This window comes from Lissotriton helveticus, chromosome 8, assembly GCF_964261635.1.
Source record: "Lissotriton helveticus chromosome 8, aLisHel1.1, whole genome shotgun sequence".
In the NCBI taxonomy this organism is placed as follows: Eukaryota; Metazoa; Chordata; class Amphibia; order Caudata; family Salamandridae; genus Lissotriton; species Lissotriton helveticus.
The window spans coordinates 1279144786-1279216874 of record NC_136069.1 but is presented as its reverse complement, the minus strand read 5'-3'; positions in this window follow the sequence as shown (position 1 = coordinate 1279216874).

The following is a 72089-nucleotide window of genomic DNA, read 5'->3' as shown; positions in this document are numbered from 1 at the left end:
AAGAATGGTGATGGATTAAACCCAGATCAGTTGATTGGGGTGAGTGTTTGATTTGCTCAAAGGTTCTGTCCATCATCCCCTTTGGTATCGCTAAGACCTACTTAGTTGGCACTTGAATTACTGACTGCTATTTACGTCTGGCTTACAGACTGCATTAGCTGCCTTGCCAGCATCATGAATCACAAAATACCATAAATAAAAAAGTATAGCCCTATATACATGCATAGAGGAGATTTTTTTCAGTCCTCTTCATCCGTTGGTCTGTTCATTTGTCATTCAAATTTTATTTCGGACCTTCCCAACATGGGACAATGGAGCAGTGCATTTTAGCCACTCGTATAATAGTGAGTGCTAGTGTTTTCTCTGACCACATCAGCATATCTTCCTAAAAATGTGCTATTCATAGCTAGAATAAATTAATGATATGTTATCTGTGCACTTCCCTGTTAACATAAAGTAAACTAAGCAATTTTGGGTGGTGATGGGGCATCATTCACTGAGCCAGAGTGTCCTCAAAAATAATTTATGATCGCACTGTGCCTGAGATGGTACAGTGTCTCTCCTTGAACTCATTTTCATCCTCTCTTGGTTATCTGTATCTTAAACATATCTTTCATCAGTATCTCAATCAAATGTGTAAATAAAAAATCTTATGAAAATAAAGTCTTTTTGTTGATGTTTATTGCCTTATTTTAGAGGTCTATCAACTTTCTGTGATTCTGTCCCACAAATATTAAATAGTATATTGAACATAAGCATAAAAATAACAATACTCAATGCATTTCAGACCACTTGTCCTTCATCTTGAGACCATTAAGTTCGACTGATTCTCCAATGTCAATTTCCTTATGCATAGCATCTGCTTCTACATCATGTTCAATGATCGATCAATATTATCCAATTTAGAAATGAGTAGAAATGAAAGGATCTTCCCATTAGATCCGTCGGATTATCACTTCTTTTGACCTTCCAATTTCAAGGTATAAACTTACCATACCTCAGTTTCTTATACCTGTGCTTTAGTTGATAAATTTGATGTCCATAATTGTGTTTATCCATAAGAAACAAGGGTACTCAATTATTTCTGGTCTGTGTTAATGTATTCAATCTCTTTATCCAATATAACTCTCTTTTCAATAAGTTCTTTCTATTGTCAATATTTTCTCTTATTTTCATATGTCCTGAAATTGTTGCCACAGTAAATAATATGCACTGCAACTGATGACTTTTCATTTTTCATCCTTATATTACTTTCGTGTTCAATCATTCTTAATATTTATTTTATTTTATTTATTTTTAGAGTTTTATATAGCGCGAACTTGAACCGATTAGGTTATCAGAGCGCTTTACATAGCACCAGTTCCGTTACATGTTATCAGAGCACTTTACATAGAATCAGTTACGTTACATAAGGAACACATTTCTTTTTGTTCTAGTGAATAGGGTTATCTCTTCACACGAGGGAAGGGATACACCTGGCTATACTCCAACAGTCACACAGGCGACTAGTCGTTAAAGCTATATCTCTAAACACAGGGAGGGGATACACATGGATACAATCTAAAAGTCACATAGGATACTAGTCATAGAGTTATCTTCTATCTACACAGGAGGGATATGACTGGAAGTACTCTAAGGGTCACATAGGAGTGGTAGAGAGTATAAAGGTCCACTGCAAACACTAGTGATGAGAGTCAACTACATACACATAGGAAGGGATATGACTGGTTAAACTCTAAGAGACGCATAGGGGTGGTATATGGTGTAAGGACTTCAGCGAATACCAAAGCTTAGCATTATTGCAATAGGTCCAAGATGCAGTCACAGTATAGAGGAATGGCGGGTGGGAAGCAAGGTATGGAGGGAAGGGCTAGAGTCCAGCGAAAACTGTCCGAAAAACAGCAGCAAAGTGTCAATCAGGATAGCACGCAAGTCGAGAAGTCCCGGAGAGAAGGTGGGAACCCAGGGGGGAGATGGAGGCCAGCTGCAGTCGCATCGCCATCTTGGAGAGCTTGCGATCATCAGAGTTCACAAGAGGCACTGTCCTCACAGCGTACCGGACACAGCCACAGGCAGCAGAAGGTGGTGGATCGGCTCGGGAGACCTGTGCCCAGCAGAAGTAGTCGCTGGCGCTGCGGGGCGCGAGGGCCAGGGTCCCCTCGAGCAGGGCCCCCCCTCGGAAGTTGCTTTACCGCAACGCTGTTCGGGGCTGGAGGCAAGTATTGCTGGGTCCAGTCGGCAGAGTTGATGGAGCAAGGACCCACCCTGGGGGACAGCCTGGAATCAGGCGGAGAAATCGGGGCTAGACCAGAGGCCGGGGAGAGGCAGGGGTGAGCCAGAGGAAGCGGCGATCGACATTCTAAAGTCGCCGCCAGCCGCCATCTTGGAGTCAGGCAGGCGCTGGGATGATTCCCCCGGTGAGTGTCGCCGTCCCGGTAGGGCTAGATGGTGCCATCTCCCATCAGCAGCCGCCGCTACAGTCAGCGAGAGTCTGGCCAGGCCGGGTGAGTGCAGGTCTCAATCCTTCCTCCCAACGGCGGCCGCAGTCGGCGGAGTCGAAGGCGAGGTGCCGGACGCCATCTTGAGCGCCACCGTCCTCTCCTCATACTCATCCGGAGATCGGACCTGTCCGCTTATCTAGGGGCAATCGCCGATGCTCTGCAGAAGCCCCACTCGCTCCGCTTCACGTGTGGAGAAAAGGTGCGCACAGCAGAAGGGCCGTAGCAGCCCAGAGCCGGGGTTGAGCAGCTCGTGACCCGGGAGCCGAGACAATCCACGTACGCTCGGCTCCCGGCTCCGCCCCACATTATAATTTTCCATTCTGTTTTCCCCACATAGGCATTTTAATATGTATAACGCATGAACTTAGAAAGCGACTTTAGTATTTACAACAGCACAATACCATGATTCTTATCAATTAATGACCCACACATCATTTGTTTTTTCGACTATCAAAATAGCAGCAGTTAAATATTCTCGAAATTTTGAGTACAAACCAACTTCCTTACTTAGCTACCCAGTTATTTTTTATTAGGAAACGTTGAAGTCTACACCTTTAAATGTTTTAAACAACCACAATTAATGAGTCACAGAGTGAGCAACATTTTATACGCTTTGCAAATTCACTTGAATTACCTGATGCAGTCATGTTCAGAAGTAGCCCCATAACCACATGATGAATGGCAAGGAGTGTATACTTATTCATACCCGATAAACGTCAGTAAATATTTATAACATTTACTATCATTCATTGCATTGCGGATATGATTTAACTTCTTTACCATTTGTTGAACTTTGTGCAGACTTTTTTTTACATTTAAAGAGGCATTATGTAGAAAGGTTTATGATTATGGGATGCAATGTTTAGAATTAAATTATGTTTCTGTACGTTGACATTGGGATTATCACAAGACATAAAGATAGAGGTCTTCAAAAGCAAAGTAAAGGAGGTTTGAAATGCAAATAGGAACTAACATTAACATGATTTATGCATATGTTGAGCCCTATGAACTATGTACTGCCTGCATATGTTGGACCAATATGAAGACACTTTAGATAAAATGTTGTAAGCTTGTGTAAATGATGGCAAGACAAAATTATTAATTTGTTTGATTAATAAGAATAACACTGAATAATGATGACCAGGTAACACTATTCAAATGTTTGAAAATGTGATTTTCTTTGTTCCACAGCACTTAATATGCTCCTGATGAAGGACCAGTGGTCTGAAATGCATTGAGGATTGTTACTTTCATGTTTACATTCAATATACTATTAAATATTTATGGGACAGAGGGCCAGATGTAGGAAAATCATATTTACCGATTCATAAATACTGAATTTTACCGATTCGGTATTTATGAATCGGTAAATATGAAGGAGGGAGATTTAGGTAGATTCGGTAATTTGGTATTTACCGAATCGGTAAATACCGATTCGGTATTGCCCATTGATTCCTATGAGCCTTGAAGTCCATAGGAATCAATGGGCAATACCAATCGGTATTTACCGATTCGGTAAATACCGATTTCAGCAAGGGTGCAGGGGGTGTCACTTTGACACCCTCTAGCACCCCGAATACAGGCATGTGTGCCATGTGGCACACAAACATGCCCTAAGGGCATGTCTGTCTGTCACATGGCATAGGTGTGCATGCACACATGTGCATGCACACCTGGATTCGGTATTTTACCACCCAATTGGATTGGGTGGTAAAATACCGATTCTGTAAGGCCTTTGGGACTCTGCAGAGTCCCACCTACATCTGCAAGTTTCCGAATCAGTAAAAATACCGATTCGGTATTTTACCAATTCAGTAAATTTATCGATTCAGTAAATTTACCGAATCGGTAAAATATGCCCCCTACATGCCAATTCTTAAATACCGGTCGGTAACGGCCGAAATTGGCCGTTACCAACCGGTATTTTGGCTCCTACATCTGGCCCAGAGTCACAACAACTTCTAAAATAAGGAATTACACATCAACAGAATGCTTTGGTTTCGTTTGAATGTCATTTACAAATTCCTTAAAAGATACTGATGACAAAATATATTTAATAAAAAGGTAACCAAGAGGGGAGCCCCTTTCGGGACCACAAGGAGTGCAAGGAGAGATACTGTACCAGCTTAGGCACAGTGCAATCATAAAGCAATTTATAGATAGGACATGTGTAGTGGGGCTTTACTTTGCTAAAGCTTTTTTGCTTACATTATTTATACATTTTTATTATTTTTATTTTAGTCATTCTTGTGTGTTTAAACATTGAGACCTACTCAGAAAGGCATTTTGCATTAAGTTAAATACTACTCCTGCTGTACTCTAATGTACTCTTACATGCCTTTTTAAATTGTCTCCAAAGCATCTAAAATGGGTACAAAATGGGGACATTCAGGGAATATTCATGTCTAATTAGTAGAAAGGGCTGTGCCATCTTTGCAAATTTACTAATGGGGATTTGGACATTTTGGAACCAATTCACAAATGCAAGTAGGAATACATAAAAAAAGTACTCCTGTAGTACTATGTCTTGTACTAAAAAATTATTTTGTGAATCATCCATAATGTCTTCAGATTACAAAATCTAAAGCCAGCAATACATTTCTTTGCACCTAAACAATAATAGTTTCCTGTTATATGCATTAAAACTATAAATGGTCCATATACCTGTTCTAAGTCAAAAAACGACTCCTATAGTACTATTTCTTGCACTCATAACTGTTTTTGTGAATCGGCCCCTAAGTCTTCAGGTTACTTCATTCAAAATCAGATGTACATATGTGCACATACAAGATTTGTATCTTCCTGTGATACTTATTTAAACTAAAAATGGTTCTTACACCCATTTTAAGTAGACGTGCATAGTGCAAATTACGCATGCATTTCTGTTACATTGATACAGAATGGTACATTTTTTAGAATTCGAAAATGTTTGGTAGACGTTTATGGCATGTTTTCTGTTTCTTCTTTTTGTTTTGTGGCTTATGCTTGACCAAAGACACACATATTGGCTTTGCTGTTGTTTTATTATATACTGCTCTCCACCACTCAGGGTCTATTGGGACTGTCACTATACAAGGCAACAATTTGGATTGGGGTTAACAGCTGTTGAGGGCACTGCAGGGATATCATGCAGACACCTGTAAGATGTTGCAAATGGCCTTGGTTATCACCACTATAGTGATCAGCTATAAGTTTGCTACATGAGCACATCAATGTTTGTATGCCCACTTACTGTTAATGTGTTCTGGTGAGTTGTTAATAAAATTTCAGTGTCCATCAGGGGAAAACAAATTATTGGAGACACGTTAATGCTCCACTTAGGTAATGCCTCTTGGTTTGGGCACAGGATTATGGACATGCTGGGATTTTTGTCAGGTTTTTGCAGCTGAAGTGAATTAGTGTAAATTAATCATAAATCCTGTCTTGAAAGGAAATGATATAACCCAAAATAAGCAACCAGCAAATCTAGTTAGTGTAAACCTCCCTAAGAGAAAAACACAATCTTTTTTGTAAAACCCTCACCCACCTGCATTACCCCTTGGTGGCATGCTTCATCATTGGGTCCACCTCCTTTCAGAGATATATGACCATAACATTGCACAGTCTAGTTAACTTTAATAAACTGAAGAAACAATGTTAAGTTGGCCTTGGTAAACTAAATGAAGAAAAATGGCACAATACAGTTGTCAATATTAAAACTCTACACATGGGCCAGTTTAAAGTCCAACTAGCTTTAATAGTAGGAAGCACAGAAAAAGATAAAAGACAATTTCCATTTCAAATGACCATTACTTTCTAGAAAATGGTCAGTTGAAGCTATGATCCAAAATTCATATAACGTCAACTTAGTATATATACATTTTCTCTCAATACAAGTCAAGGACGCATGATCACATGAAAGAAATGTGTTTTTCTCACCAAAAACCTATCTAATATGCAAGTGTCAGGGTCTTTCCCTTGGGGAAGTGCAAATAGCTTTGAGTAGAAGAGGTAATTCATGTAAAGACATATTTTAAGTTTGTTTGCGTTGTCCCCTTTTTTCCAGAGAAGAAAACGTTTGTTTTGCAACAGTTCAAAAGATTACTATATCACCATATTTTATTACTTCGTCATGATCACTTTCCTCATCATCGCGTGAAGTAGCAAGTGTACAAATACTGCCAGTGGCAATATTTGTACAATAGTATTGATTGATACAGAAAATGAAGCTAACAGCAACATACCAATTAAGTAATAAAGAATCCTAATACTCCATGGGCCAAAAACGTCCTCTAACTACACCCAGATGTAATTTAATTTCTTTGCACGCTCTTTAATTTTATCTATCTGCTCACATATGCTAAGGGAAGTGTTGAGAATGTGAATGCAACACCACCCAGTCTCAAAATTGGCACAGAATACCCCTATGGCTGCTAAAGGTTATCTAAAGCCATTATATTTTGAATGAGCATCTTGGTAAGGGCATCTAGTTGTTTTGTTACTAGTCTCAAAGTTATTGCAAGGAAATTACCTATTTCTTTAAAATCCTCTGCATTCCTTCTTTTCTCATATAAAGCAATAGTCATGCTGTGCATGTTTATTAGAGGGGAGAATAACCACCCTCCTTTCCTCCTTAGGGATGATGATGAAAGTGTCTTATGGCTGGGACAATATGCCCCATATAACAATTTCCAGTCATGTCTACACTAAGCCAGGAGTCGGCTTGTGATCTGCAAATGAAATATACATTACCTCCCTGGGGAGTAATGTTTGAGAAACATCAGTCCACATGGAAGATGGTACTTAAAGAGTTGAGGCTCAAAGGGAATGCTTACTTCTCTTAACTCACATGTACTGTGGCCAGTAAAGATACTGGGTGCTCCATGGTGCTCACAATTTATTACTAGTCCTGAAAGGTGGGTCACATGTGGCATGTAGTGATTTGAAGGATTCTTAAACTTTTCAATGCCTGAAATAGAAGACAGGGAGATGCAGTCACACTCTGGCAGTCTATGTCAAAGGTGGAAAAGATGAAAGCATGTGTCATTAAAATAAATTCCCACCCCCAGTCAAAGAAATGCTATCGCCTACATCAGAAAGCATGTGTTTGCAAATCCAACATGATATAGAGTAATACATCCAACAAGAGCAGTACTGGCTCTACCCAGCCTCATAGGTGTTATTTCCATAGTATAAATACAATCACACTCAACTTTCTAACGGTTCTACTGTTCATAAACCAAAAATTCAAATAAACAAATATACGCAAAAAGGGAGTGCTTAGGAAGTCCAATAAAATTGCAATCTAAGTTTGAAATAACTCAATACAATATCAGTCCAAATTCTTATTCTAATCATGCATCTTCTTCCTTCAGGTCCAGTCAATGACAAAAATTGCTTGGGAAGCCAAGTAAGTATTGTTCCAAATTTGTTTGATGGAGTGATCTTCAAACAGCGAGATTCTTCCCATAGATTTCAATTCGATGCAGGAGCCAAGACAATATATTTCAAAGCAAACGTATTCTTTATTCTTTACAAAATCGACAATAAAGATTTGTTTAGGTGGGATTTGGAGACATTCTGCTGAATGTAGCTGGTCCCACTGGGGATACATTCCCTCTAAACCTGAATTTGTAGGCGATGTCTCTATTACTAAAGATACTACAACAATAATGTTACTCATCTCTTATGAAGTCCTTGCTAGAGACGAAACATGATGGCCAGACTGATGTTGGAATTTGTAAAAAGTAAAGAATAAGTTTGCTTTGAAATATACCTTGGCTCCTTTATTACATTGAAATCTATGAGAAGAATCTCAGTGTTTGAATTCCGCTGTGAAGATATACCTCACTACCATTAAATGCTCAAACAGCTTGGAAGATAGCAGACCAGACCAAAAGCAGGGTCCGATATCCAGAAGAAGGAAGCTGCTTACAGAGGACTGGGGTGGTAATGAAGAAGAGAGCCTGTCAGGGCACTGTCATTTGGTGGTAGAACAGGAGCAGGAGGTGGGCACGGAGTCTTCAACCCACCAACAGATGATAATAATGTGGCAGAAATAGTTTTAACACATTCTCCGGGCACAGTTTATTGCCTTGGAGCAGCGGCAGGAGCACCGTTATCTCTAGGAAGACTGATTTGCTTGCAGTGAGAAGAGTGGATCCAAGTCACCAGGCCTCAGCATTTAACAGCTGTGTTAGTGATGAGAAGGATCTGATAGAATCCGCACCAGTCAGGCTGTAGAGCAGTTTTCCTTTGATAAATTTGGGCCGATACCCAGTTGACAGGCTGGAGGGAGTGGCAGGTCTCAGTTGGACACACAGGTAAGGTATTTCATATCTGCAAATTGAAATTGCAGAGACAATGTAAAAGATTTCTAAGATATTGTAAAACAGCATTGTTGTTAAATTCAGATTCATTTAAGCAGAGGAGACAAGAGGATTTGAGGGGTGCATTTACCAGCCCATGAATATTTCATACCGGCCCAGCTTTTTTGGGGGGAAAGCTTCGCCCTCAATGACCACAAGGCTACAGGTACAATATCAGGCCATTTTATCTGCGTCTCTGAAAAGATCTTAGCTACCTTATTCTTAAAGGTCCCTTTTCCATTTATCAGCTGCCTCTGGGTGAGAGTCACAATGGAAATGCTGATCTATTCCATGAACCTTGCAAACAACCTGCATCACTGTGGACACAAAGGCCCTAATTACGATGGCAGGTGGACTTGACTCCGCCTGACACCGTTTCGGTGTGGGAACTAACCGACCGCAGGTCAGCAGTTCTAATCATTGTATTACAATAGGACTGCAGATGGTACAATCGCAATCTCCTATTTCTCTATGGGAGCTTGTGCTGTGGTCTAAAACCAGCTGCAGCACAAACCTCGATAGAGGAATGGCAGTGTCTGTGAACACCAGCATCTGGGGGCAGGCACCTTGTGGGGCCTGCCAAACGGTGCAAGGATTTACAGGGGGAACACTAGGGAACCCCCAGGCACTCAACCGGAGGCCGCTGAGGGATGGGGGCCATGATAGGGGCCCCCTAAATCACTTTAAAACAGGTTTTCCATGTTGGAAAGCCCACCATGAAAAGCCTGTCCGAAACCGGCATCCTAATCTCGATGGCAGAAACGCCTTCTGAAAGGGATTATGTTGAGGTTTCCAGCTGGCTGACCGACTCCTTGAGCCCATCGCAAGACAGCCGGAATGACCGGATGGTTTGAGTTCCGACCGCCGTAATCCTAATGCGCCTGTCAGAAGTTAAACCAAGGATGTCGTCGGGAAGCCTCCGACCTGTTGTCGGAGGCTTTTCGACCGACATCCTGATGAGGCCTAAAGTGTGTTTCCAGGTCACTACTAATCCGGATTGGTACCCAAAACCTAGGAATGACATCTGCATGGGTACCACCAATCCTAAAAACATACATACCACGATGAGGACATGGTCAAACATTTAGGTAGTTGAAAAAAGTCAATTTTTATGTGGATGAAGGGGACTCAAGGGGGAGGGGGAGCAGCAGGGATGGCCTTAGCCCTTTTTCTAGCATTGAACAACAGGTACGTACACCAGTATTGACAATATCTTTGGGCTATAGCAGAAAAGAAGGGTTGCAGCAGTATGGGTCATGTCATCTGTGAGAAGTTGGGTTGCTGGTTCAGGGGGCTGTGAACCCTTGTCAAGTAGCAGCCACAATCCCCATCAGGGTGAACCACAAAAAGTAACTAAATTAACCTGTACTTAATCCTCTGGTAATTTGTCATGAAAGCAGTAAGCCTTAACTCAGAGGCAACGTATTAAGTATTTATGCAGCACTTAAACAGCAATAAAGTGGAAACACAACACAAGAAAACGACATAATTAATTTAGAAACATAGAGTACATTTTAATAAATTATTGGTACCAAAATAACAAAAAGCCAATCAGCAGAATCAGAGCTATGCAATTTCAAAGATTTAAATATAGCACCTAAAACCACAAAGTGCAACTACTGGTTAGCTAGTTGTGTGAGACTGGGTGAAAGTCACAAGTTCAGGCAGACTGCAATGGAGCATGGGCCAAACACAGGGACCAGGTTAGTCCCACAGAAAAAGCTACCTTCTAAAGTACAGCGCTAAGAGTTGCTTTCACAGTGGAGGAGGCCACAAGAAGCAGGGAGAGTATAAGAGATAGTCATCTCTGTAGCACGAAGAGCAGACCCAGGGTCACTGATGGTCATCGCTGTAGCACAAACCTCCTGTTAGGTGTTGCGGATGGTCTTTGCTGGACATTCACATTAGCGGTCACTGGAGGCTGCCAATACTTTAGTGCGAATTGCAGATATCCCATTACCAGATGTAACTGGCAGTCCCTGTAGCATGAAGACGTGAGTTCAACGGAGCATCGCTTTGGCCGTCAGTGCAGGTGGCAAGATCTTGGTGCAAACAGGCCCGTTCGCAGTCGCGATGAGCCCAAAACTGCAGATTTTTTCCTTCTTTTCTAGGATCAGCTCAACTGATGCCACACCAAGGGTCCAGGATCTGGGAGGCACTTCATGGGGATCAGGAGCTCACTCCAGCAGAGAGCAAAGGGTCAGGCAGATCCAGTTGCATGTGGAGGCAGGTCTAGTGTAGCAGACCATTTGGGCAGTTGCAGAGAGGCATCTGGAGCCTATTTGTCACTGTAGCTCAGAACAAGGGTCAGCTGACCCTTGGAGTCACTTCAGCTTGGGAGGAAGGGTGCAGGTTCAGTCTTCCTTCTCAGACAGCAGGGTAGGCCTCAAGCAGCAGAGCTGCCCTCTGGCAACAGGGCAGTACTTCTTCTTTAGTGTCTAGGAATGTACTCAAGAGCGGGTCTAAGTATTCTCTTTTTATACCTAGTGCCCACTTTGTAGTGGGAAAAACTTCTGGAGTCTTCCCCTTTACAGAATAATCTGGAATTTCTTGCTTTCCTGCCCTAGACCGAGTCTGTATGCATACACAATAGGCTAGTGTGAAGCCCTTTGTGTGTGATCTGAGGCAGTGTCCTTGAAATGTAAGTGTGACAAGTGACAGCTCTACCTCTCTTATCAAATAAGGATGGCCCATCCTGCCAACACCCAGAACATTTAATTTTTGTCTGTCTGGGAGGAATAAACAAAGGCCAACTGCCAACTGTACCTAGTCATCTGATCCAGGAAATAGGCTGCAGGCACCAAATGGTTAGGACATGAATATGCCAACTTTCTAGTTTTAAACTACAATTCCTTAGACACCAAACATGACATTCGAAATTGCTTCTACACAAAAATGATCACTTGTTAATTATAATGAGTTAACCCAATGTTATCTTATGGGAGAGGTAGGCAGCGCACTAGTGAAAAACGAATGTGAGAGATTTTCACTACCAGGGCATGCAAAACTTAAAAGATCATGTCCATCCCTTTGAAAACAATTCATCCGGTCCTTTGAGCTGTTTAGGGCCTACCCTAGGGTTTACTTATAAGTACCAGGTTGAAATGGTAATTTAGAACTGCGCACAATGGCTGCAATGGCAGACCTGAGACAAGAGTTAAAGAGCTACTTAAGTGTGTGGCACAGTAAGTGTTGCAGGTCCACTAGTAACAGAAAGGAGTACAGGAGATAACCCATAAACCCAGTTGAGACCTGGATGCTTTATGCATAACAATGAACAGGCAATACTTTGGTAGGCAATTTTATAAAGTAAAAAAATCAATTACAGTTGCAAGATAAGTGAGGGAGATGAGAAAATGGTATGAAATATATAGTGCGGTATATCAGCACTATTTACAATGTATTTGGGTGTAACCTAAACATTAGTGCACACATACGTGCTTGTGCAAGATGTGAATAGCGCAAGTGACAAGTGAAAATAAAGTGAGAGACAGCTAAATAAACAGCGCAAACATTTATTTGAAGAGTGGTTACAAAACAGTGGTAGTCAAAGAAATAATCAACTGATTTAAGAAACCCTAAAAATCCCAGGGATGCACTGAAAGGTCAACCTGTACGCAAATTCAGGACATCATCAGGGCCAGGTTACACAAGAGATTGGTGAGTTCTGTATAAGGGAATGAAAAGGGATAGTGCAAGACCAAGGAAAAGATCTGGGTGGAGAGTAGGGCATCGACAATAATGATTGTAAAATACCTGTAGTGTTATCACGTTCACACGCAAATGAACTCCAATGACTGGGGTGAGTCAGTGAGGGTAGCGAAGGTGTACAATGGCGTCAAGGTGCAATGACAGCGGTTCTGTGGAATGAAAGGAAGTAAGGGACAGCTGGTATTGATTAAATCAGCATTTCAATATGGTTTAATAGTCATAATAAAGCCATCAAGTGTCGGCCCCGAGAATGCATCAGGGATGAAGAACTTCTGAATAGTTGGGTAAGGGAGCGGGGCTGGGATTCATCAGGGTGACCCACTTGTGGGACACCCCCGCGCCGCACGGCCACCAGCTGCTGCGTGTGCCCCTTCGCTGTGCCCTCTGCCTCGCTGCTTGCCTCGCTGCCGGCTGACCCTGCTGCTCTGTTGTGTTTTTGACAACCATTTGTGCTTGTTTTTATTTTTCCTAGTTTCGGCCCGTGTCAAGGGTCTTTTGACTGTCATTTGTGCTTGTTTGTATCTCTCTTTGTTTTTGCCCGTGTTTAGCGTTTTTACTGTAACTTGTGCCTGTTTTCTTGGTTTTTGACCGTCCTCCGGCCTGTTTCCCGCCTCCCTCGCCGCCCCCCGCTTCCCGCCGCCACCACCGCCGACCCCGCCCCTTTTTTCCTTCTGTTCCCTCCCCGCTCCCGCCTCCCAGCTGCTCCGCCCACCCGCGCACTTCGCCTTAAATGGCGACCATGCGAACGCGCAGCGTTGACGCGCAGCGGGCGCGCCGATTGTGCGACGAAGGCGCGCCAAAGGTAAGCCCGTCTGCGCCCGTCCGCGACCGGATCGCGACCAGCGCCAGGACCCCTGGCCCCCACCGACGGAAGCCGACCCGACGAACCTACACCGCCGCCGATCTCATCGCACTCAACACCGGCCGCATCCCGGGATGTCATCGAGCCGCCCCGAAACACACCCACGGACCCTTCAGCTGCCACGCCTGCAAGTTCACCTGCATCCGGACCTTCCCTGCACCCGCCAAGCCGAACACCAGCAGCAACCACCTCAAGTGCATCCTGCTCAACACCCGCTCCGTCCACAGACACGCCGTAGAACTCTGGAACCTCCTCGACACCACCGCCCCTGACGTTGCCTTCCTCACCGAGACCTGGATGAACGCCTCCTCAGCCCCCGACATCGCCATCGCCATCCCAGAGGGCTACAAGATCATCCGGAGGGACCGCACCGCCAACCAGACGGGAGGAGGCATCGCCATCATCCACAGAGACACCATCCGCATCACGACCAACACCGACGACACCCTAACCACCGCTGAACACCTGCACTTCCAGATCCACACCAACCCGAAGACCACCCTCAGAGGCACCCTGATCTACCGACCCCCGGGTCCACGCACACGATTCAGCGAGGACATCGCCGACTTCGTCAGCCCGCACGCCCTCCCCTCCGCCGACTACATCCTCCTGGGGGACCTCAACTTCCACCTGGAGAACAACAGCGACCGCAACACCATCAGCCTGCTCGACAACCTCGCCAACCTCGGACTCAAGCAGCTGGTATCCACCCCCACCCACCTCGCCGGACACACACTCGACGCCGTCTTCTCATCCAGCAAAGACGTCACCTTCAGCCACGCAACAGGACTCCACTGGACGGACCACAGCTGCGTCCACTTCACCTTCAGAAGAATGACGATCCACCACCACCAGCAACAGGTTGCCCGAAGAAGCTGGAACAAGATCACAGCCGACCAGCTCACCGCTTCCCTGAGCCAGCACCCTCCCGCCAGCTCAGCGAACCCCAGCCAGGCCGCCGACAACCTCACGAAGTGGATCAACAACTGCGCGGACGAACTCGCCCCTCTGAGAACCCCACCCAGCAGACCCTGCAGCAGAAAAACACCATGGTTCACCGACGAACTCAAGAGCTCCAAGAAGAACTGTCGAGCCCTCGAGAAAGTCTGGAGAAGGGAACCAACTACGGACAACATGACCACCCTCAAGCTCGCCACCCGGAAACACCACCAACTGATCCGCGCCACCAAGAAAAATACATACAAGGACCGACTGGACAACAACGCACACAACTGCAAGGAACTCTTCAACATCGTGAAAGAGCTCTCCAACCCCAACGCCGGAAACAATGACATCACCCCGTCGCAAGACCTCTGCAACTCCCTCGCGTCCTACTTCCACAACAAGATCACGGACATACACAACAGCTTCAGCAACCAACCAACGCAAGCCACAACCGCAACAACGCCACCCACCACCACCCTCCGCACCTGGACTCCGATCAGCACCGAAGACACCATCCGCACAATGAAATCCATTCCGGATCTCCGACTGACCCCTGCCCTCACCACGTCTTCAACAAGGCCGACGCTGTCATCGCACCCCACCTGCGGGACATCATCAACACCTCCTTCGACACCGCCACCTTCCCTGAGAGCTGGAAGCACGCCGAACTCAGCGCTCTTCTCAAGAAACCCACAGCAGACCCCACCGACCTCAAGAACTACCGTCCCATCTCGCTCCTCCCGTTCCCGGCCAAAGTCATCGAGAAGACCGTCAACAAACAGCTGGCCGCCTTCCTCGAGACAAATGGATCCCTCGACCCCTCACAGTCGGGCTTCCGAGCGAACCACAGCACCGAGACCGCCCTCATCGCTGCCACCGATGACATTCGAACTCTGATGGATAACGGAGAAACAGCGGCCCTCATCCTCCTGGACCTCTCCGCGGCTTTCGACACTGTCTGCCACCGCACCCTAGTACAGCGCCTCGGCAACATCGGAATCCAGGACAAGGCACTGGAATGGATCACCTCCTTCCTCGACGGAAGAACACAGAGAGTCCGCCTACCACCGTACAAGTCAGAGGCCACCAAAGTCATCTGCGGCGTCCCTCAAGGATCCTCACTGAGCCCCACCCTCTTCAACGTCTACATGAGCCCCCTCGCGGCCATCGCACGCCAACACAACCTCAACATAATCTCCTACGCCGACGACACCCAGCTGATCCTCTCCCTGACCAACGACCCCGCCACCGCCAGAGCCAACCTGCACGAAGGGATGAGAGATGTAGCCGAATGGATAACGACCAGCCGCCTGAAACTGAACTCGGACAAGACGGAGGTCCTCATCCTGGGCTCCTCGCCCTCCGCCTGGGACGACTCCTGGTGGCCCCCCGCCCTGGGCACCGCACCCAAACCGACGGACCACGCACGCAACCTGGGCTTCATCCTGGACTCCTCCCTCTCCATGACCAGACAAGTAAACGCCGTCTCCTCGTCTTGCTTCAACATCCTGCGCATGCTACGTAAGATCTTCCGGTGGATCCCCACCGAGACAAGGCAGACGGTCACCCAGGCCCTCGTCACCAGCCGACTGGACTACGGCAACGCCCTCTACGCCGGAACCACCGCCAAGCTCCAGAAGAGACTCCAGCGGATCCAGAACGCCTCGGCCAGACTCATCCTCGACATCCCCCGCCGCAGCCACATCTCCGGACACCTGAGAGATCTGCACTGGCTCCCGATCAACAAGAGAATCACCTTCCGGCTCCTCACCCACGCACACAAAGCCCTACACGACCAAGGCCCGAGCTACCTCAACAACCGGATCAACTTCTACACTCCCAAGCGCCTCCTCAGATCAACCAGCCTCGCCCTCGCCGCCGTCCCCCGCATCCGAAGAGCGACAACAGGAGGAAGGTCCTTCTCCTACCTGGCCGCCAAGACCTGGAACTCACTCCCGACCGACCTGCGCCTGACCCAAGACCACCTCTCCTTCAGGAAGAAGCTCAAGACCTGGCTGTTCGAGCAGTAACGGCACCCCCCCCCACCCAGCGCCTTGAGACCCTACGGGTGAGTAGTGCGCTCTATAAATGACCTGATTGATTGATTGATTGATTGAGGTGAGGAAAAGTTACCACGTGCACTTTATAGTAGAATATTGCATAATGGGAAGGAGCCGATCGCGATCATATCCTTATGTGTTCTAATGGGTAGGGTACCGCATTGGAAAATGAGGAAGAAGGAAAGACAGGGTTGTAGCTTGGGACAAAGGGAGGAGGAGGGGAAGTTATGTATGGTCACCTGGAGCAAAGGCGCAATGCCATTGGCATGTAGTTGGGCTTCTACTTGAGTATAGAAATCCGGCGTGAATCTGAATGTAGTCAGGGTTACAGAACAATCCTGAGCCCTCCTCAGGAATAAAGCCTGTGCGAGAGGATGAAACATTAGTCTGAATATGAACGGGACCAATGAGTCAGGCATAAACCACGCTAAGGGTCAAAGGAAAACTAGTGAAGTCAAAGCTTGGGAGGATCAGGGAAGGTCATGTGTAGAAAAAGAGCTGGACCGGTGAAACCGTAAGGGGATTTAACTCGACGGTACCCTGTGGGGAGAGATAAAGGTCAAACAATGGGTAGAAAAAGTAAGCTGAGAATGAGGACAAGTTTCAAAATTCTTTGGTACAAAATTGCATTTTTTATAATCTGTGTTACATGAAACGCAGATGGATGGCTTTTATAGTTGACATAATGTGGTGACGAAATGTTCACACGAGCGTCAATATCCGTGTTACATGACATGCAGATGAATGGCATTCATGGTCATCAAAACATGACGATACACAAGATGTCAAACAAGGTTTTGCCAATAGATGTATACATATATCGCATAGTAATGTAAATTAGAGAAAAATCATGATCAATGAGAGAATAGTGTAATCAAGATGTCTTTTCGGCAAGCAACAAAAGACCAACCTATGTAAATAATCAGGCTTGCATTATATTCATAATTATAAAGAGAAGCAATAGTTAGTATATGGGGATGTTACATGGTTACAAAGTATTATAGAGTACGATTTTAAGTGGAAAACGTATGCAGACCTAAATGTAGGTGGAGCAGAACTCTTTAGACATGGATGGTGTTCTTTCGTTCATCAAGAGTGTTGAGTTCCAGGTTTACAGAATTACAGCATGTAATCCACCTGCTTTCACATTTTTTCAGAAGGTGTTGTAGGTCACCATCTCATAGAGGCCCTGGGTACACTTAATACCACTTGACTACGGACTTATAAGTACATTAAATGTGCCAATTGGGTGTAAGCCAATTTCACCTAGTTTGAAGCACCAACACTTTAGCACAGGTTAGCAGTAGTAAAGTGCACAGAGTGCTAAATGTAAACAAAACAGGCTTAAAAATGAGGAGTGGTAAAGGTAAGAATGTTGGCATTGACTTTGCAGCGAGGGCCAGGTTCAACACCATCCCTACCAGTATAAGCTGTTCAATGATGGTGAGACCACACATCCAGTGCTGTTTCTTCACACTCCTTGAGGCTCTCTTTTGCATTGTTACTTAATCCAGGATTGATTTTCACTTTCAGTGACATCCTCCTACAATTGAGACAAATCGTTTTATGTTGGTACAGGAAACAGATCAGTTTTCACAATAAACATGACAACATCACCAGTTTTAGACAAAGCAGCACTCAGCAGCTGTATCAGCTAGGGCATTGTCCCTTGATATATCTTTATGAGGATGCTGGTGAGCACACAATTTACCACTGCTATCAATTGTGGAGATTGCAAAGCTTTCAAAAGATTATGAACATGCAGCACATTTTTATAGGGGTCCCTGCCGAGATAAAGAAACCTTTTTGCATCCACAGGAGCTGAAAGTAATGTTTTAGTCCAAGCACACTTTAAGTACATTTACACAGTAACAATATTTTTCTTGGCTTAGACACAATCCTTTTTGAGAGTGATGAGCTGTGAAACTTGGACTGAAATGACAGCTTTTTACAACTTGATATGCAGTGTAAACAGGGGAACAAGCAACTAAACCACCTTCATCATTTCTCAGACAGGCTCCATCCACAAAGTAAACTATCTCACATTCAGTGAGAGCACATCAGTTAAATTAATACATGGCTTAATACCTGTGCAGTGGTCAGAGTACAGTCATGTGGCTCTCCATCTTTGTTGTATTGCAATTTTTTTTATTGAGTTTACCATGGTCGGTCCCCAAATAATACGTTACAGATGGCGTATTGTCAACAACGACCTAATATGAACCTCAGATCAAATGACATATTATGGCCCTCTATGACCGATAAAAACAAGGGGGCCGATTAGGATGGCGGACGGACTTGCGTCCGTCCGCCATCCCAGAGGTGGAGGGACCGTCCGCATGGACTGCGGAGGTCCCTCCATGCAAATCAGGATGTGACCGCCACCCTGGCGGTCACATCCTGGATATTTAACATTGCGGCGGGTGCTGCTTCAAGCAGCACCCGCTGCAATGTTAAAAGTGCATGTGTAACATTTACATGCACAAAGCGGCAGGCACCTTGCGGTGCCTGCCGCTTTGTGCATGTAAATGCTGGGGGGTACCATAGGTACCCCCCATGTGCACCCCCCACCCGCCTACGCCCTGGGGGCCCGCAACGGGCCCCCAAAAGCAAAAGTACACATGCTTTTCCACGGCGGAAAAACCGCCGCGGAAAAGCATGTTTACTAATGCTTCCTAATTTGGCTGGCGGTGTCTGATAGACACTGCCAGCCAAAGGAGAGCTTTTCCGCCGCGGTTGTAATCCGACCGCGGCGGAAAAGCAGCGGACAGAATCCAAGACCCACCAGCCATCGTAATGCGGCGGTGGGTCTTTGGTGACTCCGCAGAGGATTTTCCGCCTCCTCCGGGCCGGCGGTGGCTTCCGCCAGCCCGGAGGAGGCGGAAAATCCTCTATCATAATCGGCCCCAAGGTGTGAACCTCAGATAACAGACGTTGGAGGAATAAACTTTGAATAAGAGGGAAAGGGACAACTCTAAGAGGGAGTACTAGCAGAGGCCGGGATAGTCCCTCTCATTGGGGAAACAAGGGTAAGTGCAGGATCTCCCACAGGCCCATCAGATCTATGGCACGAGTGAGTGTGGACAGGCACATCGGTAAGGCTTGGTCAATAGAGGGGGAGAGTACTGTGGGTTGACAACTCGAGGGCACTATGAGGAACAGGATAATATGGTGAGAGTCACCCAGGGAATAGAAGTATAATGAGAAATGCAAGGTATCCTCAGCCCAGGCAGGAGTATGGGCATCAGCAATCCTTAAGGAAGATACCCCATAACTCGTCAAAGGGCTGTAGCTTAACGTTTCACTTACAGATAATTCTCTCAAAATGCACCCTATCATGCTGCTGTCCACACAGGGCTGGAAGGAGGGGAATTGGGATTTTTTCAGTGATGTACTATCACCAATTTGACAACTCCCAAGGCTGTGGAGTGTCATCTGTTAACATTTTGTGCCGTGGAGGGGATGTCAAAGATGTCATGCAGGAGGGCTAATCGAGTGCTCAGAGGCTTATCCACCTGTAATTTCCTTTTCAATAGGTTCTATATCTGTGTCCAAAAGGCACTCACTTTGGTGCATGCACAGTATGTGGACCATGTCACATTCTGTTTCATTGCATCTCCAACAACAAGAGTCCATATTAAAGAGGGCTTTAGGTAGTTTCAATGGTGACCCGCGCCAGCAGTGGAGGATTTTGAAATAACTGTTCTTGAGTCACGCCTCTTAGAGCCCCTTATTGAAATCAACCAGCATGGGTTCCAGGGACCATTCAGTGGGCCCTATGCCACGTGTATTCTGAAGCATGGGTGCTGGGAATAAATAGACGGGTAATGGCATGACGGGAGGTACTGCACATTGCCATGTCGCCCGACATCTGACATATATGATTTTCCAAGAATACTCAGGTAGGCTTAGCCCTGGACGTGGGTAGCAAGTAAACATCTGGGCCCAGTTGTTGCACCAACCAATAGCCCGCTAGGTGAGGGTGGCAGAGGCTGCCATTTTCTGTAAAGGAATGGAGTTTGGCTCCCTTTAGTCTTGTTTTTTCTGAATCCCAAATGAATCAAGAAATAGATCATTGGATGTCCCAAAGGCTGGAGGGTGGTATGAAAAGGGGAGCATACCGAAAAGGTAGTTGAACTTAGGGATTACATCTACAAATAGATGACCTGAACCATTCTCCATAGGGACACGTTCAGAGTATGCCCAGGCAGAATTATAATTCTGCTCACGGAGTTGAGGAATTTGGTACGCCCGCATTAAGCATGTAATGTGTAGAGCCTGCCAAATTCTGCCAACCGGGGCATGCCAGAATTATTCTCCAGGTGGTGCCTCGCCATGTTCACATGAACAACGCAAGGCCCATGTTAAAGGCGCTAGCATCCATGTGTGAGATTTGTCGGCTGCTAACGTGATTTCTGATCCTCACAGAGCCTTCTGGTGCCACTTGTGAAGCCAACGATCAGTGAGTGGTGGCAGCTGCTTCTCGATTAGAATTTCTAATCGAGAAGCAACTAAATCGGCCAAAAATGCTTTTCCAAAGTTAATATTCTACTCAAAAGGACAGTTTAGGTTTTGGTTTTAGTGCTAAAAGAATTTTTTATTATTCTTAGTATTTTTTCAACAGGAAACTGTTGTCACGGTGCTCCTCCCACTGCTTTGTCCATCACCTTGCCACTTTTCATTAGAATTTTGAGCTGGCCTGGGGGGAGCTCAAAGAGTTTCACTCTGCGGAATTCTGCGGAGTTACCCAGAAACTCTGCCAAATTCTATGGAATTCCACGACCGGGCAGAGTAGGCAACCTTTAGGGGCAGGTGTTAATACTGCAGGTTAAAAGAGCAAGTGGCATACAACAACACATATCAAAGCGAGCAAACCAATATCTAGGATATTTAAGGTAGACAACACTTAAGGAGAAACATCCTTCCTCATACATCCCAACTAGAAGACGAAGAAGGGTTGAGAAATGAGGTAATAGAGTAAGGGTCTTCAGGAGGTCCAGACACGTGCAACAAGTGTTGGGAGCAGAGAACGCTGAGCCCCAGCTGGAACACAGCACATTTATGTTGGACAAATGCTTTGCTGCCCCCCCAGAGCCTCAACCTGGGCCCTCACAGGGCACCAGGGTTCTCCTTCACCATCCCCAGTCTGGGCCCTTTACCCCTCATCCCCGCGTTGGACTTTCACCTCCTAGCTGAAAGCTAGGGTGTGCTCCCCAACTCAGCAGCAGGCACAGGGGAGCCCCAAGTGGAGGGTCCCGCAGTTTTAGCCACTGCTGACAGCCCCGCTCACCATTGGGCTCAGGAAAAAGGTCCCACAGCTGCAGCCACTACTCACAGCCTTACTCACCATCTTTCGTGCAGCTTTAGCACAGCACACTTTCGGGATCAGCTGGTGAGGGGTCATGACTCGAGGCAAATGGAAGCATCCACCAACAGGTCCAGCCCTCAGATCTGGTCTGCACCAATCCAATAATGGGTGGGCTGTACAGGGTGTATCTACTTCCAGTTCCAACATGGCCACTGTCTGCACCCACGTAGTTTAACCCAGCCTGTTTAATTTTCAGCCATGGCTCTAAATGTCATCAGTATGGCAGCTCTGCATTCCCATGCTGGCCAAGGTGGTCCTTTGCAGAGTTTAATCTGGCAGCTGATGTTGTGTGCCTACAATAAATAGCAGGCAGCAAACCGCTGCTTTATCTTTGCTGACAAACTTTTGGATACTGCGCTAATGCATGGCGGAAATGGACCACTGCTCCAGAGAGAAGTCCTTAATGAGGAGTACATTTCCTATGCCCCCTTTTGCTATGGACAGCGCTTTATTTCTGAACCAGTCTAGTGTACCTTAAAGAAAGAGCAGTGCATGGACTACATTCACAAGTGGTGTGTGTTACAGCAGTGCAGTGCAGAGAAGCACATCTGGTAGCACAAGTGCAAGCACTGCAGTGAAGTCAGTGCTTCCGTATAACTGTAAAACCAGGAAAAGGTCAATATTAAGGGTGACTGCCATTAAAAACTCCACAACGCGTCAGAGTCAGAGTTATTTGCCGAACCTTGCTCTCCAAGTGGAGTGAGCAAATCTCCGCGAACTCTGCAGGCAGAGCGGAGTTTACTGCTCACCTTTACTTTCAAATTGAAAGGATCACACTCTTTGTTTGCAATTTCTGTTGCATATATATTATTAGATTTTTTTTAAGACTTTGTTTTGTGACATCGCACGGACCATACAGACAGTACTAGTCATTGGGTATATGAAACAATTGTTTCTGTGTTAAATATTGTTGTAAAACATCTAGATATAAGCCAGGGATGACATTGACTAAATCATGCAAAATATATATTTTTTTGTATTTCATTTTTTTCTGCAAAATGTGTATTTTATTTTGGTGACATAATATATTTTCGTGCCTTGGTAGGATGTGTATTCATGTAAAATATTTATGGCTGACTTAATTTTTGTTTTCAGCATTGTCCGGGAGTTGGACGGACTCAGGACTCAGGGCTGGACTACCTCAACACCCAGAAGAAGGTAGTTATCTACTTCAAGTTCAAATGGAAACAAACATGACTCAAATTGGCCTACTCATCCCTGTTGAGTGGTGAGAGGTGCGTTGATTTAGGAAATGCTGAGTGGTGTGTTGGCTCAAATGTCAAACTCCTCTAATTAGGTGGTTGTGGTTGGGAAGCCTGTAACTCAAGACAGACATGTCCCATGATGAACACACTCAGCTAAATGTTATGACAATTGTGAGATTTTTCAGCCAGGTACATGCATATACTTACCCACAATAAGGAGTTTCAGAGGGAAACTACCAAGTGACAACAAACAAAATAGACCTGATTGTGAAGGACATAATCCACTATTTATTGAAGAGTCGGTGGCGGCACCACTTCCTCAACCCTGGTTTTACTCAATTACCAGACTTGACCAGTCCTAAATGTCCAAAAAGATTGTCTTTAAATATAAAACTACATGTTTCTCAGGCAACCTCATATCAATGTACCCCTAATAAAAGGTGTACACAAACAAAAATTGTGTGAAGATGAGAAAGTTTCTCATGTAAGCTTCACTAGAGTAGCTGCTGGTAGGTTCTCACCAGTGTGTCCACGTTTCTCATCATCGGTAACTTTCTCATTAGTGCAGAAAAAGCAAAGAAGTGTCCAGCGTACAAATTAGAGCTGAAAAACAATAATATGTGTATGTCAAAGAAGACCCTGTTATGTGAAAAGGAATAAGATATTTCTCCAACTAAATTGAGTTGGACTCACTTGCAAAAGGTTTCTATTTTTTTCGAGGTGTGAGCCTACTCAAAATTTAAAAACAAACTGCATGCTACAGACCACTTTAAGATAGGCCAACATGTTTCATTGCCTGTCTTCTGTTGCGGCAATTTTGTCATGGCTCGAGGTCAAGGTTCACCTCACTGGACTTCAAACTTTAGATGAGGGGTGACAGGTGGTAGCCCACAACAGTCGTACCAGCTTCCTAGTGTGTAGGGGGGTGTGCTTCAAATGTATGTCCTCCACTGGCACCATCCGTTGCCGTAAGTATATCGCGTACATACACCCACTGAGGTCTGTCTCGGCCCACATGCAGACACTTTTCTGGGATTGGTTGTAAAATTGTTCTCACTTAATCACACATGAGTCATCATGCGAGTGAACTGCCATAGCCTATGCTCTAGCTCTGCCTCTTGGTCCACTCCTCATGAAACGTACATTCTCCTTGACTCTACAATATCGACATTTACTGTTTTGCAATCCACAGGCCTTCTCTTCTGCACAAAAGCTTCAACACTCCTACTTATCTTACTGTATCGGTTCAGCCATGCACCCAAGATAAACATTCCAAGAAGAATGCAGATGCACCACCCAATTTTGGCATTTATATACAGTATACTTTTTCTTTGAACAATCATTATTTGTGAGTTCACTTCTCATTCATTTGTATTTTATAAACATTGATGAAAGAACAATTAGATAATAACTTGTGTCTCTTGGGCTGTAGGATTGTTTGCAATTGTAATGCATTAACTGTACTGTACATTTCCTTGATTTCCTTCCATAACAGATTTGAAGATAATGATGTGATGCTCATCGACCTGATGAATATTGTTGTTGTGCAGTGACTGTCTTTGTCACACCTTTTCCAAACTTCACATTCCCATCCATTCATCAAACCTCACTGTGGTATCTTCTTAGTACTCGCAAAGTTACTACTGGTAAAGTTACTGATGGAAAGGTTACTAGTCATAAACTTACAGTGCAAGAGTCAGTAAAGTAGCACCAAAGGTTTGTGAACTAGGCCCTCTCTGTGTTAGTTACAAAATCTATGCAACATGAAAAAAGCAAACCTTCTCCTCCTGAGTCCTGACTAAAGGATTTTTCAAGTTTAGTTTTATTCCTTTTCATACATTAGATCCTGGATTGCTTAGGAGTTAATACTGCTAGTTTTTTTGTAATAAAAGTTTTTTGTCATTGTGGTCTGGTCTCAGTCTTTGATAACCCACTAACTCCATGTTTTCTTTAAGTCTAGTTGCCTGTGATGAATCTTTCTGAATAATTCGACAGTTGGAGTTCACTTCATTTCGAATAGGTGAGAGTGGTTCCTCACCTTGTGATATCTTCCCTGTTAGTTTAAGATCACTAACAATACCAGCACCATTAATTAGAAGGCCCTTTTGGGAAACCCCAAAAGGCTTGGGAGATTGTGAAAGGTACCATCACTTTATCAATTCAGGTAAGAAGTGAACTTGAAGAACTAGTTATCCTTTGGAGGGAAAGATGATAAATACTACATTGTTAGGTATGTTGGCAGACCCCTTACTGGGCAAATAGTTAAAGAGGATAGGACAAGGACAGTTACTACACTAACTACTATACTGTATAATTGATTGGGGGCTGCAAAACCTCATCAAGTGAAACCAAATTAAATTAATCACTATTCTGTTCCTGGAGAGTGCCACTCTGGTGGAGGTGTATAATTAATTACTGGACAGCAGGAAGAGGTAAGAAATCTATTGAAAAATACATACATGGCAAGAGAATAAAGGCAGAGAAAGTCTAGGATGAATAGTCGATGTTTAATGTGTGACAAATAATATTCTATAGGGCTGCTACTAGTCGCATTCTTGTGTCAACAGTAACACTCAACAAAGCTCTACTATGTCAACTAGCAAAGAAAAGACAGATTATGATGATGGCAAAGAAAATCTCATTTATTTTAAGGCCCGCCCTCTCCACCTACAAAGGCCAACAGCTCCAAAGAAGTTCCCAAAAAGTTCAAAGTTCAATGGGCAAAACCCTTTCCCCAACTTTCTGTTGTTCCCACCCTCTGCACCCACAACATGCCCTCCCACTAAAACAAAAAATAACAAAAAATGGGTTCTGAGGGCATCCATTTTCTGGGCAAAGTTCTGCTGCCCAAGCCGGATCGGTGCCACCTTGCGCCGGAACTGGCCCGTTTCATGTCTGAGGAGTACTACCTCTCATAGGACATGGTGGAGGCGCTTGATGTTCAGTCTGAAGAGGAGGGGAGGTTGTGCTGTTAAGGGCAGCACAGGACCTCGTGCAGTTGGCGGCAGCAATGATATGGCTGAGTTGAAGGTGGGCCTGGCTGGTGGCCCACAGAACTTGAGGCCCATGCCGCCTCTTCTTCTTAACCCCAGGGCCACAAGTTGGTGATATTTCACAGCCACTTCCTTCAACTTTTGCTTCTGCAGCTAGGTGGCTATCTCCTGCTGTGTTGGGACCAGCACATGTGATAGAGCAAGTACTCGTATAAAAAGGGACTTGCTCGGATGTAATCCTCTCATATAATCCTGTAACAAAATATTAATAATGTATCGTGATACTAATATGCACCACATTTCATATATATTTAGTAAGGGGAAGCTTGCCTACGTGTTTTACTAACAAGTACCCCGAGTGTGACTTACAATGGCTTGTACATCAGGAAACTGTATTGCGCATGCGTAGGCTGCATCTTCGCAGAATGACTTCTTTACGCTTGGAGGGAAATTTCTGCTTCTGCGCAAATGCATTCAAAATGGCCGCTTGGAAACTCACGTGCTAAGCATCTGCTTTGCTGAAACTAATATGAGTTGTATACTAAATGCTAATGCATGAAGAGTTTTATAAATAAATGGGAGTAGAGATAGGTGGTATACAGTGAAATCATATTATTTTTAAATTAGTACTTTTTCTTTTGACCTCTCTACTAGTTCGTATTTGGGCCTCTGAATGATGCTAAAGTCTGCCATCCAAGATGACAACCCAGAAACAGTGAGGTCAATTCTTAAAACTCGTCCAGGGACTTTCTCCATACATGTCCTGGGAACCAGATGAACATCCTGAAGATTCAATAGACAACTGTGAAATGTATACATTGTTGTTGATAAAGTTTCCAAAAATGGGTGGGAAATAAAGCTTGGGAGAACAAGTAATGGGTGGTAACTTAAAACAATAAACTAAAGAAAATTATTAAAACTTAGCATGGTGTGATGATCGTTCCCTCAGCTCGTCCAATCAGAAACAGGAGTTTCATAAAGTTGAAACATTTAGGGGTGGTACATGTCATTAGTAAGTATAATTGAGGTAATTAGTTAGATTAGTCGCAAGACAAACGCTGAGTGCCCGAGATGTTGTCCGAATGCTGATCGAATACCTGAAGAAGCAGACTTAGAATTTTAAAGCTAAATAATTAGAAGAAGATCATGGAAGACTTGAGGAGGTGATAGAATTAGAAGAAGATCGCTGATGAATCGAGGAGGTAATAGAATTAGAAGATCGCAGCAGAGTTGAGAAGGAAGTTAGTATCAGGGAGGGGTGAGACACAGGTGTCGAATCCAGAAGAGGTCATCTATCCTGTCCTGAAACCTGTCCTGAAATCCTTGTCACCTGAACTTTCAAGGGACCCATTACCTCTTGGCCAGAGGGGTCTGATTTTCACCCCATCCTAGGTAAATATATTTCTGTGTATGGTGTCAATGTACTTCTCTCTCTATCCTCTCTTTTTTCCTGAGGTACTTGTTGTGAAATCTTATTCAATTACAATACTAAATTGGGTAAACCGATCTTACTTCCTCGGAAAGATGGAGTTAACACTGTAAATTGTTTTGCTCATATGATGTAATTAGATAAACATTTACAACTTTCCAGAGTCTGTGGTTATTTTAATAAGATAAGATAAAAAGGCAAATTAACCTATGTCATATCATCAATTACTACTCAACTAAAATAGATCCCTTGACTAAAGAGAGGGCTTTTGAGTTAGTGATAGATTAGAGAAATGATAGGTAAATCATCTATTTCTTTAGCCCTTATAAAAATTGACCCCCATCGGTGTTGACTAGCCTATGTGAGTGAGTGTGTTTATGGGCCCAGATGAATATATAGTGATAGATGTTCTCAGATTGGTAGCCCGCTGGATCAGTTTGCAGGTAGCAGAGTTATGGTTTTTATTGATTAGTTTGGTGATTATCGGTTATCAATTTATGTTTTAATGAACCCGTTTGTATATTGTTTTATGTTGTCTGGGAATTCCCGAGAAGTATGTAGTGGGTGGTAAATGGAAGCCATACTGCAGTGAAGTTACTCGTTTGTTTGGAAATAGTAATTAAACATTTTGAGACTAAGTGGGAGTGACTGATGGCAAAGAGTTCGCTGGTGAAACTCTGGTGTTGTATCACCTAGAAAGGGTAACACAATAGGAGTAGCAGGTTCTTCTAAGCTTGAGTGAAGAGTAAACGGAAAGGTTTTACTCGCAGTGTATGTAGAGTAAGAGGAAGGTTTTACTCGTAGTAAAAGAAATCAACCATTCTTTAGTTTTATGAAACAGACAGAGTAGCAAATGTTTTTATGTAGTTAATAATGGAAATTTTGATGAAAGGTTAAAGGAAAATAAGTTTTTTGTATTACCTTGTGAAGGGAGGGTCAGCTTCTGGAGTTACGCTGACGTCACAGAGTGCCGTGCTGGGATTGGTTGAGACAGCGGGTGTGTGACAAGACAGGGAATTGTAAAGGAGGGGTCAGTTGTTGCACTGACGACACAGAGTGCTGCTCTGGGATAGGTTGAGGTGGCAGGTGTGTACATTTTGGAGGTTTGTAAAGGAGGGTTCAGTCGAGAGGAGTGATACTGACGTCTCAATAGAGCCGCGCTAATACTGTCTAAGCGAATTTTGAAAATTGGAGCTTGATTGGGTGAAAGAATAAAAGCCGCAATAGGATTGGATAAACCTGAGTGTAAACAGAAGGACTAATTGGTTAACAAAATAAAAGCGGTAATAGTAGTAGACAGTGGAGTTTGTATGTGGAAATACGATCCAACATTAATAGGGAATAACCCAAAAAGAAGATATTTAGGTTTTGCAAGAGAAAAATATATAAGACGATCTTCTCTTAAAATGTACAAGAGAAAAGAAAAATGTCACTTATGCAGAGAATTAAAAATTATTTCAAGAAAGATAAACCAATTAAGACTAGAGTGGGCATTTTTATCCCACCACCAAAGACTCCTGCCTCATTTATGATGATGGAAAGAGGTTATCATACCTGTGTGTGGTTAGAATTGGATTGAATATATTAAAAGTGACAGAATATTAGCTCTCCCAGAAAATGGTACATTTAATGGGAGAATCCTCCAAAATTTAAGGCCGAGGATGAATGAGTTAGAGCCCAGACCCAGGCTAACACAGTATGAAGCTTTAGAAGAATGGGAAACAGAGGCATTTGAATGAAACAGATCTAGAAATACTAGGAGTTATAGAGGATTCGATCCTAAACGAGTGCATGAATCACGTGAAGATCAGATGAAACAATGGAGGCAGGTATTGATGACAGAATGACTGTATCCTTTATTAATGTTAGAGGAACAGTGGGGAGGCAAGTGTATGGGAAAAACTAAACATTTAACAATGACAGGTTGTGGGGAATCAGAAGATGAGTTTATGAAAGATATCCTAACAAAGAATTCTCCGCCATATCAGGAGGGACCTAGTAGAACTACTCCAAGTGCCCCCGCTTTAGAAACACCATTAGTTCCTCAGATTATGCATGACTCTTTAAATGGAAGGATACTCCAGGAAAAAGAAAGAGAAGCATTAAACAAAAATAGAGAAGAATCAGCACAGAAAATAACACAATTGAGTGCACACCCTGAAGCGTTGACTATGCCAGTGACTATAGGTCCTGTTGTCCAATTGTATGGGGTTAAGGGAAGTTGTCCGAAACCACCAGTTATGGCCACTCCTATAATAAAACCTAGAAAGGAGAACATAATAATTGAAGATCAAGTCAGTGAATGTGAATCAGTAATCTCTTTAATGTATTTGCCAATAATAGAACAAATAACTGAAATCCGGAAAAGAGTTACACCCAGTTGCTCAAAAGAAATACGATTATAAACCTCTACAGGAACTAAAAGTACCACAATAGTATCCCCAGAAAAATTAGAAAGGTGGGCACAGGGAATAGACAAACCGAATCAACAACTGAAGTTTTTGGACATCTTTAAATTAAAAGTATAATTGGAAGAGATAAGAGCTGGAAATATGGGAATAGACAGGCTAAATACGTACAGTGAAGAAGAAGTGTTGTTCATATGTAGGAGCATAACTAGAAACGTAAAAATATTTCATACAAAATTGACGGAGCTTGCTTCTGAGATGGTAATTGAAATAGGGAGATCGAAAGTATTGCAAAAGCCATACAAACTTTTCTGATAAAGATTTGGAAAATATGAATATGTCTTGAAGAAAATTACAAATTAAGGAATTAATGACAATTTTACAGAAATGGGGACATTTGGACAGGTGGAAAACTAGGTGGGCAAAGAAAAAGGAGGAAGCACATGCAAATCGAACCTCATCCGAATTTTTGCTAAGTGAATCTAAAAAGACAGAAATATTTTGTCCAATGAGAGAGGTTCCAGGAGGAGGATATGTACATGTTCCATGGACCTGACAAGATATTTTGTTATTTTGTAATGATTTCCCGAAATTAAGAAAAAAGCCAGTTGAATGGTATAGACAGGTTAAAAGGTTTGTGAAAGTTTCTAAAGTTTTGTTAAAGGACTTAGATGGTCTTTTTGATATAGTAGTGTCTGCAGATTTATAGACTAAATGTAAAATTACAGTTGATTGGCCTGGTGATGAGTACCCAAGAGATGAGAAAACGGGAGCACTCTCAGAGGAGGTAATGAAGAAAAATCACCAAGTGATCACTTTCTTGAAAGGGAAAATTCCTCCTAAAGAAACAGATTGGATAAAAATAGACAGTACAACTCAAGAAATAAATGGGACTGTACATGCTTATTATCAACACCTGCTACAGGTGTTCAAGCAGTATAGTGGTTTTGAGAATATTGGAGATAAAGGTACGGGACATTTTGTGTATCAGTTTGTATCTGGACTGAGACCTGAGATTTGCCAAATCATTCAGCACCATATGTTGTGTTGGTAAGGAAAGCTAATAGATGAATTACTCAAATATGTCAAATACTGTGGAGATGAAATCGAAAAGAGATGCAAAAAGTTAGAAGAAAAGGTAATGTGGGCACAAATAGAATTGGCAGAACAACAAGAGATTAAATTAAATAGTCAGAATAATGATCAAGCAAAAGGATATGGACAAAATGAAAATAGTGGGGGAAAACCAAAAGGGAAAATAAGTAGAGAGGAAGCAAAGAAGTTTCCTTGTCATGGTGCAGAAAATTGGAGCATTGTAAAAACGGGTGTAAAAATATTAAATAATAATGTCCCAAATCAAAATTTAAACCCACAGACGCAGAATGAGGTGATAATGAGGCAACCACAACAGGTTGTTACTCGACAGAGTCAGTTACCACCTGCTCCTATGCCAAATTTTATGAACAGAGCAAAGTACAGTGTGGACGCCGGATTTCCAGGAGAAAGTGATGAGATAAATTCTGTAACTTCACAATTTCTTTTTCAGAACAGTTGTTCTTTTGAAGATGATCAATGATGGTGCCTGAGGGGGGAGGAAGAGGAGTGGGTACTTGGCGCATCCTTACCGGTAGAGCAATCAGGTCCATATATTGATTGAAAGGTAGAAGGAAAAGATATTACTTTTTTGTTGGATACTGGTGCTACCCGCTCTAGTGTGAGAACAGCAGACATCCCAAACCTACCCCACTCGGGATAACCCATCCAAGTAGTGGGTGTTTCAAATAGACAGATTAGAACTCCAATCACAGAACCTATGGAGGTATGCATTGGCAATTTTAGGGAAATGCACAAATTTGTAGTGTGCGTTCTAGTCCTGTAAACTTGTTAGGAAGAGACATACTGTGCAACATGAACTGCACAATTTATTGTACACCGGATGGGGTTTGCAATTCAGACCCCTAATGAAGATGGTATTTACAAGATAATGCTAGCAAAACAAGGTACAGAAGTAGACGAAATGTATTCAATGATGACAGAATATGACTTACCTGATGAATTAAAATTAATAGTAAATCCGGAAGTGTGGGATTTTACTGGAAAAGAAGTTGGGTTAATGGCAGATGTAGATCCAGTAAAAGTGACTGTGAAAGAAGATGCTGTTTACCCAAACACGAGAGAATGCAAAATGAGCCCAGAAATTAAAGCAGGTGTCATAGCAGAAATAGAACGAATGATTGAACAAGGCATTTTAAAAGAAATAATGAGCAGTCCTTGTAATTCACCTATAATCAGAAAATATCGGAGAGTGCAGGATTTATAAAAAATAAATACAATCGTGGTGCCTTCTTGTCCTGTAGTGCCGAACCCAGCAGTAATCCTAAAGCAAATAGCATGGAATGTAGGATGGTTTACTGTAATTAATTTATGTCATGCATGTTTCTCCATCCCATTACACGCAGACAGCCAGTAACTTTTTTTATTCAAAATTGAAAATCGTATTTTTGTGTCGAATCAGGTTCCTCAAGGGTACACAGAAAGCCCTTCAATATTTAATCAGATTCTGAAAAAGTGTTTAGAAATGTTAGTAATGCCCAGAAATGCAGTTATAGTCCAATATCTTGATGACTTGCTTGTCGCATCAAAATCACGAGATGATTGCGTCACTGATTCCATTGCATTGTTAAATCATTTGGATGAAGGATGACACAAGGTGTCACCAGAGAAATTACAATTCTGTCAAACTAGAGTCCAATATTTGGAAAATCAATTAGAAAGAGGAGTGAAAAGAGTTACCCCTGAAAGAATATAAATAATAAAACAGATGCAGTTACCACAAACCCAGAGAGAAATCAGAATGTTTCTTTGTGTGGTAGGATATGTAGACAATGGATTGTAGGTTTTTCTCTGCTGGCAAAACCACTAACACAAATGACACGGAAGCGAGCAAAGGACCCAATAGTTTGAGAGAATGAAAGCATGAAGACTTTTGTAAAATTACAAAATTGTTTATGTGAAGCTCCTCCTCTAGGTATGCCAGACTATACGAAAGAATTTGCATTCTTTTGTTGTGAATGAGAGAATTGTGCTTTATCAGTACCAACTCAGCGACATGGTTTGATGCGACGTCCGGTAGCATATTTTTCTGCTACTTTGGACCCTGCAGCCCCAGCATTACCTGGCTGTTTAAAAGCAGAAGCTGCTGCTTGCATGAGTCTTGAACAGAGTGAGTCCATTGTGATGGGACACCTCGTTAAGGTCTATGTCCCACATTCAGCGGAAATTCTTTTAACTAAAACACGGACTCAGTACCTTACCCCAAGTCGAATTACCAAATACAAAATAATTATTTAGGGAGCAGAAAATGTGACAGTAATCAGGTGAATAATCCTAAACCCAGCTACTCTATTGTTGGATGTACATGGAGAAGAAGTGAGGGATGACATTGAGCATGATTGTCTGGATGTTACTGAATATTGTACCAAACCTCGCCCAGACATACAGGAAGAGCCTCTGAAAGAATGTGAAAATGAGCTATTTGTAGATGGCTCATGCATGAAGCATGCAAAGGAGGATTAAGTGCTGCTTCTGCTGTCTGTACATTGGCTGGAATAGTCGAAGCATCCTATTGACCACGAGTCAAGTCTACACAAATAGCCAAATTGATAGCTTTAATTAAAGCATGTAAAATTGGGAAAAATTGGAGAGTAACCATTTACACTGATAGCCAGTATGGTGCATGACTTTGGCCAACTCTATATGCAGAGGGATTTCATGACTTCTTCAGGAACACCTATTAAAAATGGAAAACTTGTGAAAGAGCTTTTAGAACCTATACAATTGCCAAAAGAAGTGGCAGTGGTCAAGTGTGCTGCACATCAGTCTGGAGATGACTATGTGGCTGCTGGTAATTGATACTCTGACCAAGTTGCCCAGTACTGTGCCAAAAAGCAAAATGGCAGTAAATAAGAAAATTGAAACAAGTGGAATCAGATGCAAAGTTATGCTAATCTCAGCTTTAGAGACATGGGATGAAGTAAGACATTTACAGGATGAGGTGGAAGTGAGTGAAAAGGAAGGTTAGATAAAAACAGGGTGTCAAAGGAGAGCAGGAGATGGTGTCTGGATCTATCCAGATGGTGGACCGGTCATGCCAGACTGCATGTTCCCACAAATGGCCAGGATGTACCATAGAGATACACACATAGGTAGAGATGCCATGATCAGACTCTTTAGACAAAATTGGTCTACTCCGAAGTTTAGAACTGTAGCAGAGAGTCTTTGCCAGAGATGTTTAATTTGTCAATAGAATAACCCAGGCAGGAAAACAGTGGTCAGCTGGGGAAAAATTGTAAAGGCAGAAGGACCATTTGTGAGGTTGCAGATTGATTTTATTCAGTTACCACCGTGTAAAGGATTGATGTACATTCTAGTCATAGTATGTTTGTTTTCATGATGGGTGGAGGCATATCCTACTAGAAGAAATGACAGCATAACAGTTGCCAAATTACTGTTAAGGGAATTGATTCCACGTTTCTGTTTTCCAGTTACTGTGGAATCAAATGGAGAATCTCACTTTATTAATGAAATGATTTGTTTGATCTGTGAAGCATATAAAATTGAACACAAATTGCACTGTGCATACCGTCCAGAGGCTTCTGGGGTGGTAGAACATTTGAATGGGGAACATCCTTTACAACGCAACTTTTACCACGCAGTGCCTTTACGACGCAACTTTTAAAACGCAAACCATTACAACGCATTGCGCTGGGGGGCGCTCTAGGATAGGGAATAGGTTTAATGTACTATCCAACACCTTCACTACTATCCACGGGGACTGGAGTTGGAATAGTAAATTAAACAATTCACTATCCAGCTCCCCAAAGCACTATGCGTTGTAAAGGCATGCGTTGTAAAAACCGCGTTGTAAAGGCATGCGTGGTAAAAGCATGCGTTGTAATGTCATACATCCATTGAATGGCACAATAAAATCAAGATTGGCAAAGGTGTGCGCATCTACATCACTGAGTTGGCCAGATGCATTACCTCTTGTTCTGATGGCACTCTGAAACAATCCTGACCGAAACACAGGGTTGAGTCCCCATGAAATACTCAAGGGAAGAACAATGAGATTAGCCTGAATACCAGGACACAAACTGTTAAGTATAACTGATGATCTGGTATTAGACTATTGTAAAAGATTGGCTGACATAGTGCATTCTTTCTCTCGCCAGGTTGGAGAAGACGCAGTTGCCAGGCAGCTGGATCAAGCACATGATCTCAATCATGGAGACTGGGTGGCGGTGAAGAATCACACCCGAGAGACGTGCCTACCACCCAAGTGGGATACACCGAGACAGGTCCTACTGGTTACAACAACAGCAGTGAAATGTGCAGGTTTGCCAACCTGGATACACACTAGTCATACCAAGAGAGTACCAGCTCCTGAGGAAGGAAATCCACAACTGATACCAGCAGTTGAGGGTGCTGAAAGTTGTGCAGATGAGGAGTCTAGAATATCACACTTGAAGTAGCTGTGGAAGAACAACCAAGTGCAAGTCAGGAGGGATACCAGTGGTTGACATACCTGATGTGAATATCAAAACGAGAAATAGAACAAGATTAGAAAAGCATGAAAATAGAGAGAATCAGACAGGTATAGAAGAACAAGCTCATGAAATTGAATTTGAAATTGTTGGAGACCCTGAGAAGGAACAGTTAAGGAAAGAAAAACATACTCAGACAGAGGTGAACCAAAATATTCACAATTCTGAGGAAGGACAGATAGGCTTAGAAGAACAAGTTCAGGTTGCAAATAAGGAAAGTGCAGTAAGACCTGAGCAGGACCAGATGGGAAAAGCAGAACAAGTTCAGGAAGAAGAAGAAGTTAAAGTAAGACCTGAACCGGATCAGATAGAAGAAGCAGAACACGTTCAGGCAAATGATGTCACAATAATAAGCCCTGAACCAGGACAGTTAGAAAGGGACTCAGAAGACAAAGACAATAAAATTGTGCCACAAATCAACAAAAATAAAAGAACACTTCAGAAAGACGAGGAAAGTGAAAGTACAGTGCAAGGTAAGAGGGTTAGAAAAGGTGATAACTAGCCTAGTTATGTTAAAAGATTAAATTATCACTGAAAGACAATAAATGAGGAACCTGAACAAGTGAATTAAGTCACTAGTCAGTCAGGTCAATCAATTGAGAAACCCAGGCGAAGAAGTCAAAGACAAAAAATACTGAATAAGAAATTCAAAGGCCCTGAGTGGACCTATGTGATTCTTGAAGAACATGAGAGTTTAGATTTAAACGTAGAAAGTGATGAATAAATAATTGCTGAACAGATTGACGAAGGAGAACTGAGACCCCCTTGAACTAATAAAAGAAAAAGAATAATTACAAAAATAGAGTGAAAGAGAGAAGAGAAATCTTCTTAAAATGGCTAGAGATAGAGTTGTTGAAAGACCGAAACGAAATTGCTTAAAGAAATGCTGTAGAATATGCATATGTAGCATCTTATTAGTGATTGTAGTATGGTTATTTTTAACTATAGCAATACCTTATTTGATGACCGTTGAAAAGAAAAATAGTACAGACACTAATGGAAAGTTAGCTAACATAACAGGATGTAGAGTAGAATTAGAAGCATCAGATGAGTCAGAAATACAGCACACAGTAACAGATAATAACACAGCCTTAAATATCTTCACCAAGTTATTTTTTCAGTATTAAGGGCCAGATGTAGGTAGGCTTTTACCGGTCGGTAACGGCCGAACTCGGCCGTTACCGACCGGTAAATGGAATTTGAGATGTAGGGGGCATATGTTTACAGAATCGGTAAATTTACCAATCGGTAAATTTACCGATTCTGTAAAATACCGAATCGGTATTTTTACCGATTCGGTAAATTTGATATGTAGGTGGGACTCTTCTGAGTCCCACAAGCCTTACCGAATCGGTATTTTACCATCAAATTCAATTTGATGGTAAAATACCGATTCCGGTGTGCATGCACATGTGTGCATGCACACCTGTGCCATATGACAGGCAGACCTACCCTTAGGGCATGTATGCCTGCCACATGGCACCCGGACCTGTTTTGGGGGGGCTAGAGGGTGTCAAAGTGACACCGCCTGCACCCTTGTGAAATTCGGTATTTACCGATTCGGTAAATACCGAATCGGTAATGCCCATTCATTCCTATGGGCTTCAAAGCCCATAGGAATGAATGGGCATTACCGGTCGGTATATACCGAATTGGTAAATACCGAATATTACCGATTCGGTAAATGCACATCTGGATTTACCTACATCTCAGTACTTCTATTTTACCGATTCATAAATACCGAATCGGTAAAATTCGGTATTTATGAGTCGGTAAAATAGATTTACCTACATCTGGCCCTTAGACACTTTGGAAATTAGTGATTGTTATGTATGTATGACATTACCAGCTTCAGTAGCAGAAGGTGTCTCATTTCACCATTTACCACTAACATATGGCATGTCATGTAGAGTATTAACAAGTCTCTTTTATAAAACAGGAATGTTACAATTTTATTATTCTAATTTAGATGTGATGTTTCCAGAGGTTCCTATTCAAAAGAATATGAATCCAGAACTTAGTAATCAAGCTGCATAGTTTATGGGTGAATGTTTCCTAAAACAAAAGACAATAGATATAGCTGAAGCTCATAGGAATAATTTAACTTGTAATAGCTGGGCTCAATTTGTCGAAGAAGTACCCCTTGGGCATTGATTCCTACAGCTAGCTCATATATTGAGGGTAAACCACCATTTGAGTTATTCTGTCTGCCACTTCTGCCTGGCATAATTACACATGCCATTTGCTGTAAAAAGCATGCATAGTAGTAATATCTAACATTTGGAGCAGACCATCCTCCTTGTTCATGCGGCAATGTTAAAAGCTTAAAGGCTCGGGGGATTTTAGAGTATTTCCAGGCAAAGCTACTGAAGATGTTATCTATTTTCTTTAAAAACTGTTCTTCAATAGCGAGTGGTATAGATCTGAACAGGTATAAGATTTTCGGAAACATAGCCATCTTTAGAATGTTGCATCGTCCTATGAGTGATAAATAGAGTCTGCTCAACCGTCGAAGATCTATACTAATCTTATCACATATTGGTAGCATGTTTATTTTCCAGATTGCATCTATGTCCCTGGTGATCTTAAAACCTAGGTAGGTTACTTCAGCTGCTTTTCGAGAATCATTACACCCAGTATTGATGTTACATAAAATCTGAGTTTTGCCTGCATTTAAGACGTAGACTGATTTTCGGCCATACTCTTCAGCTATTTTTTGAATTTGGACCATTGCTTTATCTGGTTCAGCTGTTAACACCAGATCGTCGGCATGAGCCAATATTTTTGTCTCGTGGCCATTACATTGTACTGGGATGATAGTCTGACCTTGAAGAATTTGCTCTATAAAGATGTCAATGTATAGAGCAAACAATATTGGCGAGCAGGGGCACCCCTGTCTCGTCCCCCTCTCGATTACTATAGCAGCAGATTCTTCCCCCATAATATTCAATCGAGCATATGGCCGGTAATATATGTATAGCTGTTAAAATACCAGGACCAAAGCCCCTTTGTATCATTGTTGTCCATAGATACTGCCATGCCACATGATCAAAAGCTTTCTCCGCGTCTAGGAGGATCATAGCCATCTTCTCCCCAGTTGCCTCAGTGAGCTATGATCCTCCCAAGCCTGGTAGCTAAAATTTTGGAATATATTGTCGTGTCTGTGTTCATAAGAGATATAGGTCTATATGAGGCAGGGTTATTGGGAGGTTTTCCTTTTTTTAAGAATTCTACTATGTTCGCCCTTTGCCAGGACTCCGGAGGGATCCCATTATATTGTACCCCCAAAAACAAATCTAGTAACATAGGAACTATATCTTTTTTAATTACTTTATATAGCTCCGGGGGGATCCTATCTGCACCTGCCGCCTTCCCTGTAGCCATGGCTTGTAGAGCGCCAAGTACTTCTATTTCCGTTATTTCTTCATGCAGCTCTTACCGCATTTCTTCATTAAGCCTACATTGATTACCTAAAGTGCGCTCAATATCACTATCTAGCATTACATCAGTATTCCCTCGCTTATATAGGTCTTGATAGAATTTCTTGAATATTTTAATAATATCCTTTTTTACTGTATATGAAGCTCCATCATTACCCTTGATTTCTGTTATATTATTTTTAGCTGTTTTTTGATTGGTCCGTAAAGCAAGAACCTTACCAATATATTCACCGTACTCATATCCTTCTGACTTGTGTGCTTGGTAGATGGCTGATCCCTTCATAGCGTAGTGGTTATTTATTTCAGCCTTAATAATTGCTATATTTTGACGTATTGTATCTTCCTCACTCTCTTGATTTCGTCTAACTGCCCCTTTATATTCTTTTTCCAGCTCTCCCAGTCTAGATATCAGCATATTAATTCCATGTTTTTCTTGTTTCCTGGCTCTTCCTACAAAGCTAATTGTCTCCCCCCCAGAGCCCAGCTTTAAAACTGTCCCAGACTGTATTATGTGAGGAACTATATTGATTTTCACCTCATAATATTCAATAGCCCATTTCTTAATATACATTTGTTGGACCCGGCCTCGTGGCGTGGTCCCGTTCCTCCCAGCATGGCGGGCCCTGGACAGCAATGACCCCTGGCCGCCTCGACGAACCTCCCTCTCCAACCCTCAACGAGAGCTGCCACTCCTGGCGACCCCCGGCTCTCCCCCTCAGGAACACGGCGACCCTTGCTCGCCCCACTCTGTTGGTCCAGGCCCTGCCCGGGCCGCCACCCCAGGCCCCGACTCCATCTTGGACCTGCCACGTCATGACCACGTGGCCCCGGCCGCGGCCCCGGCGAAGCCCCGACATCGAGGCACCAAGATCCGACCAGGGGGTAAAACGGCCACTCAACGAATCCAGGAGGAGGAGAGTTTCGATGGCCCTCCAGCCGTCCCCGGACGCCTGGTTTCGATCGCCCTCCGGACTCCCTGGGCGCTGGCTCCACCCCCCTGCTGGGTGTCTGGACACCCTCATCCCAGCCCCTCTGGCCCCCCAGGCACGAGGGTCCGGACATCAAAGGCCTCCAGACCTATATCTGGGGCAACTCTGGAATGGGTCAGCAGTTGTATCCTTGAGTTGAGAGCCCTGCTGACGCTGTCGCGGCTGACCCCGAGAAGAACTCACTACGCTGATCCCTGAAACCCCCTTTGGAGTCCTGCTGGCGCTGCCGCGGCCCACCCTCGCTGAAACCACCTTTGAAGTCCTGCTGGCGCTGCCGCGGCCCAACCTCGCTGAAACCACCTTTGGAGTCCTGCTGGCGCTGCCGCGGCCCAACCTCGCTGAAACCACCTTTGGAGTCCTGCTGGCGCTGCCGCGGCCCAACCTCGCTGAAACCACCTTTGGAGTCCTGCTGGCGCTGCCGCGGCCCAACTTTGCTGAAACCATCTTCGGAGCCCTGCTGGCGCTGCCGCGGCTCGACCTTGCGGAACCCCCCAGCTCGAGGATTGAGAGCCGTGCGTAGGGTATCCCTGTACCAGGCTGGTACTAAGACTGTCCCGCTACCCCGTTCCCCCAGCTACCGAGACTTTAAGGATCTCCCGATCCGCTTGTACAAATTGCCGGAAGAACCAATCTTTATTGTTGATAAAGACCCTAAGAAGTTATCCTCTTGTGTGGTGTCCCTTTGTAGTGGTGTGATTGCTCTGCTGTTACGATTCTAGGAGAGGAACCTCACCCAGGAGGCCTCTCGACAACGCTCGGCCATCTCCCGAAGGAGAGGTGGGTCTAGGGGTGGTCAGTCAGACCTCTTCTGCCGCCCCAGGGACCGCCTTTCTAACATTGGTGGCAGGCGGAGCGATCCAAGCCAACGCAAATCGTACAGAGAGTGACTCACCCACTACTGACAGAAAAACACCGCGACCATGACTACCAGAGAAACCCGACCAACCGCAGAGTTCCAGAAAGAACGGTTGGAAGATTATAATCATAAAGAATTGAAACAATTCTGCAAGGACCTGGGCATCGCTACCACTGGACTAAGCACCAAGGAAGATTTCAAGTTGGCCCTACAAACATGGGTTTAGGCAGGAGCGACGCCACCCCAGAGCGAAGAAAAAAACGGCCCCCGATGTGCACCGAGAAAACCTCGCAACCACAGCAGAGGAAAGAAACACCAACATAGACACGGGCATCTCCCACGAAGACGCCTGCAAACGAGAGAGGAGCCGGCTCCATGAGTTAGAGCTCACCCGACTCCGTCTAGACGGAGAACTGCAGCTAGCTGAGAAGAAGATAGCCCTTGAACAACTACAGCTGCAAGGAGACTTGGAGGAGAAGCGAAGACAGAGAGACTTAGAGGAGAAGAAGCTCACGTTCGAGCACGAGCGTGGATTAAAAGAACTTGAGATCAAGGCCAAAACGGGGGAGGCCAGCGCCTCCGGGAACCGGAGCCCGCCTCCGCCTGCGGACACAAAGGTCCACATCCCCAAAGATGTCGTCAAAGAATACTATAAAAACGACGACATCCAACAATGGTTTAAGGCTTACGAAGTAGCCATGGCCTCCCATCGAGTACCCGCCAAAGACTGGGCGCCGGCTTGTGGGGGAAGTTCGTCAACGAAGGGAGAGACGCCCTGCTAGAGCTCCTCGACGCCGAGATGACCTCTTACGAACATATGAAAGCCGCCCTCCTTACTCCCTACGGACTCACCCCTGAGATGTACCAGCAGCGATTCCGAGACTGTAAGAAACTCCCCGGTACTACATGGGTGGAGTACGTGAACTTCTATAGTAGAGCCCTAGAAGGGTGGATCAAAGGCAGCCAGGTCTCCACTTACGAGCAGCTGTTCAACCTCATTGTATGGGAGCACCTCTCCAACAACTGTTTCATCGAACTCAGGCAGCATCTCCTCGACAGCAAGCTGACCGAGCCACGAAAACCCGCCGTCGAGGCCGATCGATGGGTGAGCACCCGGGTCCCCCGGAGCCCGATGGGAGACTACGGCCGAGGTTCCCCGGGGAACCACCGCCCGCGAGGCGGTGGAGGAGGCCAGACCAGGACCAGGGACTCCCCCGCGGGACTGCTCCCGACCCCCACTTCGCCATCCCTGGCCGGAAGGGGGGCCCCCCCAGCACGGCCGGGGCCCCGCCCAAACGTTACCTGCCACAGATGCCAGCGGCCAGGTCACTATGCCAATGACCCCCTCTGCCCGATGAACCAACGTCCTGGCCCCACCGGTCCTCCAAATTGCCAGATCGCTGCCGCCGCCTTGGGAGAAGAGAGGAGCGAAGAAGAAAGCTACGACCACGACCAGACCGAGTGGGAGCCCGCCGCTATGTCCCTGGTATGTTTAGGCGAAAGAGACATGATCCCCCGGGCCCCGATCCCGGGCAACACTCAAAAGTACCGCCAATGGGTCACCATTAATGGACACCGGGCTGAAGCCCTCCGCGACACCGGAGCCAGCGTGACAGCCGTCCGAGGCCACTTGGTGACCCCTGACCAAATCCTGCCCAATGTGCTGTGCCCAGTACGGTCGGCGGACAATTCTGAGAGCCTGTGCCAGATGGCCCGCATCCCCTTCGAGTGGGGGGGGGGTGTCCGGCCTGCTGAAAGTGACTGTCCGGGACGATGCCCCTGTGGACTGCCTCCTCGGGAATGATCTAGAAAGTTCCCCCTGGGCCCACGTAGAGCGGAGGGAGCATCTGGGGATGCTAGGCCTTCCCGAGTGGGTCTGTGCGACCACCCGATCCATGGCCGCCCGGGCCACCGCCCCGACGGAAGCCGCCCCGACTGAAGAACCAGAGTGGCCCGCACCTCCGCCGCCCGTCGTATCCGAAGACGCCGATCCAGAGCCCGACCCACCGGGGCCCAACAGCTTGGCAGCCTCCCGGAACTAGCCCAATGGCGCCAAGAAGGTGGCCCCACACGAGAACAGTTCCGGCAGGAACAGAAAACCTTTCCCTCCCTCGAGGGACTTCGACAGGAAGCCGCCACTCAAGCCGCCGGAGACCAGTCGGGGTCCCACTGGGTCTATTGGGATCACGATCTTCTCTACAGCGAACAAAAAATTGCCGAACTGGTGGCCGGCCGGGTGCTGGTGGTCCCCCTCCGGTTCAGAGACTTCCTCCTGAACCTCGCACACGATGTGCCCCTCGCCGGGCACCTGGGGCAGGACAAAACATACAGCCGCCTGGTGACCCATTTCTACTGGCCAAAAATGAGAAACGATGTGAACAATCACTGCCGGATGTGCCCCACCTGCCAAGCCAGCGGGAAGAGTGGAGGGGAGCACAAGGCCCCCCTCCAACCCTTCCCAGTCGTCAACACCCCTTTCGAGCGGGTGGGAATAGACATTGTGGGGCCTCTGGAGCCTCGCACCTCCCAAGGACACCGGTTTATTCTCGTCCTGGTGGACCATGCCACCCGCTATCCCGAAGCCATTCCCCTCCGGACTGTGACGGCCCCCGTGGTGGGCCGGGCGCTGATGGGGATCTTCTCCCGGGTGGGCTTCCCTCGAGAGGTCGTAAGTGACCGGGGTACGAACTTTATTTCCCGCTACATGAAGTCCCTGTGGCAACAGTGCGGGGTCACGTATAAATTCAGGACTCCCTACCACCCCCAAGGGAATGGATTGGTGGAGCGCTTCAATAGAACTCTCAAGGGAATGATCATGGGCCTGGAGGAGCCCTTGCGACGCCAATGGGACGTGCTGCTGCCCTGCCTCCTCTTCGACTTCCGGGAAGTCCCTCAGTAGTCCCTGGGGTTCAGCCCCTTCGAACTGTTGTACGGACACCCCGTCCGGGGTCCCCTCAGCCTGGTCAAAGAAGGCGGGGAGGTTGCAGTCCAAGATGCTCCCCCCGACGTCTGCCGATACCTCCTGACCCTCCGGAATCAAACTCAGAAGTTCCGGGAACTTGCCGAAGCCAACCTCGAGGCCAGCCAGGAGGAGATGAAACGCTGTTATGACCAAAACGCCTCTTCCATTGAGTACGAACCGGGCCAACAGGTCTGGGTCATGTCCCTGGTCGAACCCTGTGCCCTCCAGGGCAAATGGACGGGGCCCTTCAAGGTGGTGGAGCGTAAGAGCCCTGTCACTTACCTGGTGGACATGGAGTCCCCCAGGAACCCCCTCAGGGTCCTCCACACCAACCGGCTCAAACCTCACTTTGTCAGGACAGAACTCAGCCTGCTGATGGCTACGGATGGCGGGGCCGAAGACGACTCCGAGCCCCTACCGGACCTCCTGAGCACCCCTGAGAAGGACGGATCCGTCGAGGGGGTCACCCTCTCCTCCACCCTGACCCCCGAACAGCGCCAGGACGGCAAAAAACTGATGGGTCAGTTCACAGACTTGTTCTCGCTCACCCCCGGAGTCACCCAGTGGGGCGTCCACGATGTTGACACCGGGGACAGCCCGCCTGTGCGACACCGGGCCTACAGAGTTCCCGACCGAGTCCGGACCTGCATCCAATCGGAGGTCTCCAAGATGCTGGCTCTGGGGGTAGTCGAACCCTCTGACAGTCCGTGGGCCAGTCCGGTCGTCCTGGACCCCAAAGCCGCCGCACCTGGCGCCACTCCCGAGCTACGATTCTGTGTAGACTACCGGGGATTGAACGCCGTCACCCGGACCGATGCTCATCCCATTCCCCGGGCCGATGAACTGATCGACCGCCTGGGGGCAGCCCGCTACCTGAGCACATTCGACCTGACCTCCGGCTACTGGCAGATTGGACTCACCCCGGGCGCCCAAGAGCGATCTGCTTTCTCAACCCCCGATGGCCACTGCCACTTCAGGGTGATGCCCTTCGGGATGAAGAACGCCCCCGCAACTTTCCAGAGGCTGGTGAATAAGGTGCTGGCGGTGCTGGAAGGGTTCAGCGCCACCTACCTGGACGATATTGCGGTGTACAGCCTCCACTGGGCCGAGCACCTCAAGCAACTCTGGGAGGTCCTGACGGCCCTCAGTCGGGCCGGACTGACAATAAAAGCAAGCAAATGCCAGATAGGCCAAGGGTCCATGACCTATCTGGGACACCAAGTGGGGAGCAACCATGTGGCTCCCCTCCAACCCAAGATCGACGCCATTATGGCCTGGGAGCCCCTAGTCACCCAGACAGTAGTCAGAGCCTTCCTGGGGCTCACTGGGTATTACCGGCGCTTCGTGAAGGACTATGGGAGCATTGTTGGCTCCCTCACTGAACTCACTTCCAAGAGACAGCCACAGAAGGTGCATTGGACACCCGAGTGTCAGGCCGCCTTTGAGACACTAAAGACAGCGATGTGTACCGCCCCGTGCTCCAAGCCCCCGACTACAGCCGGGAATTCATAGTACAGACAGATGCCTCGGAGCATGGTGTCGGGGCGGTCCTTTCCCAACTCAACGCCGAAGGAGTTAACCAGCCCGTGGCCTTTATCAGCCGACGTCTGCTGGCCCGAGAGCAACGCTGGAGCACCATTGAACGAGAGGCCTTCGCCGTGGTGTGGGTCCTCAAGAAACTCCGCCCCTATCTCTTCGGCACCCACTTCGGAGTGCAAACTGACCACCGGCCCTTGCGGTGGTTGATGCAAATGCGAGGAGAGAATCCAAAGTTGCTGCGATGGTCCATCTCCCTCCAAGGGATGGACTTCACTGAGGAGCATCGCCCCGGCAACGACCACGCCAACGCCGATGGCCTGTCCCGCTTCTTCCGCCTCGACGAGGAGAACCCCCAAGAAGATGGGTGACTCTACTCTCCCCGCCTTCAGCTGGGGGGGACGTGTGTTGGACCCGGCCTTGTGGAGTGGTCCCGTTCCTCCCCGCATGGCAGGCCCTGGACAGCAACGACCCCTGGCCGCCTCGACGAACCTCCCTCTCCAACCCTCAATGAGAGCCGCCACTCCTGGCGACCCCCGGCTCTCCCGCTCAGGAACACGGCGACCCTTGCTCGCCCCACTCTGTTGGTGCAGGCCCTGCCCGGGCCGCCACCCCAGGCCCCGACACCATCTTGGACCTGCCACGTCAGGACCACGTGGCCCCGGCTGCGGCCCCGGCGAAGCCCCGACATCGAGGCACCAAGATCCGACCAGGGGGTAAAACGGCCACTCAACGAATCCAGGAGGAGGAGAGTTTCGATGGCCCTCCAGCCGTCCCCGGACACCTGGTTTTGATCGCCCTCCGGACTCCCTGGGCGCTGGCTCCACCCCCTTGCTGGGTGTCTGGACACCCTCATCCCGGCCCCTCTGGCCCCCCAGGCGCGAGGGTCAGGACATCAAAGGCCTCCAGACCTATAACTGGGGCAACTCTGGAATGGGCCAGCAGTTGTATCCTGGAGTCGAGAGCCCTGCTGACTCTGTCGCGGCTGACCCCGAGTAGAACTCACTACGCTGATCCCTGAAACCCCCTTTGGAGTCCTGCTGGCGCTGCCGCGGCCCAACCTCGCTGAAACCACCTTTGGAGTCCTGCTGGCACTGCCGCGGCCCACCCTCGCTGAAACCACCTTTGGAGTCCTGCTGGCGCTGCCGCGGCCCAACCTCGCTGAAACCACCTTTGGAGTCCTGCTGGCGCTGCCGCGGCCCAACCTCGCTGAAACCACCTTTGGAGTCCTGCTGGCGCTGCCGCGGCCCAACCTCGCTGAAACCACCTTTGGAGTCCTGCTGGCGCTGCTGCGGCCCAACCTCGCTGAAACCAGCTTTGGAGTCCTGCTGGCGCTGGCGCTGCCGCGGCCCAACTTCGCTGAAACCATCTTCGGAGCCCTGCTGGCGCTGCCGCGGCTCGACCTTGCGGAACCCCCAGCTCGAGGATTGAGAGCTGTGCGTAGGGTATCCCTGTACCAGGCTGGTACTAAGACTGTCCCGCTACCCCGTTCCCCCAGCTACTGAGACTTTAAGGATCCCTCGATCCGCTTGTACATATTGCCTGAAGAACCAATCTTTATTGTTGATAAAGACCCTAAGAAGTTATCCTCTTGTGTGGTGTCCCTTTGTAGTGGTGTGATTGCTCTGCTGTTACGATTCTAGGAGAGGAACCTCACCCAGGAGGCCTCTCGACAACGCTCGGCCATCTCCCGAAGGAGAGGTGGGTCTAGGGGTGGTCAGTCAGACCTCTTCTGCCGCCCCAGGGACCGCCTTTCTAACAACGTTATATAGCTTTCGTTATGCAGTAGTGATCTATCAAATGTCCATTTCATATTTGAATGTTCTAAATTTGGGAGTGTCAGACCCATAATTAAGGGGTTATGGTCTGAAAGTACTTTCAGCAGATTCTTTACTTCAACAGATGAAATAAGAGGACGACACAAAAAAAACAATCAAGCCTAAAAAATGTTTTATGAGGATTTGAATAATATGTGTACCCAGTAACTGATGGATATTTCATTCTCCAGACATCACGCAGATCCTAACTAGTTTGTAAAGCAGACAGTGCATAATGAACCCAGGGTTTTCTCCCTTGATCTCTTTGGGTGCTGCAAACCCCCTTTTCTTAATGGATGTTGAAGTCTCCACAAAATATAAACGGCCAGGCCATGATGCTGCCTCAATTTCTAGATTAATAAACATCTGGGGATAATCCTCATTTGACCCATGAACTAAACATACAGTGATTCCAATAGGGAGCTGTGCCATCGCCCATCTTCCTGATTTGTCTCCCAGTGTCCGTATGGCCGACCCACACCGATTTTTCATATGAATCGTAGTTCCTCTAATGGTTGAGGTCTGGGTAGAGCATGTCATAATGTTATAGCCTCTTATAGCCAGCAAATCCTGGCTTCCCCATGGAATGTGCGTTTCCTGCTGGCATGTTATGTCAGCAATAAAGCTTCTTAACACCTCTACAACTCTCTTACGTTTTTGTCTATCATTAAGACCTTCTAGGTTCACTGAGCAAATAGTAATTTTAGCCATTTTATCTTCTTGAATTTCTCTGCTTTAATCGCCTTTGTCTTCCGATACAAACTGTTTTACATTAATTTTTGCTTGTATCCTCTCCATTTTCCCTGACCCTTCCCCCCGCCCCCAATTCGGCCACCCCCATTTCCCACCATACACCGTGTCCCCTGCCTCAGCCATGCCTAACTCTCGGTTCCCGCCCCCCACCCTTCCTTTACAAAAAGGAATTAAGACTACTAGTAGTTTGCTGTGATGGTCGCTCCCCCTAACCCAAAAATGAGCTAAAAAACAGCAAAAAAAAGTTGATAAGGCTCAAAAACGTATACTATAAAGATCTGTATTATGTCCATAGACCCTAAAATAATCTTTCCCTTAATCCCAAACATTCGCTCAGTCCATGGGTTCAAGTCCATTTCTCTAGATACTCTTGTATTTTAATTTCTGAAGTAAAAAAGCGGACATGTTCTCCCTTAATTATTTTCAACTGGGCAGGATGCAGAAGAAATGCCTGTCCCCCACGATCTTGGACTGGTTTAATCATATGACGAAGGCGCCAACGTCTTTCAACAGTAAAATGACAATAGTCCGGTTGTACAAAAAAAGTATAATCCCCACCACTGTGCTTTGTTGTGGGTTTTGCTTTGTCATAGACTGCCTGGTGAAGTAGAAAATTGCCAAAGTATATAAGTATCGCACAGTGTTTAATGTTGGGCTTTGGAGATGACTTGAGATTAAAATGAACGCGGTGCGCCCTTTGAATTTCCAGTTCCCAATTCTACTCCTCAAGCTCTGGGAATGCTTTAGACAGGACATCCACCGTGTATCTACGAGTGTCCGCTCCTTTCTTTACCTCAGGAACCCCTAGGACTCGTAGATTGTTACAGCGCGATGTATTTTCAAAATCCTCAATTTTCCACTGTATATCGACGAGCTGCGCCTCATGTGCCTCAGTAGCTGTGCGTGTTGTGGTAGCATCAGTCTCCAATGTTTCAGTCCGGGCCTCAAGAGCTGCGAGTCGTTCGTTGATTACCACACACGATTTGGCGACCTTTCTGACTGCCCCTTGAATTTTACGCATTTTTGTCTGCGCATGTTTACTGTCTTGACGTGTCTCTTCCCGATGAGAGAGTGTACATTGAATGAGAGTGTCCAGAGTTGGGGGGTGCGGCAGAAGATGGATTCTCAGTTGGTGGTGTATTTGTGTTGCTTGTGCTAAATAACTCCGCTCACAGATAATCCCACCTTAGGTTTATCTTCTGCGGGCTAGGTTGTGTTGCTATTTTCATCGTTCTGCGAATTGTGGCAGTCATATCTTTTTCCCCAGTAACCGAATTCTCATTGCTAGAGTCTTCCCGAGACTCAGAGGGGGAGCCGGACACTGACCAGATACCATCAGAGAATGAGTAGAAATCCTGTTCACTATGGTTAGAGGATGCGGCATAACTCTCAGTCACTGCTATTGGACCCCCTAAGGTACTAATTGGATTGACAGACCTTAGCTTAACAAAAGTTTCCACCGGCTTTGCAATGGCTGTTGTATCCCCATTGTTAAGGATTTGCATTTCTGGTTGCAGGCGGAGAGGGGTTTCTACGGAAGGAGGAGATTGAATATATTGTTTTGGCTGGCACAGTTCGCTTGTTACACTATCAATGGCTGTGCTAGCGTTCGGGTCAGGCTTACACTTGTAGCTGGCGGGTTCAATACATCCTTTCCCCCAGTCTCCTTTCCTTTGTCTATATTCCCCCCTGGTACTGTTCACCTGATTCATCGGGCACACCTTGTGATACACCTACTTGTTGTGTCTTGAGCTGTGGGATTGGTCGCAGCATTTCTAGCACAGTAGGCTCAGCACTCGGTGGCATTCCGGTCCGGTTTTTCTTCTCATCCAGTTTGGCTTGAGGATTTGCTGCTGAGCAGACTTGCTTCTTGGGTCCCGATTTGGTTTGAGAATCCGGGGCTGTATTTTCTGCTATATACACTTTGGAGGACAGCCCGACGCCCAAGCCCGAGCGCGTCTTTCCTTTCACCCCCGCAGCAACAGGAATTTTCGGAGCCATAATCACCGAGTGCTCCCGTCGAAGCCAAGAGAGTTGCAGGCGATCCCTTCCTGCACCACAGCCGTTCTACTCAGCCGCCAAACTAAGTTTAAGCGAATGCTAGCAATTTGGAAAATTTGGAAAAGGATGAAGTCCTTAGTTAACATACCTACATATAATAGATAGAGTCCGCTGTGGCGGTCTTCCCTCTCTTCATCATTCTTGTACGATAGAATGGCAGACAATGGGAGGAAAAGGGAGTCGTGATTGTGAGGGACCTATATTCAGCTGAACAAAGATTGGAATTTTCAGAGCTCCAACAAAAATATGGTACACCTGATAACTCATTCTTTAAATATAAACAGATTATCAGCTATTTGAATAAAATATAGGAGAAGGGGCTATCACTTCATAGGATATCCTTAATCAAAACTATCTCTAATCCTCAGACCAGAATTAAGAATGTATATAAAATATTAATGGATACACTCCCAGATGATCTGGAGGTGGTAGAAGCTAAATGGGCAATCAAAACCGGGGATCGCGATACCGAAATATGCCGAACTTTGAAGCTATCTAGCAAGATTTTTCTAGCGGCAAATCTGAAAGCCCAACATTATTATACACTATAATAGCTCTACTATACCCCGGAAAAACTACATCGCTGGGGTAAAAGAGAGGATAATAAATGTCCAAGATGTAAGCAAGGACCCGCAGATACAATTCATATGTTTTATAGCTGCGACCAATTAAATATATTAATAAAACAAATAGAAACCTTCTTGATAGCAGCCGTAGAGTGCCCTATTAAAATATCTGTATCTTTAATGTTACTAGGATCTGATGAAAGTATACAATGTGGTTATCATATGAGCAAATTTGTTTTTATTGCAATAGCTGTAATGAGATTTCTTATCTTCACTCATTGGAAAGACCCAGAGCATCCTCAGTTTCAAGCATGGATTAGTCGTTTATTGGCTATATATCATCTCGAAAAAGCACTCTATAAATGTAAAGGCCGGGGTGCTTGAAAGCGTGACAGAGAATTCTGGGCTCTCTTGAAAAAATGGTTTACTATACAAACTAGTATATAAAGGAATATAGGATATGGAAAGATGCCTCAGACTAACTCTTAGCTATGCTTCTTTCAGAAGCTCACTCAAAACTCATCTGTTCCGGCAGGCCTACGCATAATTATGCGCCCACTCTCTCCCAGTTGTTCTAAGTGCCATGTAACCGCTTGGTGTCCGTGCGCTGTATAAATATTTTTAACATAACATAACATGCCCGGAAGGTTAGACCGGCAATAATGGTTTGTTATCGTAATTGCAATGTTTTGGATTGTTCTTTATTCCCTCTCTTGTCAAATAGTTACTCATTTAAGCTGGGACTATGTAATCAGTTTTTTATTTATTTATTTATTTTAATTTTTGATTCAATGTATATATCATAACTATATGTAAATGTAAGCATTTGCATAAACTGGATATGTTATGTTATGTTATGTTATGTTAAGGTTTTATTTATATAGCGCACGGCTACTCAACAAGAGTGTCCCGGCGCTTTCAGAGTGCGACTCAGCAGTTAAAAAAACATAACAGTCAGCAAACAGAGAAAAAAGAGTGAAAGTAAAAGAACAGCCTAAAGATTAGAAAGCCAGGTCTTCAGGCCTTTCCTAAACAGGAGCAAACTAGGAATGCTGCGCAAAGCGAGGGGCAAAGAGTTCCACAGCTGGGGGGCCTTAAAGCTGAAGGAACGACCCCCGATGCGAGCCTTCCTCACATGGGGCACCACGGCCCTAAACAAAGATTCCGACCGCAAGGAGCGGGCCGGACGGTAAAAGGCCAGTCTGCGCTGCAGATACTTAGCACCGGAGCCAGAAAGTGCCTTATGCACCAGCGTGAGCGTTTTAAACATTATCCGCTTTCGGATAGGGAGCCAGTGAAGTGACTGTAGCACCCCAGATGTTCTTGCCCGCCTATGAAGGCCGTATATGGCGCGAGCCGCAGAGTTCTGCGCCACTTGCAGCCTTTGAATCAGATACTCCGGAAGCCCTAAATAAAGAGCATTCGCGTAGTCCAGTCTAGATCCTATGAGAGCTTGGACAATGATCTTCCTGTGCTCCTCTGTAAGCAGGGGTAGGAACTTCCGGAGCATCTTGAGGATGCCAAAACAGGTGCCTGTCAGACCAAGAATGTGCGATCTGAACGAGAGGTCATTATCGACCTTAACACCCAGATTTTTGGCGACCACAGATGGCTGGGCGGGGGGGCACATATCAACCGGCCACCAATCACGCCATTCCGGTTCCGAAGCACACCCAAATAGCAGAACCTCAGATTTACTAGAGTTGGCCTTAAGACCATTCTGCTGAAACCAGTCAAAGACCCTCTTCAGACATCCCTGGATGCTCTCCCCGTCAAATGACTGATCTTTCCTGCAGGTGAAGAGAAGCTGCGTGTCGTCCGCATAGGACACGATCTGGGCCCCCGAAGTCTCCACGAGTGCCGCCAGAGGGGTCATAAAGATGTTAAAAAGGGTCGGGCTCAGCACAGAGCCCTGTGGGACCCCGACTCCCAGTGGCGGCATCTCAGCAGAGCTCGAGGAAGCCCAGACCGTTTGTCGACGGTCCTCCAAAAACGATGTAAACCATTTGAGCACCGTCCCCCTCAGACCGATGTCATAAAGTCTGGTGAGTAACGCCTCATGGGGGACGGTGTCGAAGGCCGTCGACAAGTCCAACATGACCAACACAGCCTTCCCCCCTGCGTCCAGAGTCTCGCGGATGATCTCTGACACCTCAAGGAGTGCCGTCTCCGTACTCAGGTTAGGCCGAAAGCCGGATTGCGAGGGATGCAGGAGATCATTTGACTCGAGGAAACCCGAGAGCACGCCATGCACGTGCTTCTCAGTGAGCTTCGCAAGAGCCGGCAGAAGAGAGATTGGCCGGTAATTCGCCGGGACCCCGGGATCCAAACCCGGCTTTTTGAGAAGGGGGATCACCATCGCCCTTTTCCAGGACAGTGGGAGCCGGCCCTCTTTCAAAGATGAATTCAGGAGAGGATTCACCAAGGGGTTCATCAACGGCGCCATCCTGGCCAAAAATTTGGCCGGACAGGGATCGAGTGGCGACCTAGACTTGAGCGTGGCCAGAAGTGCAAGGGAAGCATCTGGGGAGACCGGCGGAAACTCAGCCAGAAGGACCTCTGGCGTAGCCGATGGAGCACGTCCCCCCCCGATGCCAACAGCCCCATCCACAGACTCTGCAGAGAAGGAGGCCTGGATCGTTCTGATTTTATCGGTGACAAACCTAGCCAGGTCACTGACCCAGGTCTCAGGTGAAACTGCTTGCTGAAGATTAGACCTGGGGGCTGTGAACTCCCTGACAACGGTAAAAATCTCCTTGCAGGAGTTGGCGGCCGCCTCGATCCTCCTGGCGAGATACTCTTTTTTTGCGCACAGAATGTTACGATGGTACGCTTTGACCGCCAACCTATAGGTGAGTCTGGCCTCCGCGCCATACTGAGAGCCCCACGCCCTCTCCGCCACCTTGCACGAGCTGCGTTCAATACGCAAAGCCCCCGTAAACCACGGCGCAGACTGCCGCTCACCCCCTGAACGAAGAGCTCTTACAGGGGCCAGGTCGTCCAACCTCTCTAACAGCCACGTTTGTAAAGTCTCAGTGTCCAGGTCCAAGTCACCCACGATGGGGCAAGGATGGTCAACAAATGCCTGCTCTAACAGATCGGGCGTGACTCGATGTAGCCCCCGCGAAGCAGCTCCAGCATGAATCGGAGCACTGCCAGAAAGCAGATCACTCCCTTGAATGAAAAATCTGGCCAGTCTATGATCTGACCAGAGTACCGGGAGTAATTCTATATCCACCAGGGGAACAGAGGAAAACACCTGATCTAATGTGTGCCCTTGCTCATGTGTGGAGCCCGACAGCGCAGGAGCGAGACCCAAAGGAGTGGTGATATCAAACAACTTAGTAGAGTTCGTGTCACCCACAATGTCCAGATGGAAATTAAAATCACCCGCCAGCAGACAGTGCTGAGCAGACAAGGCCAGTCTGGATAGGACTTCCTGGAGGTCCTCGCAGAAAGATCCCACTGACCCAGGGGGCCTATAAACCAGCAGGCCCTTCAGGGCTTGATGGGGGGACAGCCTGATGGTAAAGGCAAGGGACTCAGAACCTCCTATCATCTCCGTAGGGAGGATAGAACACGGGACGCTTTTCTTGACCACCACCGCCACTCCACCACCTCTTCCCTTGGCTCTATCCTGTCGGAAGATGTTGTACTCCGGAGGGATAGCCGCCAGTTTGTCCGGGTTGGACGACTCCCCCAACCAGGTTTCGGTCAGAAGAAGGCAGAGAGGTTTCTCCCTGACCAAAAGATCGTACACGTCAAGGGCATGCCGACCTAAGGATCGCGTGTTCAACAGTAGACACAGATGATTCACCCGACCCTCGACTGACCGTTGGGCGGGGGAGGGTCCAAAGGTAGGGGACCAGCCACAGGCAGGGCAGCGATGCTTACCCCTATACCGACCAGGAAACACAGATCGGCACGCGCAGGGAGTGGGTTGCAGGGAGCGGAGAATCGTAGACGAATAGCAAATCATACTGCTCGTCAGGCCAGAGTTCCGCGCCGCTCCGCCGCCTCCGAGACGCTGACGGGCGCAGACGGGCAGGACTCTGGCGCGACTCAGGCGCAGGGAAGGCGCACCCGCTGCGCGTCACCGCTGCGCGCTAAGAGGCGAACTTTAAATAGCCAGCTCTCAGCGTGGCCGGACACAGGGACGCTCCAAAATGGCGACCGCTACTCCCAGCTCCCAGCCCAACCCAAGATGTCACTCCCCAGCAGAAAACCTCCCCGGAACCGGACCCGCAAAAGCTGCGGTGGGTTTCCAACAATTTTAAAGTGCAGGTAAGGGCCCTGGCAGCGTTACTAAAAGCAAAATGAAGAAAAAAGAAATTAAAATAAAATCCGAAAAACGGACAGATTAAAAATATGCAGAGCAGCACTCTCCGTGCATGAAACCAACAGCAAGGCGCCGCAGCGTCTCTCACCCGCAGGATGCCTTTGCAAGACTGCTCCCTTGGAAAGCTCGCCCTAAATAGCCAGCTCTCAGCGTGGCCGGACACAGGGACGCTCCAAAATGGCGACCGCTACTCCCAGCTCCCAGCCCAACCCAAGATGTCACTCCCCAGCAGAAAACCTCCCCGGAACCGGACCCGCAAAAGCTGCGGTGGGTTTCCAACAATTTTAAAGTGCAGGTAAGGGCCCTGGCAGCGTTACTAAAAGCAAAATGAAGAAAAAAGAAATTTCTCTGACTCTTGCTGTTGATATCACGCTCCACGCTGGGTTCGCTGAGGCGCTGAAGAGTGCTTTGTTTCTTTTGCTTGCCCAAATTACTGCTTGCGGAACCCGCTGCGCGGGTCCCACTTCGCTGAGGCCACCACCCATCAGCCTTACCGAAGGATCTTTGCCGGTAACTGCGGGGACCTGCAGGGCTGCGAGCGTGTTGTGGGCGCAGGACTTCAAGTCCCAGGAGCGCCCACAACTCCCAATTACCAACAGCTGGGACGCTCTCCCTGCAGGCTCCTCCCTTGGTTCTCCAACGCGGTAATAAGCCGCCTTTCTACCTGCACCGGTGGATTTCTCTGACTCTTGCTGTTGATATCACGCTCCACGCTGGGTTCGCTGAGGCGCTGAAGAGTGCTTTGTTTCTTTTGCTTGCCCGCATTACTGCTTGCGGAACCCGCTGCGCGGGTCCCGCTTCGCTGAGGCAACCACCCATCAGCCTTACCGAAGGATCTTTGCCGGTAACTGCGGGGACCTGCAGGGCTGCGAGCGTGTTGTGGGCGCAGGACTTCAAGTCCCAGGAGCGCCCACAACTCCCAATTACCAACAGCTGGGAAGCTCTCCCTGCAGGCTCCTCCTCTTCCTTTTCCACTTTGGACAGTATATTAACAACCGCAGATTCCCGCGGCGCGGGAGCGCGCGGGAGGGCGCCGGGAGAAGCCCGGGACAAGGGCGGGACCGTCTGTGGCCATCCTGGGACGTACAAGGACGGGACGGGCCACCTTATTTTTACTTTTAATTGATTTTATATCTCAATCAATATGTCTAAGTTGCCATAGGATCCTTGGATTGAGTAATAACCGGCAACAGCGTGGAAAGGTATCTTCCGTCTACTTGCTTGACGACTATTTGAGCTGTTAACACATCATTCAACATCGGAGCGGTAACTATCATCTAAAATACCCATAAAACTGAATAAGGAAACTTTTATGGCCTTCAAAAAACTCAGATCTCGCACTATATTCATGAAGAGAATGGGCACCGAGGTAGCAATAAGGAAATCTTCCGACAAAGCAATAAAACAAGGTCAGATAACTGGAACACCTGCAATTAGTAACTATTTCTTAGCCTTATCGCCAAAAAACCAAACCCAGTCTCCCGTTCAAGAAATTCCTGTAAAAATTGAAAAAATTGAAATAACACCATCTAAAGAGGCTTCAGAGTTGCCTCTCCTGGACTTACAAACTACTCTAGTTTCAACTGTTTCGGGTCTCGAATTCAACCAGCAGATCTTATTTTCAACACAGGAATCTCAAATACCGATTCACGAGTCTTCACATCTAACAACTTTAACACCCATAAAACAAATAGGTAGCCTCTCTGACACCGAGGATCTTTTTCAAAATGACATAAAGACGATGGAAAATATCTCAGATCTACAGCTAAATCCAGACAATCTACAAACCGGGTCCCAGGAGCAATCCTTAGATTATAAAACAGACCTGGATACATCATTGGATCCATTTCTTCCTAATAATATCAACTCAACTAATACTGCGACACCTATTTCAAAGGCTCTTTACACTTTACAGGAAATATTGGAATCGGTTCTCTCTTTCTTAGGTAACATCTTGGAAAATTCCGATCAAACTTTGGATGTTCAAATCGGTATTTTAAAATTTTTGGTAGAAGAAAAGAGGAAAAAAGATCTTGTCGATGTAACAAATAGCAAACAGATAATCGAGGCGAAGCAGGAGAATCACAAGACTTCTTCTTCCAATAATACTTTAACTTCCGAATCACAAAACAAATGTGACACTAGTACCCAAACATCCGTTCAAAAATTATTAGATCAATCAAATATAAAGATCCGGAAAAAGTCCAAGGATGTCCCAATATATTCCTTAAAGAAACTTTTCAGAGAGGAGCCTTCAACAACAGCTAAAGAGTACTCTATTTTCTCGGTTGCGAAAAAACACAATTTGCAAAAAGGTACCGATGAAGGAGAAGAAGGAACCTCCATTATACTTTTACCTGATGAAGTTGGAGATGATAAGATTTCCCAATTGAAACCTAACAAAGGAATAAAGGGAAAAAATAGAAATAGGAAACCGCTAAGAAGAATTAATAAAAAGATATCCCGAAAGATCAAATTCAAAAATGTAATCACCCCTCAAAATAACCAGGAGGGTCAACATGATAAAATAATAGTCAATCATTCTTCGGTAGAGGCATTTAGCGATATAACAAATACACCATCAATAAAGTTATTGAACCACAAAGCGCCTGAATATATACCTTCCAAAGTTACTGATAGAGCAGGTCAAACAAACAATGAAACAACTGAGATCAATAAGAAGTTGTCCCTCGGCGGCGACCGAACCGTGACTAATCATTTACAGTTTGAAGAACTTTTTCCAATTGACAATCTACCGCTAAATCGAGGAAGGATAATTAATTTGCTACAGCAAATACATTCTTTACAAACTATCACTAGCAAAGAAATAGACTTGGTGACCTTCCCCATAAAAGAAAATCGTAAAATAGCGGAAGTAGTCTTCTGGTCATCAGTTCTTCCTGGGATTATCATAAAGGAAAAAGAAACATTACATAAATGTGGTTACGATGTTATTGAAATATTTCCACCAAAGAACATCAAAATTAAAAACAAATCTACCGGCCTCCAAGGCACTAACTTGAATATCCCAATTAACAACTGGTATACCAATATCTCCAATCATGTCGACTCAGGGCTAAGTTGTTCAAGGAAGGGAAAATTCAGGTAAATAACGGAGAAAGGAATGTGTGGAGCCAAGACCAAGAAGAAAATGAGGTCAGAAAAACAACAAAATCCTGGGCTTGTGTCTCAGAGACCATAAACAGTAATAAATTTGTGCATCAACAACAACGCAATGTTTAACAATGGTCTAAAGATTACCTCATGGAATATAGCCGGAAAAACAAACAATAAAATGAATACAGCATTGAAAAACTATCCTGATGTTTTAGCTATACAGGAAACATGGGCGATAAAATCCTTTAATTAGACGGGCTATTATGTTTATGATACTCCGGCTATAGCAACAAGCAGAGGACATGCTAAGGGTGGTTTGGCAATTTTATTGAGGGAGGAGCATTTATGGTCTCAAGAAGTTATCGAGTCTAAATCCAACAACTTCCAATGTATCAAGGTTATACTGAAGCCTCATATTCTTGACCAAAAAAAGGCTTTTTTACTTTTCAACGTGTACATCCCTCCAGGCACTAACCAGGACGTCACCTTTGTCGAAACCATAGATGCAATTGCAAAGATAATTAAAGATCGAGCAAATACGTCATATTTAATCATGGGTGACGTGAATGGAAAAATCTCTAATGCCGAGATTGGTAAATGGGCAAAACTCTATGAAGATGAAACTCTGGATCTATCTATCCCAATATTCCCTAAAGGGAAAGTTTCTGATAAAAGAGGAAAACTGTTACTAGCATGTTTGCCAAATTTAAATGGGACAATTCTAAATGGTAACGTAGATGGTGATAGACCGGCGTCTTTCACAAGACGTGGATATGGATCCTTATCAATTATTGATTACTTAATATGTGGTATGGAGTTTGTGGATACAGTCTTACACTTGAACATTAACTTTACAGATGACAGCGACCATGCTCTTTTATACTTAAACACTGGATGGTCGGTAAAGTCTTCCTCGTCGAACCCAATTATGTACCATAAAAGCAATATTGAAATTGACAATAAACGGAGGCGAATCTACTGGAATTCAGCGACCTTAGATTACATTAATGAAACGATCTCACAAAATCACCTCTTAACTAGTATACACTCTGAAGATCAAATAACAAACGTTGAATGTATTATGACCAATCTTAAAAGATCTCTCTTAAACAGGATAAAACAAGATAAAAAGAGAAATTACAAGATGGCCAACGAAAATACAATTAGGAGGAAGCTCAATAAACTCATTCGAGGGCAATACTTGAACTTTTCACCTGTTATACAGCAAGAAATAAATAAACTAAAAAATCAATTAAGAAGAGATAAGAATAGCCAAAAAAGAACGTTGCAGGATAAAAATTGGGTGGATATTCAAGAGGCGGCAAAAAAATATAACCAAAGAAAATACTGGTCTTTGATTGCCAAAATGACTGGAACAAAAAAGAAACTGCATGCTATACCAGTTCCACCGCAGGAATGGGAAATTTATCTAACTGACCTATACAAAGAAAATACAATTGAATCAGACAGAAATGATACTGATATCGCTTTGGAAAACAAATTAATTTCGATAGAAAAAACTACAGCATTTTCTATAGAAACACATATTAGAAAAGCTAGGAGTACTGCAGCGTCAGGCCCTGATCAAATACCCATTAAGGTTCTGCAGTCACATCCAAAAGAATGGAGCCAGATGTTATCACCACTTTTTAATTATATCTTCTGCACTAGGAGATTACCAAAGTCGTGGCAGGGAAGCACTATATTTCCAATACACAAAAAGGGGAGCCAAAATATCGCTGGTAACTACCGCCAAATTGCGTTGATGGACGCTACAGGAAAAATCTTCGCTGCGGAGGTATTGGATAGACTAAAAGACTGGTGCTTCGCGCAGGGTATATTACCGAAGTACCAAGCCGGCTTTCGTCCCAATCATTCAGTCACTGATAACATTTCAATTCTCCAGACTATTTTAGACAAATACATCGGGCAGAAATCACAACCAGTGTACGCTGCGTTTATTGACTATTCCACCGCGTTCGATCGCGTAGACAGACCTACACTATGGAAAAAATTGAGAAGACTGGGGATTTCCGAAAATTTACTGCAAATTATAATTAAGCTCCATACTAACACTTGGCCCCAGGTACAAATGGGAAGTGAAAAAGGACTGATTAAACCAATTAAAACTTCGAATGGTCTTAAACAAGGGTGCCTTCTCGCACCAATTTTATTTTCATTATATCTGAGTGATCTGCCGTCCCATCTGCAACAATGCTCTAGTCTGCCGCCAAAGATTGCTTTACAGAGCATCCATGCTTTGTTATATGCAGATGACATAGTAATGCTGGACCTTACACCTTTTGGTCTTCAAAAGTTACTGGACTCTTTAAATGTTTATTCTAAGGATCATTTTTTAATCCCAAACCTAACAAAAACCAAAGTGGTAGCTTTTTCAGGTAGGAAAAAAAGTGTCAAATACTGTTGGAATCTTGATGGGATCAGAGTAGAGGAAGTAGAAGAATATACTTACCTCGGCAGGATTTTCACAAAGAACTTACAAAACTTAAAACAAATAAATAACCTAAAGAGAAAATCAGAAATACATGCCGGGGCACTCTCTAGATTGTATACTGCTACCGGAAATAGGCACTTCTCCTCATTACTTAAAGTGTACAGAGCAAAAATACCCCCGGTTTTATCTTATGCAACAGAGCACATACCAACAAAGCAATGGTCCTATATGGACATAACCGAAGGAAAGATCTTGAAAAAAATACTAAAGGTTTCTAGATCAACATCTGTACAAGCTCTCAGACTGGAATTTGCATTAACAAGCTCCTATGCTACAGCCGTGGCAAATGTCATCAGATGGGCTTATAATATTCTGCATGCAAAGGAAGGAACATTGAGATTTTTGCTAAAGACCGAGACATTCAATGCAGATTCTTTAAAACTTAATTTTTTCAGGAATATGTCAGAGGCATTTAAAATTGCTAATCTTACCAAAGACATTTTGCTCTCTTGGTCAAAATCCCAGTTGAAACTCTTTTTGAAATGTTTTACACCAAGATTGAGCTATGATCTCGATCTCATATATTGTAGTAAGGTATCTACATTTAAAACTTTTATCAAGACATTGGAATATAAGCAAATGCGGCCATATTTGGGGTTTTGCCTTTCACACGGAGCCAGAAGGGCCATAACTATGTTGCGCTTAGGCATCCTACCTGTATCTACCTTTACCTCCAGATGGTCACTAGCAGATTCCCCGACATGTAACCTCTGCCAAGGAGGTGATCAGGACATTGTGCATATTTTATTTGTCTGTCCCCATCCAAATGTAGTTAAAGCACGGGCACGATATCTTGGCCCGATATATCGGAAATGTAAAATTACTACAGTAAATAATTTGTTATCATTAGGTAAACAACCACCTAATGAATGGGTCTGTTATAATCTCTACAAATTTCTAAAGTCTTTTTTAATACTATACTAATTTTTATGATTTTCTTCATGTAAATTGTTGTTAAGTTTGTGGTCCTCAGTTGAGTACCAAAGCAAATAAAAATCCTTTGACTTGACTTGACTTGAAATTAAAATAAAATCCGAAAAACGGACAGATTAAAAATATGCAGAGCAGCACTCTCCGTGCATGAAACCAACAGCAAGGCGCCGCAGCGTATCTCACCCGCAGGACGCCTTTGCATATTATAGATTATATATTTAAGATATAGTGATGAAACTGAATTTGCAAATCCTCTTCAATAAATCCTCTTCAATAAAAAAAAGAAGAATTTAACTTGCTCATTAAAAGCAGAAGAAAACATATTTTTGAATTTAGTAGAAGAAATAAGACAGGATTTCCAGAAGAAGGCCAGTGAACAAAAAAGACATATTCCACCATGGACTGAGAAGGAAGGAATTTATACACCTGGCAAGACTCATGCTGCGATGTCTCTAGATTTTGAAAAGAAAGGGAAAATCTGTCTCCATAGATTAAAGACTGACTATAACAACGTATTTATTGGTTCCAGTGAATGTGATCATAACATTTTGATTCTTGGAGGTTCGGGACTAAAAGGGGGAACTGATCCAGTATTTCCTGGAATTTATTATGTATGTGGGGATAAAGCTTAATTTAAGCTACCTGCACGATGGTATGGGAGTTGCTATTTTGGAATAGTATTCCCAAAAGTCTATCATTTGAAAAGAATCACCGGAGACAATGAAAACAATAAAGAACTAATCTGTAATGAAAGAGGCAGCTTTTCTGAAATGGTAGGCAACATATTAAGTGCATTGATATATCAGTGGGAGTAATTCTGAATTCAAGTAGAATTTGTCAAATATCCACAGTAGTTGATCGTTTATCGACTGATACTACTGGAGGCTTTCTAATGATCAAAACAGAAATGATTACAATTAGATTAATGGTTTTGCAAAATCGACTTGCCCTTGATATATTATTGGCAAAAGAGGGTGGAGTCTGTAAAATGCTGAAAGCGCAACATTGTTGAACTTATATTCCTGATAAAAGTGTAGAAATTGGAGTGTACATTAAAAATATTACTAAATTGGAGGGAGACTTGAAACTACTGGAAGTTGATAATGCATGGAGGAAATTAACAAATAGCCTAACATCAATAGGGTCATGGTTTGCTAACCTAGGTAAAGGAGTTGGAGCTCAAATAAAATTACTTATACTCGGAATAACAATGATAGTTTTAGTAATAATTATATGGTGCAAATGTTGTAGAAGTAGAAGAAGAAGGTATGAAGTAAATAAACAAGTATATACTGAGTCGAGGGGGACTCGACTCAGTATATGCTGTACAACGAACAGAGTGGGGCCTCTTTATCCTGAGCTAGGTCCAGGTGAGGTGAGGTACAGTTCCCAATTAGGACAGATGCCATCTGCATCACATGAAGCGGAGGATATGTTGCAGTAGGTTGTATTGATTCCAACCTAATTGTTATTATCTTTATGTTTATTATTTTTTCACTCCTTTTTCACTTTTACTATATGAGTGATTTAAGCAGTAGCAATTGTTAAGAACAGAGGTCCCGACGAAAGCCTAGGGCATTCTTACCCTATAGGCTGAAACATGTTGGCCGTATCAATCTAGCAGTTATTTGTTTATATTGCTCTCTGCACTGTTCTGTTTTTAGTCTAGAGGGTGAGGTGATAACACTAATAAATTCAGTAATTCCTCCTCACGACTCTATTTAACATCACACTTTTTTTGCTTTTTTGCACTGCTTTTTGATTTCCTTGTGATCATAGATTGAAAATACTGCACAGTCTGGTTTGCCTCTTGTTGGGGTCCTTAATCAGATTCCATTGAGCAAATCATTATGTTGGAAGTCTGCCTCCATGATCAGGAGATATACTATCCATATTGCTGGATAACCAGATGATAATATTGATCACGCTGATAATTGATGGGAATCCAAGCTCTGCTCAATGCTTTTTGGTTCCTTTATTAATCTTGTCTTTTCTTCACTCGACTTCTTTAACTCAGGTTGTGGCAGTTTGAAGCACTTGTTGTCTTGATACTTGTCAGACCCCCAGTTCAGTTGATTAGTGCTAGAACAAATTAATGAGCAGGAATTTAAAACAATGAACTAAGGAAAATTATTAAAACTTAGCATGGTGTGACGATCATCGCCTCAGCTTGTCCAATCAGAAATAGGTGTTTTGTAAAGTTGAAACATTTAGGGGTGGTGCATGTCATTAGGAAAGTATAATTGAGGTAGTTAGTTAGATTAGTCGTAGTCGCAGCAAGACAAACACTGAGAGACCGAGATGCTGTCCGAATGCTGATCGAATACCTGAAGAAGCAGACTTAGAATTTTAAAGCTAAAGAATTAGAAGAAGATCACGGAAGATCGAGGCGGTGATAGAATTAGAAGAAGATCGCGGAAGAATCGAGGAGGTAATAGAAATAGAAGAAGTTCGCGGAAGAGTCGAGGAGGAAGTTAGTATCAGAGAGGGGTGAGAAGCAGGCATCGAATCCAGAAGAGGTCATCTATCCTGTCCTGAAACCTGTCCTGAATTGCTTGTCACCTGAACTTTTAAGGGTCCCATTAACTCTTGGCCAGAGGGGTCTGATTTTCACACCATCCTATGTGAATATATTTCTGTGTATTGTGTCAATGTACTTCTCTCTTTATGCTCTCTTTTTCCTGAGGTACTTGTTGTTGTGAAATCTTATTCAATTGGAATACTAAATTGGGTAAACCGATCTTACTTCCTCGGAAAGATGGAGTTAACACTGTAAATTGTTTTGCTCATATGATATAATTAGATAAACATTTAAAACTTTCCCGAGTCTGTGGTTATTTTAATAGGATAAGATAAAAAGGTAAATGAACCTATGTCATATTCTCAATTACTACTCAACTAAAATGGATCCATTGACTAAAGAGAGGGCTTTTGGATCAGTGATAGATGAAATGATAGGTATATGATATATTTCTTTAGCCCTTATAAAAATTGACCCCCAGTAGTGTTGACTAGCCTATATGAGTGAGTGTGTTTATGGGCCCAGATGACAATATAGTGATAGATGATCGCAGGTTGGTAGCCCGCTGGATCACCTGCTGCTGGGTGTCGCCAGCTCCAGCAGCAGGATCAGCTATATCAAGAAAGTAGGAAGAACAAAACAGAAAAACATGAATTGCGACGCTTAGCTCAAACACTTGTTTATACTGTCTATGGTGGTACAGTACAGTAGCAGGGCATTGCTTTTCCCGTAGGGCCATTGTAATTTAATTTGGATGTAATAATTGATGATATAGTTGTCACACAGCCTGGGACACATTTGTTCTGCCTATGCATCACATCGTAGCTAGGTAATCAATCATAGCACTGACTAAAAGAAATAATTAAGCCTTAATACCAACATAATCAATTTAAAATGTGATTTTGATTTAAAGTATTTTATACTGAGACCAAACAGACACTTTCTGTATGTTAAATATTAATTCCCTGTAATTAATGAATAAGGCATAAATAGAGATATATATCTCATATACTGCACAATTAATGCTTGACTATGGAACAGAGCCATGCTGGCAGTTCTGCTTACTCTGCAGCATGTTTTTGGGGGCTCTTGGGGGCTTGACCACTGAGGAGAGTTTACGAACCCTCTCGGGCACGAGCTTCACTCAGGAGGTGTTGGCAGCCATCCTGTGACTCAGTAGTAACCAAATCACAAGAACACAGTGAAAAAACCATTAAAAAAACAAGAAAAGGGGGCAGGGTAGAAACACCCTGACCCCCTAGGCCTGCAGAGGGGTCCCACAGGCCGAGAAAATTTACAAAAACAAAGCGTGGGCTCCTGCGCTTCATTATTGCTATGCTCCCGGGTGGGCCAGGTCCCGGGGGCATTCCCAAATTATATAGCAGGGGCCCTCGGGGGCCCCTGCAGCCCCAGGCTCGCCACCTCCCCAGGGCTTCATTTTTGATTTGTGGGGGACAGGCAGCCCCCACGAAGCCCCGGGGACTACCACCTCCCCGGGGCTCTCATTTAAAAACAAACAATGTGTGTAGCGGGACTCGAGCCCCCCCCACATGCTTTGGGGACCACCACCTCCCCGGGGCACTAAAAACTGAAATACCGGGGTCCGTTATGGCCCATCATGCCCCAGGCACCACCACCTCCCCGGGGCTTTGTAAACATTGGGAGGGGGGCCGCGTGACCCCCCTCCTGGAGCCCTCGATGGCCCTGGGGACTGCCACCCCCCAGGCTCCTGCAATGTCTCAGGGTGCCTACCTCCGCCCGGGATATTGCTGTTTGCTATGGCAGGGCGGGAGCGCGGCTCCCACCCTGTCATAGCAAACTCTGCTTTTCTTCATTGAAGCGAGAGCAAGAAAACCTGCTCTCGCTTCAATGAAGCACAGCAGGATTGCTTTTGAGCAAGGGGAGCTCCTTGTTAGCAGCTCCCCTTGCTCAAAAGCAATGCCGGCTCCCGCAGGAGGCCGGGAGCTGGCGGGACTGTGGGGGCATCGAGGCTCCCTCAATGGTCCCCAACACAAAGGGCCGGCCCCGGGGGATGGGGTCCCCAAGGCCATAAGTGGCCCCGGGGAGGGGGGCCTCATGGCCTGCTCCCTTGAAATAAAAATAAACGAGGCCAAGCCAAGGGGGATGGGGTCCCGGGGACAGAAATGGCCATGGGGAGGGGGGCCACTCAACCCCCCTACTTCCAAATATAAAAAAGAATAATGAGGTCAGGCCCCAGTGGATGGGGTGCCCGGTGCCAATAGTGGCCATGGGGAGGGGGGCCACGCTGCCACCTCCAGCAAAATAAAAACAATAATGAGGTCAGACCCTGGGGGGATGGGGTCCCCAGGGACAGAAATGGCCCAGGGGAGGGGGGCCATGCGGCCCAACTCCTCACAAATTTAAATACATTTTTTTTACAAGATGAGGCCTGGCCCCGGGGAAAGGGTCCCCGGGGCCAATAGTTGCCCAGGGAAGGAGGACCACTCGGCCCCTTCCCGTTTAAAAAAAAAAGGAATAAAATGCACAGGTCCTGGGGATGGGGTCCCCAGGGCGCGAAAACAATTAAGGGATGGGGGACTACACAGTTCCCCTTCCAAAAACAAAATAAAAAAAAGCTGTATCTCGCTGAGGCCACGCCCCCTCCCTGCAGCACTCTACAAACGCACCCCCAAGCACGTTCTAAGTTGGTAAATTAAGTCCCCTTGAATACTGAGGGTCCCTGGGGGCCAACTAGCCCACCAGGTACCTGAGGACCTCAGGACACAAGTGGACTTCATCTCCCGAGCAGGAGTGCGCCAAGAGGTGTGTTTGCAGAGTGGTGGAAAAAAGGGGCGTGGCCTCGGACCACCTCTCTGCAATCCAGCTGTGTGGCGCTTACTGGAGGTACCTGGAGGGCTAGTTGGCTCCCAGGGGACCTCTGTATTCAAGGGGAATTGATTACCAGACTAATAATGTGCCAGGGTGGAGTGGTGGAGAAAAGGGGCATGGCCTTTGTCCACCTCTCAGCAATCCCACTGTGTGGGGCTTACTGGAGGTAAGATGTTGGCTAGTTGACCCCTAAAGGACCCCCAGAAGTGAAGGGAACTTCAATTCCCATCCAAGAGCGCACCAGGGAGCATGCTTGTAGAGTGGTGGGAAAAGGGGGTGTGGCCTGCTAAGAGTACTTACCAATGCTGCTGTATGGTACTTAAAGGAGGTAATAGGAGAGGTAATTGGCCCCCAAGGATGTCCTTGGGGGCCAACTACCCCTCTTGTTACCTTCAGTAAGTCCCACAAAGTGGGATTGCTATGACTTTTTCGGAGACCATGCCCCCCTTTCTCCACCACTCTGCAAACATGCTTCCTGGCAGACTACGGGAAGGGGGATGAGATCCAATTTACTCACGAGGTAGTTTGGAGCGAAGAAGCCCTCCTGGTACCTCCTGTAAGTCCTACACAGCGGAATTTCTGGGCGCCGGTTGGAGACCCAGCACCCGATCTCCACCACTCTGCATACGTGACTACTACTTAAAGAAGCATATTTCTGCACCTCTGACTTAGAGGTTGTTTTAAGCCCACTGCTCTATTATATACTTAGGCCTTACAGAGCAGGTCATGCCAATCACAGGGGTACCCTAACCCATAGTGTACCCTAGTGTATGTAGGTGTTTGAACTGTATTCTAAGTGTCTTTTAGCATAGCACTGGTTCCGGGCCTGGTTAGTCAGAGTCAGTTACCACCAGTACCAGTCAGCAGAAAGTTAGGGGCACAGGATGACTTTGCAACAAGGCCTCTTTCTGCTCCTCTGTTGGTTCTTTCTGCATATCTCTTGCTTCTTTCTCCACCTTTCTTTGTCTTTCTGGCCTTCTGTTGCCTCTTTCTGCATTTCTCTTGCTTATTTCTGCGCCGTTCTTCCTCTTGCTGCACATGTCTTACCTCTGTAGGCATAGTTAGAAATTAGCGTTTAAAAAACCTTTTAAATTCACTGGAAAAACCATGGGTTTCAGGGATGTTATAGTTAGAAATTAGCATTTGAAAAACCTTTGAAATGCACTGAAAAACCATAGGTTTCAGGGACGTTATAGTTAGTTGGACATTCCACTCGTACAAAACCAGAGAAATTAGGCCGATATAGTTAGTTCAGCAATGCACTGCTGATGACGTCACATATTACATCATTCATGACATGGTCAGTGACATCACTGATGACATCACTGATGACATCTCAAATGACATCACTGATGAGCAGCTTCTGTATAAAGCACTGTATAACACAAGAAACACTCTGAATCTGCTCACCTCAAATGCCAAGTATTTAAGCATGAGATGAGCACAGTGCCATCCACGCTGAGCTAGAAATGGACAAAGAACTTTAACCCTTTGTACAGTAAAGTCTTTAGGCATAGGACTAGCACAGTGCCAGCCACGCCGAGCATGACTAAAGCCTTTTACCATTCCAGGCACAGTATTACAGCTTTGGATTGGTATAATACCAGCCAAGCCAACCTGGAATTAATAAAAGAAACCTCTGCCATGTGTTTCACTATCATTATAGCTCTTCAGAGAGGCTTACACACAAAGCTAAATCTCTCTGATTAAAAAACCAAATGCACATATATACATACATGGAAGGATTTTGGTTCGGCCCTCTTCATCCACTGGTTTGTTTATCTGCCATTAACATTTCGTTTCTACCCACCTAAGCATACAGAATTGGGCAATGGTTCAGCCGACTTCAGCCACTGGCTGTCTTGTAATGTGGGTGACAGTATTTTCTGGACCTCATGTGCACATCCGCCTGAAAGTAAAGCACAAATTAATTTGTTCTGTCACTTCCTAATTTCATGTTCAGTTAAGCTAAAAGTACCTGTTCTAAATATAACTGTCTGCTCAGAGAAACACAGAAGACTCTTCTGTTAGAATTATGTGTGATGGTTAACTGTTTTAAAAAAAAATATTTCTCTAATGCTTCCACAAAAAAAAACAATTGCTCAAGCCAGTGGTTGATCTAATAAGAACATATGCCAATGTAATAGGGATACAGTTGTACCTAGGCATCCAAGATTCATCTCTGATAAAACACCAAGTAAGAGGTAAACCGTTTCCTCATGCCTTTCCTGTTGATGGTATTTCATTTAGTCAGAATTGTCATCCCACCAATGCAAAAGTTTCTAATTGTTCCATTATTGCATAAATAAATCAATGTTTACTCTGTGCTTTCCATCAAGCTGCATGTCAACTGGAACTGCCAGCTCCTGAAAACAAAAACTGATTAGTGGTGGAAATGTTTTGCCTGATATGATAACAAAACAATTAATGGCAATAATACATTTTCATCACTGTTGGTCTAATAATACAGGAATGACATTTTAGACAGCTATATTTTGTTGCTCAAGGTAGCGAAAATGTCATAATTACTCATGTCAATTTTGAAACTGTGTGAAAATTACAGCTAAAGTATTGTAGCAGGTTTTCTAAGGACAGAATCCAAACATCAAAAACTATTGCAGGTACATCACAATAAAACAGAGTGGGCCCTGTTATACGATTGCGAGTAGGGGATTACTGACAACAGCGTTGAGCCTGCCATCAATCAGCTTTGACCTAGTACCCATTATACACTGTGTAGAACTTGTGCTGAAACTAATCTGTATCGTTCCATTGCTTCACCCTTCTTAATTGTGATTGGTAATGCTCCCAAATCTAGGAACATCTGTTTAAGGTGGGCAGGTGAACAATATTGCTCTCTTTGCTCAGAGGAAGACTGAGAACGTTGGGCGCATCTCCCATCTTCTTTAATTTACTCCTAGTTACAAGCATTAATAGTTTCCTTTTTCCCTATCGCACACTATAGAAGAAACTGAATTATGCTGACAACATTCTTGATTCTGCAATAAAAAAGCACCACTGGACAGCCACTAATGCATTTCTGATTTTTGTAGCATTTAGCATCTCTATGCCGTAAACAGAAATTACAACCAGTACTAAGTTAGAATGGAAACCAATCCTTGAACCATAACTCGGGAATTCTATAAACGTGTACCCAAGTAATGGGCATGGAAATTTCATGATGTATGTGGAAAATAAGTACCCTGTACTTTAAGTAATAAGAGCTTTGCAAGTCACCAAGGAGTTCTGTGTCCATAAAGAGGATCAAGGCCAAAAGGCCAAGTTTCTTTACAAGGTCATGAAACTCTAAGGCGATTTTCAGCATCCCTTTAACATTCAACATAGTGTATTTTACGCATCCGTCGTGCGACCGCCGGCAGCAGATCTTTCTCCCACCTCGCTGCAAAAAACTGGAACACCCTTCCCATCTACCTACGACAGACCCAGGACCTGCTGGCCTTCATGAGACTCCTCAAGACCCGGCTGTTCGAGCAGTAGCAGCAACCCGCCCCCCTCCCAGCACCTTGAGACCCTCACGGGTGAGTTGTGCGCTCTACAAATGTACTGATTGATTGATTGATTGACTGTATAATTTGGAGTTCCTGTTTTCAGTTTCTATTTGTTGTTAATTTAGTAGGGTTTTTTCAATGTTTTCCATTGTTCCTATTGTTAGCTCTTTCTTTCTGCTCCTAAATGTTTTCCCTGAATTAACTTTCTATGGTTTTTATTACTCCCATCTGTCTAATGTCTCAGCACACAAACCCCCCTTTCTTGCAATCCAGTGTACCCCCATCTCGCAGATGTGTTTTATGGGGGTATGTTTGCACTTTTTAAGATTTGTTTGCAGCGAATAAAAGGTTAGTGGAAGACCTTGATGCAGCTTCTCTATTCTTCAGACAAATGGCAAAGTTTGACTGGGATTTTCTTCTCATGAGACATATATTGTGGGGGTCATCTGCGTTTGCAGGCCCTTGTCAAACTGTTCTGTTCTTTGTCTTAACCCCTTCGATGCTGATGACAGAGCGGTTCCGTCATCAGCATCGATTGGGCTGTGCTGATGACGGAACCGCTCCGTCATCAGTACATCCCTGGCGGGGAGCGCTGGCGCTCCCCCCCTGGGGCATCGATGTTGGTGTTTGTAGCTGGGGTGGCAGCGGAAGACTTTCCGCTGCCACCCCCTGGCCACCCACGCTTCCTGGTGACGTCAGCGCGCACAGCGCGCGCCGACGTCATCAGGAAGCGCTGGACGCGCTGGAAGCCATTTGTTTCCAGCGCGTCCAGCAGAGAGGGATGGGTCTTGTGCTGCTACGGTGTGGCGGGGGGGGCGTTTTTTACGGTGCCTTGAGGCATCGGGGGGGAGGAAACTGTGTTTCACTCCCCTGATGTCCCAATGCACGGCATTCCTGGTGCACGATCGCGCACAGCGTCGCGATCGTGCACCAGGAATGCCCCACTAGACACCAGGGATTGTTTTTGGCCATATTTATTTGTGCAGGAAGCAACCCCTTGGGCAAGGGTGGCTTCCTTTTAGCGCCATAATATTTATCAGACTTTTCTGCCCCCCCCCTGGGGCAGATCGGCCGTTTTTTGGGCCGATCTGCACCCAGGGAGGGCAGAAAAGCCCACTAGTCACCAGGGATTTAGTTATTTTTGAAAAAGGAAGCGACCCCTTGGGGAAGGGTCGCTTCCTAGTGGCCCTAATTTTTTTTAGACTTTTCTGCCCCTCCTGGGGGCAGATCGGCCGTTTTTTGGGCCGCATCTGGACCCAGGAGGGCAGAAAAGCCCACTAGACACCAGGGATTGAATTATATTTATAAAGGAAGCGACCCCTTGGGCAAGGGTCGCTTCCAGGGGGTATTATAAATATTGTAGACTTTTCTGCCCCCCTGGGGCAGATCGGCCGTTTTTTTGGCCGATCTGCACCTGGGGGGGGGGGGGCAGAAAAGCCCACTAGTCACCAGGGATTTGTTTACAATTGAAAAGGAAGCGACCCCTTGGGGAAGGGTCGCTTCCTAGTGGCCCTTATGTTTTTTTTAGACTTGTCTGCCCCCCCTGGGGGCAGATCAGCCGTTTTTTGGGCCGCATCTGGACCCAGGGGGGGTAGAAAAGCCCACTAGACACCAGGGATTTTATTATATTTATAAAGGAAGCGACCCCTTGGGCAAGGGTCGCTTCCAGGGGGTATTATAAATATTGTAGACTGTTCTGCCCCCCCTGGGGGCAGATCGGCTGTTTTTTTTACCGTTTCTGGACCCAGGGGGGGATAGAAAAGCCCACTAGACTCCAGGGTTTTTTTTTTATAGGGAGCGACCCCTTGGCCAAGGGTTGCTTCCTTGGGCCCATTTGTTTTCTAAAGTATGTTCTGCCGTGTCTTTATTTGGCCTCTCTGCCCTCCGTAGGGT